Source organism: Panthera pardus, unplaced genomic scaffold, assembly GCF_024362965.1.
Source record: "Panthera pardus isolate Hobbes unplaced genomic scaffold, ASM2436296v1 HiC_scaffold_25, whole genome shotgun sequence".
Lineage (NCBI taxonomy): Eukaryota > Metazoa > Chordata > Mammalia > Carnivora > Felidae > Panthera > Panthera pardus.
In genome coordinates, this window is record NW_026526821.1 from 5,211,143 (window position 1) to 5,281,686 (window position 70,544).

Here is a 70,544-nt window from a genome sequence, read left to right on the forward strand (position 1 = left end):
GCCAGCCCCCGCCGGTGACCAAGGGGGACAGTGCAAGTGGCAGAAGCCGGACAGCTCTGCCTGGGACAGATGCTAAACCGGGCAATCGTGTCACCGGGATCCTCCTTAGCGAGGGGGCCGCTGGTGTCGGAGGAACTCGCCCACCACCTGGTGCCGTGTGTACAGACACCCTTTGCCTCCCCCACGCTCTCCCGGGGGGAGGGCATGAGCACCTGGTCACCCAGAAGGCAGCTCATCCCTGGGGTCATGCAGCCCAGCGGGACGGAGCCAGGATTTGAACTCATGCAATCTGGTTTCAGGCTGGTTGCTCAGTGCACATCACTGGCCACCTCTAGGGAGCTGTCCCTTTCCTGGGAAAGCACAGGGGACGTTCAGAGGAAGAAAAGGAAAGAAAGAAAGAAAACAAATCAATGCCTCTCCACCCTTTCCCTCACTTTCTTCCCTCCCTCCTCTCATAGAATCCCCGGCCTGACCTGCCGTTTGCCACAGATGTTGACAAACTGGAAACTCCTGAGCTGATGGTATCGGACCCAAAGGGCCAGGGACGCTGGGCCAGGATTGGGGGCTGGGGGCTCTGAAGGCCGTTCTGGGCATGGTCCTGGGCCTTCACAGCCTTCCTAGGTGTCTGTGAGCCCCTGGAGGGGAGGTGGGGGCCAGAAGCTTCTCCAAGGACCCAGTAACAGGCCAGAGCATTCGGATTCTCTCTAAAAAGATCAGAGAAGCGTCTGCCCTCTGCAAGCCCGTGTCTCTTTCCCCCGCTTTCAAGCCTGAGAACAGTTTGGTCTGGGTTGGTAGCATCCCGGCACCCCGGGTTCTTTCCTGAGCTCTGGATGTCCACAGGAGCACGCGTAGACCCTCTGCTCCCCGAGCTGGGTACGCCCCGTCCAGAGGGGATCCTGAGCAGGGAAAGGCTCTGTGTGCAGAGGACAGAGCTGTAATGAGCCATTGCAATCCACCTCCCCTGTGTTCGACTTCCTTCAGGGGCGTCTTAGCATCCTAGGGGATGGAGGTTTGGAGCCACAGACTCACCCATCTGGCGGCTTGCAACCTGAAGCCAAGGCCTGGGTCTGCATTTCAAAGATTTGGCAGGAAGTTAGATGTATCTGATGGATTTACGCAATCACGACTTATTTTGGAACTTCTCTAACACGGAAGTGCTCGTGACACAGGGAGGGCATACGTCCTAACTGTCTGGCTTAGTGCAGTTTCACAACTGAACACGCCCGTGTCACCGTCCTCTAGATTAAGCCACACGTTGTGATGACCACCCCTCCCCCCGGCCCCTGCTCCTCTGCCCCTCCCCCCCCCCGCCCCGGAGCCCCCTGCTCCCACAAAGACCCCGCCACCCCGACTTCTCTCTGGCTCCCTCAGTCTTGCCAACTCTTGCACTTGATGTAAATGGAATCACAAGGCACGTTCTCTTTTGTGTCTGGCTTCCTTGGACCAGCATGCTGGGGATTTATTTTTATCTCTGATCCCACCAGAGCAGTTTTCCAAAGGCGGGGAAAGATTCCGCGAAGCAGGTCCACTGGGTGGTTGTGGCTTATAGGAGCGATGCCCAGATGGCCATCACAGATGCTCGAGATCCAGGGTGGCAGGCCGGTGGCTCAGGGGCCTGTCTCGTCCTCCATCAGGTTTAATCTGACCTATGCAGTGCTTAATGGATACTTTAATATATATACCAAAGTGGAGGAAATACAAAAGAACATTTTCACACACATTGTCCAGAGTTGACAACTTAAAACACTTCTGGTCATTTGTTGTTGTTGTTATTGAGGTGAGATTCACATCACATAAAAAGAACCATTTAAAAATGCACAGTTCAGGGGCGTCTGGGTGGCTCAGTCAGTTGAGCATCCGACTTCGGCTCCGTCACGATCTCAGAGTTCGTAGGTTCGAGCCCCGCATCAGGCTCTGTGCTGACTGCTTGCTCAGAGCCTGGCTGGCTGCTTCGGATTCTGTGCCTCCTTCTCTCTCTGCCCCTCCCCTGCTCGCGCTTTGTCTCACTCTGTTTCTCAAAAATAAATAAGTGTAATAAAAAAATTAAAAATGCACAGTTCAGGGGCGCCTGGGTGGCTCAGTTGGTTAAGCATCTGATTCTCAATTTCGGCTCAGGTCATGAGCTCACGGTTCGTGAGTCTGAGCCCCGCATCAGGCTCTGCACTGACGGCTGCAGAGCCTGTTTGGGATTCTCTGTCTCCCTCTCTCTCTGCCCCTCCCCTGCTCACGTGTGCTCTCTCGCTCTCTCAAAAATAAATAAAACGTTAAAAAAATAAAAATAAAATGCAGGGGCGCCTGGGTGGCTCAGTCGCTTGAGCGTCCGACTTCGGCCAGGGTCATGATCTCACGGCTCATGAGTTCGAGCCGGGCTCTGTGCGGACGGCTCGGAGCCTGGAGCCTGCTTCGGATTGTGTGTCTCCCTCTCTCTCTGCCCTTAACCCCCTCGCGTTCTGTCTCTGTGTCTCTCAAAAATAAAAGCAAACATTAAAAAAATAAATAAATAAAATAAAATGCACAATTCAGTCTGGCTTATTACATTCATGATGTGGTGCGGCCATCACCTCTGCTTCTAAACCATCTTCATCCTCCAAAGGGAAATGCGGTCCCCATCGGCAGTCTCTGCCATCCCCACACCCCTCCAGCCTCTGCTAACCACCAACCCGCTTTCTGGCTCCCTGGGTTTATCTCTCTGGGAGAGTTCACGTCCGTGGGACCGGACACAATGCCCTCTAGCACCATGTACGTTGTTGCAAATGGCAAGACCTCATGCTTTTTCACAGCTCAGTAATATTCCATCGTGTACGTATACCACAGCTTTATCCATTCATCTACCGATGGACGTGGAGGTTGCTTCCCTATCTTGGCTGTTGCAAACAATGCTGCTGTAAACATAGGGGTGCATATATCTTCCAGATTAGTGTTTTCGTTTTCTTCGGATAAATACCTAGCAGTAGAATTACTGGATCGTATGATATTTCTATGTTTCCCCCCAGAGACCTACAGACTGTTTTCCGTCCAACAGGTGGCCTTTTGTGTCTGATTTCTCTCACTCGCGTTACGTCTCTGAGGCTCATCCGTGTTGTAGCGAGTAGCACATGTCAGTGCTTTCCTGTACTGCATTTCCTTTTTTATGACTTCTGCTCATTTGTGGTTCATTTTTTTCGAACAATGAAACATTACCGAGAAGGTGGAAGAGTCCCCTTTTGCCACAGAACTTCTGTTCCTGTTCCTCGATTCCAGGCATGCGATCAGTCCCGGGCAGTTTTCTCTTTAAGCTGGGAAATTGACGGGGGCGCCTGGGTGGCTCGGTGCGTTAAGCATCCGACTTCAGCTCAGGTCCTGGTCTCCCGGTTCCTGAGTTCGAGCCCCGCGTGGGGCTCTGAGGTGTCAGCACGGAGCCCGCTTCAGGTCCTCTGTCTCCCTCTGTGTCTGCTCCTCCCCCACGCCCCCCCCCCCCCCCCGCCGTCAAAAATAAATAAACATTAAAAATTTAAACTAGGAATTGACAGGCAACCTGAGCTCTGTAGCTTTGGCCTCTTCGAGCGGATCAGAAGCCCCTGCGCTGAGCACGGTGACCATCAGGACTTCAGCTGCGTGGCGCCCCCACCAGGAGAGCTTGAGCTCTGCAGGTGGCTCTAGGTCCATTGGACCCACTTCACTTCCGGCCGCTCCCCACCCCCGCCAGCCTCGGACTACGTAGCCCCTGAAGGACACCTGTCTGTGCCCCATGCAGGTCTCTGCTGAGCCACTGTCTTTGCAGATCAATGAAGAAAATGAAGACATCACATCTCTTCCATCAAGGTCTGATTTAAGAACTGGCCTCTATTCCAAGAGACCGGTGTGCTTTACTTCGTTGGTGTTAAATTGTTCTTTGATGAGATACTTGCGTTGTAAATGGTGCTTGTCCGGGGGTAGCAGACCTTTTCTGTAAAGGGCCAGAGAGCAGGTATTTTCAGCTTTGCAGTATGTCTGTTGCAAACCACCCCCCACGGCCATGTAGCAGGAAAGCAGTCACATCAGCAGGCAAACAAATGAGCGTGGCTGTGTCCCCATGAGACTTAACTGACAAAAAGAGGTGGCAGGCCAGATTTGGCCAGCCCTCCTCTCAGAAACGGTGCTCGATGGTTATGTCTTTTAAATATTCTTTACTGGGGCGCCCGGGTGGCTCCGTCGGTTGGGCGTCCGACTTCGGCTCAGGTCACGATCTCACGGTCGGTGAGTTCGAGCCCCGCGTCGGGCTCTGTGCTGACAGCTCGGAGCCTGCTTCGGATTCTGTGTCTCCCTCTCTCTCTGCCCCTGCCCTGTTCACGCTCTGTCTCTCTCTGTCTCAAAAATAACATTAAAAAAAATTTGAAAAATATCTTTACTTACCGAAACAAAAACTTACTACTGATACAAGTAGTTAGTCCCTGCAGTGGACACTGTTGATGCTCATGAAGATTTCTTCCCCCCTTACATTGAGGGGCGGTTGGGAGACTTACGTTGGGCAATGAGCCGTAAACAGAAGTGACACGTGTCACCTCCAGGCCAGCGTGCAGTGACATCTGTCGTGGACCGTGCCGTCTATCACCACCATCACCCCCCCAAACGGTGTGATCACGCGCCCCATGACCGTCCTGTCGCGGGGACAGTGGTGGCAGAAGGATAGTTGTCTGGGGCCAGGGGAGGCCAAGACGTGTGGCTGCAGCAGAGGCCACAGAAATGCTGGAATCGAGAATTTCTCTTTTGACACGTCAACTTGGAGATGCCTCTGCGGCGTCCAAAAGCAGGTGTCAGAAAGGCACTTGGAAACACGAATTTATTTTAGAAATTGTAAACTGGGCTGCTGGCGTATTTGGTTTAACTGGCATTGTACTCAACTGTGATTTAAACACAAGAGATTAAAAACAAAAGATGTTGGGGCGCCTAGTGGCTCAGCTCGGTTAAGCGTCCGACTTCGGCTCAGGTCATGATCTCGCGGTCCGTGGGTTCGAGCCCCGCGTCGGGCTCTGTGCTGACAGCTCAGAGCCTGGAGCCGGCTTCGGATTCTGTGCCTCCCTCTCTCTCTGCCCCTCCCCTGCTCCTCTCTCTCTTTCTCTCTCTCTCTCTGTCTCTCAAAAATAAATAAACGTTAAAAAATTTAAAAAATACAAAGAAAGAAAAAGATTTTAAAACCTGTAAAACTTTGGGAGATTTTACATTTATAAAATCCAAAGTGTCCTGCCTCCTTTGAATAATGGGCAGATCTGGCCACGCTGGGCCCCAATTTCCCGCGGCGGCGACCTGCCAGCGCTAAGAAGCAGGGTCGCTATACAATCTGCCGCCTCGACTGCCATTCCCAGAGGCCCCGGGGCCCTGACTCTGCACGTCAGTTGCCATTCATTGCTTCACTCAGGATGCTGCGGTGGAGAGGGCCCTCCGTACCCACGTCTCCACTGAAACTAGCTCAACAAAAGACAGTGCAAGAGAGTCACATTCCAGAGGAATTCGGACGCCATGTGCTTTTTCTCACACTTGGTGCGTGTTCTTGTGTGTCAGAGGGTCACCCTTGCTGTCTCAGCCAGCGGAGGAATTTCAGCGGCCGCCTGGTGCGCAACCTGCACACCCAAGATCGGGACGGCCCCGGGCACCTTTGGCTTTTGTCGGTGCAAGCCTGTGACTGTGCTCCTATATTTCAGTGTCATCCTTTCACGAAGACGAGTGGGAAAACAGGAATTGCCGAGACCAGGGATGAGAGGCAAAGGTCTCCCACGTGAATGTCATTGCAACAGAGATGGGCGTGGTATTTTTTTAGGGTTCTCCAGAACTATCTGTATGTACATATATAAAACAGGTATGCATATACATATTTGTTATACGTATAACTTATGTAGAATATATATATGTATAATATATACTATAGATCCCTTATATATAATATGCATAATATAATAAAATATAATATACATTCATTAGATATAATATAGAAAATATATGTATAGTATATAATATATTCATTATATGATATACAATATAATGATAATGTAATATATGTTCATGTTATATATATTATATATATCCAGTAAGCATATATTTGTTTTCCATAAGGAATTGGCTCACGCAATTATGGAGGCTAAGAAGTCCCGTGATCTGCCATCGGCAAGTTGGAGACCCAGGGAGGTCCGAGCCTGGAGGCCCAGGGAGGGCCAGGAAACCCGGGGTGAGACATTCCAGCTCAAGCAGGCAGACGGGACGAAAATGTGGGGGAATTTCTCCTTCCTCCACCTTCTGCTCTATTCTGGCCCTCAGCGGATTGGGTGAGCCCAGCCCCCATCGGGAGGGCCGTCTCCGGTCATGCTAATCTCACCGGGTAAACCCCCTCACTGACACACACCCCAGAATTAATGCTTGCTCCGGGCACCCCCGCGGCCTGCTCAATTTACGCAGGAAGTCCACCACGGCAGGTGACAGGAGGCAACGTGGTGTGCCGTGGCCCACGTGGGTGCTCACAGGAGGGAAGTTGGATGGTTTTCTGTTTAGTCTCGAAAGCCACGATGACGTCACATTGGTGTGGCACTAAATAGCGCAGCCTCTGGTGCCGTGGCCAGCCCCCCCCCCCCCCCCCCCCCCCCCCCAGCCTACAGAGACACAACGGGCTCCACTCCAACTTTGGTCGGCCGTCGAGGCTGGTGGCCTTGCACACACCCCGGAAGGCAGGGACAAATTTATTACTCACGTGGTGAGGATTCTTGGAAAGAGCAAGGGGGTGAACGGCTGGGGTTACGGTGGTGGCTGGGGGCGGGGCGGGGATGAACTTGCCACGGGTGCCAAAGCATCGGGCGCCCTGCCTTCTTCCCCGTGTGCCCAGATGCGGGCGGAGTGGGAGACCGATGGGTGAGCAGTTTGATATAAAAACATGGGGTCAGACTATCACACTGACGCTTCGTAGAGACCCAGGAATGCTTCCCTCCACCCCCAGTGGCTGTCCCTATAAGGAGCACCAAGAGCAGGCTCAGCCCTGGCAACGCACCCCTTCTGCGGGCACCCGGGGTCCCAGCCTCTGGTTCCGGGGCTGGCTCTGCTCTATTGCTCTGTGCCCACCATACGGCACAGGTGGCTTTCTCTTTGCCCGGTGTCCCCCAGCTCAAAATTCCATGTGTGTCCTCGTGGGAATGTTATAGTCAGACATCGAGAGGCAAGATTTATTTCCTAATTAAATGAGAGCATCCTGCACCGCAGATCGATCAATCATACCCACACACCAGCACACAGACAACAGTGGCTCGACTCCTGTCTGAATGTCTCCGGGGGAACCGACGGCTCCCTCCGGGTGCCGGGATTCCAAGGCTGCGGCTTATCCAGGAGTTATCGTTTGCATCTCGTGGAATCAGAATCGTCACCCGCCCGTGCAGAACGCGGCTTATTAGCCACACAACCATCTCCCCAAACTGAAGCCCAGTCAGGTTGCCTCCCGGAGATGCGATTACACATGGCGAGTGTAAAATCCACAATTATTCCGGCCTCCCTCTTGAAAGTTTGAGTGAATGGCCCAGAAGGATGTGAAGATTTCTCTTTTTCACGGGGATATGGGCGGAGTTGCATTTACTTGTGGGTTTCGGAAGGAGCGCCCAGCTTTCTCTTGAGCCTTAGCAACAGCCAGGTCTTAAATGTAGTATGTGGTGAATACATGTGTATGAACTAAAGTGCCCGGGGACAGCCCTGTTCTACCTCTTGAAGAGAGAGCATCATTCTATCGTTCTAACCAGCAACAAGAACAGCAATAACAGTAGCAACACTCACCCTTGGCTGAATCCCTTGGCCAGGCTACACGTCTTAACAGATACTTTATCGCCAGCTTCTCATTTTATCCTTACGCTGTTTCTAAAGAATCTATTCCTTTGCTTCAAGGGATGCAACCAACGCCTTTTGTGGTGTATGCTCGGCCAAGCCCTTTCTAACCTCATCCCTGTTGATCCCTACACCACCCCCAGGGATAGTTTTGTGTCCTCGTTTCTCAGCTGAGGAAGCAGGGGTGGGAGGTCTGGCCACCTGCCCAGAGCCACGTGGTCTGAAAGCGGAGGGCCTGAGTTTGAGCCCCACTCTCCACGCAGCACACTGCCTGTGTCCTCACCTTTCCACTGACTCAAGAGAAGATATAGCCAGCCCGCATGGACCGCTAAGGACACATTTCATTTCATTTCATTTCATTTCATTTCATTTCATTTCATTTTTTATTTTGTTTTATTTTGTTTTGTTTTATTTTGTTTTATTTTATTTTATTTTATTTCGCTTTATCTTTTCCCTGCTAAGAACAGTTTTTTAAAAGAAATTTTCACCTTTATTTATTTTGAGAGAGAGACAGAGTGCGAGTGGGTTAGGGGCAGAGAGAGAGGGAGACACAGAATCGGAAGCAGGCTCCGGGCTCTGAGCTGTCAGCACAGAGCCCCACGCGGGGCTCGAACCCGTGAATGGTGAGATCATGATCTGAGCTGAAGACTGACACTGAGCCGACTGAGCCACCCGGGCGTGTCAGTGCTGATAACCTTTTAAGTCCAAAATCTCTTTATCAATCCCCAATGCCAAAATACTCCCAAATTAAGAAACGTTACTATTATAGTTTGACAGCAATGCTCATATGGTGGCAAAAACCTGACCCTTAACTGATTCCTGGTGCCTTAGAGTCCTTGACTCCACGTGAATAGTCTTAAGTTTTGCTACAGAAAGATTAATGGGTTTAATTGTGTGGGGCTGCCCCAGACCTTGTCAGAGGGGTAACGTGATACACAGAAATCGACGAAGTCCTAAATTCTCGAACACAACGTGGCCTCAGGCTTTGGCCACTGGACATCAGTGCCCGCTGGGGCCTTTCTACACAGGTGTATTTGAACATGTAGCAGCGAGAGCTGCGTTTTCTAGTGGTTTTGTTTTCTTGCACCTTGCAGTTCTCCTGTAACTCAGACGTAGGAGTTTCTAATTTATCTCGGACTGAGATGTGCTTGTGACAGAATCCATTCTGAGTCCCCAACCCAATTATGTTTTGCATCATTTCAGAGGCCGCTCATTTAGACCAAGGCCCATCTGGAGGTTCATTGCTGTGATGTATTTCGGCATCATGTACACAGTTCACCAGCCTCGTCTCGACCTTGGAAATGTTGTGGTATTTTACAGTGTTGGTGACATTTATGAGCCCATTTGGACACCCACAAAGAGGTTGATTTCCATAGATTAAATGTCAAGTTTGAAACCGTCCAGGGTAATTGAATCCTGGAGCGCTGTCCACTTAGATTCTCAACCAAGACTGTTGACTGTTGAGATTCTCAACCGTGCTGTTATGAGCCCACAAGAGCAGCCCCCAATTACTTAGGTCTGCCCGAGGCCAGGGGACACAGTGGGAGTGGGGGGCTCAGGGCAGTGGAATTTGATACCCGAAGAAATATTGCCTCATTTACACTTTTTAAAATGAAATACACATGTGGTTAGTTGGTAAGTAAATTATCGGAGGCAGAAAGACCCTACCAACTGAGGTTTTCAGGTGTTGGTTAGTTGATGAAACCTAACCATCTGCGTATGAACAAGTACAGAAGGGTGAAAAGGAATTCATCCTTCAATCACTGTCCAAAGGGGGTATGCATCTTCAGACTTTAATTTGAGTCTCTCTCTTTTTGAAAACAAATTTTAGAACTTCTGGTCACCATGCTGTACACGGCATCCCCATAATTTATTTATTTTATAACTGGAAGTTTGTACTTTTTTAAATTTAAATTTAAATTTTTAAATTGACAGCCAAGTTAGTTAGCCTCGAGTGCAACAATGATTTCAGGAGTAGATTCCTTAGTGCCCCTTCCCCATTTAGCCCATCCCCCCTCCCACAGCCCCTCCAGCAACCCTCTGTTTGTTCTCCATATTTAAGAGTCTCTTCTGTTTTGTCCCCCGCCCTGTTTTTATATTCTTTTTGCTTCCCCTCCCTTGAGTTCATCTGTTCTGTGTCTTAAAGTCCTCATATGAGTGAAGTCATATGACATTTGTCTTTCTCCGACTAATTTTGCTTAGCATGATACCCTCCAGTTCCATCCACGTAGTTGCCAATGGCAAGATTTCATTCTTCTTGATTGCCGAGTAATACTCCATTGTATATATATACTACATCTTCTTTATTCGTTCATCCATCGATGGACATTTGGGCTCTTTCCATACTTTGGCTATTGTCGATAGTGCTGCTATAAACATGGGGGTGCCTGTGTCCCTTCGAAACAGCACACCCGTATCCCATGGATAAATGTGTAGTAGTGCAATTGCTGGGTTGTAGGGTAGTTCTATTTTTAGTTTTTTGAGGAACCTCCAGAGTGGCTGCACCAGTTTGCATTCCCACCAGCGATGCAAGAGAGATGCTCTCTCTCCGCATCCTCACCAACATCTGTTGCTGTCTGAGTTGTTAATGTGAGCCATTCTGACGGGTAAGGTGGTATATCTCATTGTGGTTTTGATTTGTATTTTCCTGATGAGGAGCGATGTGGAGCATCTTTTCATGTGTCGGCTGGCCATCTGGATGTCTTCTTTGGAGAAGTGTCTATTTGTGTTTTTTGCCCATTTCTTCACTGGTTATTTGTTTTTTGGCTGTTGAGTTTGATAAGTTCTTTATAGATTTTGGATAGTAACCCTTTATCTGATATGTCATTTGCAAATATCTTCTCTCATTCTGTCGGTTGCCTTTTAGTTTTGCTGATTGTCTCCTTCGCTGTGCAGAAGCTTTTTATCTTGATGAGGTCCCAGTGGTTCATTTTTGCTTTTGTTTCTCTTGCCTCCAGAGACGTGTTGAGTAAGAAGTTGCTGTGGCCAAGATCAAAGAGGTCTTTGCCTGCTTTCATCCTCGAGGATTTTGATGGCTTCCTGTCTTATGTTTAGGTCTTTCATCCATTGTGAGTTTATTTTTGTGTCTGGTGTAAGAAAGCGGTCCAGGTTCATTCTTCTGCATGTCACTGTCCAGTTTTCCCAGCACCACTTGCCGAAGAGACTGTCTTTATTCCATTGGATATTCTTTCCCTGCTTTGTCAGAGATGAGTTGGCCATAGGTTTGTGGGTCCATTTCTGGGTTCTCTATTCTGCTCCATTGATCTGAGTGTCATTTTTGTGCCAGGAAGTTTGTACATTTTGACTCCCTGCACACATTCTCTTCTTGCCTCTGACAACCACCAATCTGTTCTCTGTTTGTATGAGTTTGGTTCCTCTGGATCCCACATATGGGTGAGATCCTATGGTATTTGTCTTTCTCTCTCTGACTTATTTCACTTAGCATGATGCCCTCAAGGCCCATCCACATTGTTGCCAATGGCGTATATAAGTACACCCCACATTTTCTTTATCCAGTCATCAGCTGATGGGACACTTAGGATGTTTCCATATCTTTGACATTGTAACGAATGCTACAATCAACATAGGGGTGCAGACATCTCTTTGGGACAGAGATTTTGTTTCCTTTGGATATGCACCCAGGAGTGGGATTGCTGGATCGTATGGTGGTTCAATTTTTAATTTTTTCAGGAACCCCCATACTCTTTCCCAAAGTGGCCGCACCAGTTTGCATTCCCACCAATAGGGCACTAGGTTGATCTGGGTCTTTGAAATGTTTCTTGCTCGGGAGCAACTACAGTTGGGAAGATCTAACAAGGGTGTGGGCCCCCTTCCTCCACTGGTACACAGTGACCACGAGGGGCAGCACAGCCTCACAAACCTTTACAGCCCTGACTTGTTGTCGTCCTAGAGGCTCAGTGGAGTGCTTTCTCAGCTCCACCGTGGTCGTTTCTGTCAACGGTATCTGCTGACCTGTCTCCCTAAAGTGAGGTTGCCAGGCCACACAGACCAGTCCGTTAAAACCAGAATACAAGTGGGGCACCTGGGAGGCTCAATCGGCTGAGCGTCCGACTTCGGCTCAGGTCACGATCTCACCGTTCATGGGTTCGAGCCCCGCGTCGGGCTCTGTGCTGTCAGTTCAGAGCCTGAAGTCTGCGTCGGATTCTGTGTCTCCCCCTCTCTCTGTCCCTTCCCCGCTCGTGCTCTCTCTCTCTCTCAAAAATAAATAAACATTAAAAAAAACCAAACAAACAGAATCAAAGTCACACCATCAAGTTTCAGAGGAGTTGAACTGGGCTTGTTGAATCCCTGTCCAGGCTTGGTCAGGATGCCGGTAGGAGTCAAGACAGGTCAAGGGACCCCATCTTTTTTTGCGGCCAAAGCATTACAAGTGTGCACACGGTGCGAGATGGCTCTCAGATTCATTTTATGATCAGGAATTAGAACAAAAAGTGGGGCGCCTGGGTAGCTCAGTCGGTTGAGCATCTGACTCTTGATCCCAGCCCAGGTCTTGATCTCAGGGTCGTGAATTCAAGCTCCATGTTGGGCTCCATGCTAGATGTGAAGCCTACTGAAAAAAAAAAGGTTAGAACAAAAAGCAACACCTGCCCTTAGCGGCTCTCCCCGGACCACAGGTGTTCGCTGCCTCACACCTGACGGTCAGACAGAATTACGATCCTGCTGGGTTCGGATGATCGGCCCCGCACGGCCGTCCCTTCTGGCTGCTCCACTCAACCGTGGTGGTGGCCTCCGATCACAAGAAGTGACGTGGGTTTCTTCAAGGGCAGACGCCTTGCCTGCAGTGACGACCAAGATGCCAAAACGTTAGGTTTGGAAAGGGACGGCCTTGGCCAAGCATCGTGTTGTTTAGTCTACATCAGGCGAAACATCTGGATGATTGGAGACATCTTGGGAGTTGAATGGGCCACGTGACCGGTTCTCCTGGAGACGCAGCTGGGTCAAGACCAGTGAGAGACACGTGCTCTCAGGAGGGTGTTTTCTGGGCAGGGGAGGAGAGAGGAGACCCGGTGTGCTCAGTCCTGGCCTGAGGGAAGGACCAACCCCAGGGGCTTAGAGAAACAGAAGTTTGGGGCGCCTGGGTGGCTCATTTGGTTAAGCATCCGAATCTTGGTTTCGGCTCTGGTCACGGTGTCACGGTTTGTGAGTTCAAGTCCCTTGTCGGGCTCCGTGCTGACAGTGAAGATCCTGCTTGAGATTCTCTCTCTCCTTCTCTGTCCCTCCCCTGCTCTCTCTCTCTCTTTTTCTCAAAATAAATAAATAAACTTAAAAAAAAAGGAGAGAGAGGGGCTCCTGGGTGGCTTTGTCTGTTAACGTCGGACTTTGGCTCAGGTCACCATCATGGCTTGTGAGTTCGAGCCCCACGTCGGGCTCTGTGCTGACAGCTCGGAGCCTGGAACCTGCTTTAGATTCTGTGTCTCCCTCTCTCTCTGCCCCTCCCCTACTTGTGCTCTGTGTCTCTATCTCTCTCTCTCAAAAATCAATGAACATTTAAAAAAAATTATTTAAAAAAATGAGAGAGAGAGAGAGAGAGAGAAACAGAAGCTGATTCTCTCATGGGTCTGGAGCCTGGAAGTCCCCAGGCAAGGTGACAGCCGGGCCATGTTCCTTCTGCCCACCTACAGGGTAGAATCCTTCCTTACCTCCTTCTGGCTTCTGTTAGCTTGTCGGCAATGCTCAGCCTTCCTTGGTTTGTAGACACATCACCCCGCTTTCTGCCCCCATCACCACGCGGCCTCCTCCCCTGCGCTTCTGTTCCTCACACGGCGGTCTGTCTCCTCCCTGCGGGTGTCTCTCTCCTTTTCTTATAAGGACACCCATCATACTGAATGAAGGGCCTGCCCTCTTCCAGTATGACCTCCTCTCACTTTAGCTCATCACATCGGCAATATTTCAGGTCATGTTCACAGCCCCTGGAGACTCCAACATACCTTCTAGGAGGAGACACAGTTCAACCCACGTAATACCTGGCTTCTCTTTTCCTCAGAACCTAAGGAGCTGTGACATTTCTCCTTTCTTTGTGTGATCTGTGGGTGGCAGGGGGGACGTGAGCCAAGATGCCTGTGGGCTTTCCTGGCGGCTGCGGCCGGGGTGGCAGGTGATTAGTGGGGGTGCCCCTGCTCAGGGAGGCCGGAAAGGCTTCCCGGAGGCTGCTTCTGTTCTGGCTCTTCCAGGTGAAGCCATGAGCACCTGAGTCGCCCAGTCTGGGCTGGAGGAGGGCTGTGGGGTGGGGGGAGTACCAACGGGTGGCTGCGGGTGAGCTTGGCCATGCGGCTCTGTTCTCAGTACCCGAGCAGCTGGCTTTAAAGGTGTCTGCAGTCAACACCCTGGAGTAGGCAGGCTGGTCAATCAGGTCACGTTCCGCAGACCTTCCAGAGAACTACGTCTCCGGACAACACGAGAAGCTCTTCTTCCGGAGGCTTCTAGGATTTAGAGGCTCCGAGCCCCCCCCTTGCAGGGCATAGCCCAGATTCAGTAGGATTTCTGTCCGCCTGGTATCTGGTGCCCTCAAAGTCAGAGTCCGTTTAGGAGCCTGCTGGAGAGGCCAGTGTTGAGGCTTGGGGGAAGGTTCTAGATGAGGGATTCTTGGATTGGTAAAGCACGCCCAATGCCTGGACGGGAAGGTGAGCAGGAAAGGAGTGGGTGGATGGGCTTTGTAAGTGGATCGAACCATATAGAAGTCCCCGCACCCCGGCCCCAGTCAAGCAAACACAGGGAGGACTGTGACCAGTGACGCATAGGAGCTGAAGGGGGAAGGACCGTGTCTCCCTGGAGGACAGATGACTGAGCATGGCCCCTCCCGTCCTGCCCCCTCCAGGTCTGCTCCTCAGAAACACACACCAGCTTCCACAAGCCTCTTACAAACTCTCCTTGGGGCCCGGATGGAGGGGCCTGTGAGCATGCTGGCTTTTCCTTCTGGCACTCTCTGACCACCTGGATGCCCCCACTTTCTACACCTACCTCTATCCCTCATTCGTAGGCCCTGGAACAAAGCCTCAGGGCCCGTCAGGGACCAGAAGCAAAATGTTAACCAAAGGGTCAATATCACATGTCCACGGCGGAAGGAAAACGGCCTGGTTTGGCCAGCTCGGCTGCTGTAGGTGCTGTGACAGGGTGGCTGGGGCAGGTAAGTGGGGGAGGTTTTATTTTATTATTTTATTTTATTGAAATTTTATTTAAATCCGTGTTAACAGTTAGTGGAATAATGGTTTCAGGAATAGAATTTAGTGATTCATCACTTACATGTAACACCCAGTGCTCATCCCAACAAGTGCCCTCCTTAATGCCCATCCCCCATCCAGCCCATCCCCCACCTACCTCCCCTCCCAAAACCCTCACTTTGTTCTCTGTATTCTGTTTTTATCTTATTTTCCTTTCCCTTCCCCTATGTTCATGTTTTGTTTCTTAAATTCCACATGAGTGAAATCATATATTTGTCTTTTTCTGACTGACTTATTTTGCTTAGCGTAATACCCTCTAGTTCCGTGCACGTTGTTGCAAATGGCAAGATTTCATTCTTTTTGATCACCGAGTAATACTCTGTTGTACGTATGTATATATACAAATACATATCCATACGCGACATTGAACGGACGGTGACAGGTAGGATCAAAAGTGACAATAAAGGGCCCAGACAAAATTTGATTCTTAAAATTCAGTCACGTTGTTTTTTAAAAGCCATACTTAGAAATTCCCAAGGTATCAAAACAGAATTCAGAGACTCTATTTTGCCTTATTCATTACATTAGCCAGGAATGAGTGTGTCAGGAGAACGTTCTGGAGGGGAGGTGTTGATGAATTGAAAATGTCAAGGGGCTGTTTTGTGTTCTTTGCAACATCCCCTGAGCAAACGTGGAGGGGAGCTGTATCTGCAGAGGGGGGGCTGGGGAGCTCCTCCCTGCGCTGGCTTCGACATCAGCGGCCTGGGGCTTGGCCGGCAGGTGCCCAGCGGCTGGCCTCTGGACTCAGTGGATGCCTTGCTCCGGCCAGCCTAGCTCTTTGGCACACGCCCCTTTGCAGCTCCTGATCTCAAAAGCGTGCGCCAGACCCTTGTTCAGGCCTGGCACCCCGGCTCTCCAGCCGATGAAGCCCTGGGTCGTCTTCGGGACTGGCGGGGACGGAAGGATCTGGAATGGAGACGTAGGGGGTTTAGCCACCTTGGGCCACAGTGACACGGGGCGTGTCCACCGAGGCACCAGGATCGGCACGTGAGGCCCGATGGGGAAAGGACAGGAAGGTCTCCCTAAGTGAGATGCGCCCAGGGTACACACGCTCCGGTCAGCTGGACCCCGAGACTCGCTTCTCGCCACAAAACCATGAAGCCAGGGGTGATTCTTTATCTGGTCATGCCCAACACACTGACTCATGACCTCCAGGAAAGTAATTGTTTTTTTAATAAATGCTTTTATTTATTTTTTGAGAGAGCGAGAACAAGCGGGGGACAGGGAGACAGAGGATCTGAGATGGGCTCTGTGCTGACAGGCTGACAGGTTCACAGCAGCGAGCCCGATGCGGGGCTCGGACTTATGAACCGTGAGAGCATGACCTGAGCTGAAGTCGGATGCTCAACCGACTGGGCCACCCAGGCGCCCCTGGGAAGATAATTTTTATTTGATAAAAGAGCAAAAAGGAAAAAAAAAAGTAAGGTTCAGAAATATCAGGGCACCTGGGTGGCTCAGTGGGTTAAGTGCCCGACTCTTGGTCTCAGCTCAGGTCATGATCTCCCGGTTTGTGAGTTCGAGCCCCACACCGGGCTCTGCGCTGACAGCACAGAGCCCCTGCTTGGGATTCTTTGTCTCCCCCTCTCTCTCTTTCTCTGCTCCTCCCCTGCTCTGTCTCTCTCTCAAAAATAAGTGAACATTTAAAAAAAAGACATATTAAGTAAGTTCACATCCCCCTTTATAAAATATATAACAATACTGTCGGATGGTATCCCGGCGGTTACAAATACTCCCGTTTTCCTCAGGAGGCTTTATGAAACGTGTGTGCATGCATCCACACTCCCCCCCCCCCCCAAACTGTAGAGGCCACAGGAATGAAAAGTGATAGAATGTAATTAAAGACCGAAGGAAAATGAGGCTCTGTCTGAAATGAAAAACCACCGTTTTGTTCGTCAATTCCCTGGACAGACTTGAAATATTTGGAAAACGAGGGCAAATGTTTACATTAGTTTCTCCCCTTCCATTTGAAATAAGGCCCTGTTCTGCCTCAGGGCTTTTGTACACGCTGTTCCCTTTGCCTGGAAAGCTTGTCCAGGGCTGGCTCTTTGTCATCCTCCAGTCCTCAGCTCAAGGGGCATCACCCTGTCCTCTGTTATCCTCTAAAACCTCACCTGTCTCTTTCCTCCATGGCATTCAGCACAGCATCTAACAATTGTGTTGATTTTCTTGTTTCATGTGGGCCCCCCCTCCCCACCCCCTTGTCTTTTCTTCCTGTTTACCACTGTTTACCCAAGCAAGCCCCTGGCACCCACCAATAGCTAACCGTCATCGGAACTCTCTAAAACCCACCGGGTAACGTTCCAAATCCTTCGCAGGCGTTCTCCCACGGAACCCCGACACTATTCCCTGAAATAGGTGCTTTCGTTAACCCCCATCGTACAGGGGGGAAAGGAGACATAGGGCAATCGGACGCTCCCAAGACCACGCAGAGGGTGAGCAGCCGAGCAGGATTTGGATCCCGGTGGTCTGGGCCCGGTCCTTCCCCCGCCCCGGTTTCGGGCCCAGCCCCCAGAAGTGTTTGCTGAATGACGGGACCAACCCCATCCTTTTCTCGGCCGCCCTCTGCTTCTGCAGCGCTGGACGCAGCGGTCCTCGCGAGTGTCGTGTGGGGACGGGTAGCCTGATGTGTTCCCCGCACGGGGGCTCCGACAGGGCCTGGAAACTGGCCTCCCACCTGCTGGGCGCCACCGCCTTCTTACCTACCGCGGAGTGGGGCGAACACAGTTCCCTGCAGGGCTCATTTCTTACTTAGGAAAATAAGTATTCAAAACGACTTGGCGAACCTTGATGTATTTTTCCACTGGGGTCACGGGCCGGATGCGGAATCGCTCGGGAAGCTCGATTTTGGGCTTCGGGGTGAGGGGTTCTTCGTCACCCTTGAGCAACTGAAACACAGTCCCCAGAGACAGGAAGCCTCAGACTGAGGTTAGTGGGAGCCGTCTCGTCCCCGGCCCCCCGGAACGCCGCCGTTTGCAGGTGACCGAAGCAGGGCTCAGAAACGTTGGGGAGCTTGAGAGAAAGGGGCAGACTGGGGACCGTCAGCTCGGCCTCAGGACTTGGCGCTTGGCTGCTGTGCCTTGTACCAGCTTTTGCACCTGCCAATTTATACTCCCGCGTCGTAATTTGGGAAAACCTCACAGGTTGCGGACTCAAAAACTTGCCAACAAGCTTCCAGGACCAATCTTGAAAATATTAGAGGAGAGTCCCCATCCCCCCTTTTAATTTGTAAAGCGATTTTGAACTCCGAAATCCCAACTTAATTACATGTGAGGAATATTAATACAGACTCTTTTTATTCATTTTGTATTAATAAGGACTCATTTTATGCATAAAATCTCAAGTTGTAGAATTCTGTAAGTATTAAAAAAACTCATTAAGAGTGGCATAATTTGAAAGCTAGCGGGTGGGGTCAATTACAAATGGGGTTTGGAATTATGCGATTATTGTGCCGTTCTGCGGTCCCTCCCGAGAAATGTGGTCTCCAGGTTGTTGTGTCCTGGGGGTAGTTTGAAAGGCTGTGGTCATGGGGCGCCTGGGTGGCTCAGTCGGTTGAGTGTCCGACTCTCGGTTTTGGCTCAGGTCATGATCTTGCAGTCTGTGAGGTCAAGCCTGGCGTCAGACTCTGGGCCGCCAGTGCAGAGCCTGCTTGGGATTCTCTCCCTCCCTCTCTCTCTTCCCCTCCCCCACTCGCTCTCTCTCTCAAAATAAATAAATAAACATAAAGAAAGAAAGGTTGTAGTCTGGTGGCCACCGTCCCACTGAAGCCCATGCAAGCATTTTACATCTGTAAGGTGATTTACAGACCCGAGCCACTACTCAAGAGTCAGATTTCATTTCTTTACTTAAAATTTTTTTAAAGAAATATTTTTTTATTTTTGAGAGAGCGAGCGAGCCAGAGAGAGAAAGTGAGTGGGGAGGGCAGAGAGAGAGAGGGAGACACAGAATCCGAAGCGGGCTCCAGGCTCTGAGCTGTCAGCACGGAGCCCGACACGGGGCTTGAACCCGTGAAATGGGAGATCGTGACCTGAGCTGAAGTCGGACGGTCAACCGACCGAGCCGCCCAGGCGCCCCTGGCCAGATTTCATTTAAACGGGTGGGTTTCTGGAGTCTCTTGAGCCACGGGGCATCTGCACTTCTCCTGTCTATCAGGTAGCACTCAGCTGAGCTGATGAGCTCTGCATGGGCCCAGGGGTTTCTACAGTCACATCTCCCACTCCCTAGTAATTACGCCTGGCGCTTCTGCCTGTTTCTGTTCCCTGGCTGGTTTAGGAAATACCTAGAATATTTCCCCGGTAATCCCTATATATTCACCTGGCTTCTATTCTCGTCCCATCTGAACTACACACTCACCCAATGAGGCCGCTTGAGGACTGGCAACCCATTTTACAGATGGGTAGTCTGAGGCCAAGTGGCCCTGCAACCAGGCAGACCAGTTTCTCCCCTTGGTGCTTCCCTGTATTAAATGTATGACTTTGCAAGTCTTGGAGCTCAATTTCTTAATTCAGAAAATGGGCATAAAACAGCACTCCCTTCTGTGCAAGAGTTGTTGTGTGGATTAAACGAGCTGGTTCGGATGAAGCACCCAGAACATGGCTGGCTCGTAGTAAGTGCTCAATAAATTCGCGAAAGGAAGGAACCTATAGGTTTCAGAGTTACCGGTTTTCGTATACAGCACTCCGTTTAATTTTATTCTTACAAATTATGCACTTCCTAACCATTTATTCTTTGAAATAATCAATTCTGTAACCTCTGGGCTCATAAAATCTCTATTTACCTCCTCGAGAGGGGTTGCTAAAAATCCCCAGTTCTGGGCCCAGTTTTGCCGCGCTTCGGTTTCAGCTTTCAGGCGGTATTTCCTGGAAAAAAAAAAAAAAGTCCTAAGTGCTGGGCGGCATTGGAAAAAGGTTAAAGTAGCAAGCTCTAAAAGGTCCACTGGGGAAAATTTTACTTTTTTCCATGCATGTTATCGACTGAACTATGCCTCTGTGCCAGAAAGGGAGCTGGGTGCCAGAGGGAGCAGGAGTCCCGGTCTCTGGGGACCACGAGGGGTGACAGGTGTCTAAAGACCCAGAGGTACGGGTTGGATGGCACGCTGGGGACAAGACTTGGGGCTGGCTCTGCCCGAGGGGCCATGTAGGTATTAGAGTCCTTATTTTGGTGAAGTGAGTGAGGTGGGGTGAGGCGTCTGGAGTGCAGAATTTAAGGGGTGCTCACTTCCAGGTTCTGGCAAGTGCACAGCCAGCATGGCCTGACCTTGAGAATGAGCCTCCTTAAATACTGCCCCCCAGATCCCCCACCGGCCCCGCCCTAATCCTGGTCCTGCTTGTGCTCCACAGTAAATATGATTTATATACAGTGACCTACTAGTTGAGGGCTGGCGTGTCACATTTTGCACACATCTAATTAAACATTTACTCATTTTGACTTTCAAGCTTCTTTTCCTCTTTTGGAATCAGTGTCTGCACCCCCACCCCACCCCCACCCCCCCACCCCTCCAGAGCCCAGTGTCTCCACCGTTCTGGAGGTCCCGAACAAGCTTTCTGCCCTGGGCACTGAGCATCTAAAGCAGAGTCTAGTCTAATGGAGATATAACGTGAGCCTCAGGTATGAGCCACGTACATAATAACAATTTTCTAGAAGCCACACTAACGGAAAAGTGAAAATAAACGGCTGAAGTTAATTTTAATATTAGTTTCTTTGGGGGGTATGAAATCTTCGAAATCTGTTGTTTCTATTATATTTACAGTTCGTTCCAATTTGGGCCAGCCACTGGCTCAGTAGCCACTTTGGATGTTGGACAGAACCGTCTAAGGGTTGAACCGGCTCTCTTCACACAGGAGGGGGCATCTGATTTGGGTCCTGAAGGATGAGTATGAGTTTGTCTGGTGGAGAAGGGACGGAGGGGCATTTTAAACGGACGGAACATACCTGTCACGGCAGTCTTACAGGTGTCTGAGACAAAGATAAAAAACAATGAATAGCTGTGTATTTTGTGCCAAAGGATTCTGGCTTCCCATTGACAAGAGAGAGGTAAAGTTTCCTATAAAAATAAATTTGAGCGAAAAAGAAAGCCAGTTTAAAGAAAAATATGAAGTGATTAACGCAGGTTTTACAAGGAAATGATAAAAATCAGAGAGACGGCCAGCAGGATAACTGAAGTTTAAGAGGTAAGCAATTATGCTTCATTGTTACTCAACTTCACTTACTTGCATCTAAATTAGTAACCTCCCATATTGGTGGAAACTTCAGAGATGGTGTATTTAGCGATTCAATAGAATGCCGAATAAAAACACCCATGACAAATGTCTGCTGAACATAAACCTTTTAGAAAATGGATCGGTTTTTTAAATTGAAATGTCTTACTACTTAAAAAGGCAGGAAAATCAAGAATGTAAAGAGCCTATGCATACCTCATTCAAATTAAGTATTAAGATATTTGTTTTATTTTTTTTTGTAATTTGGTAAATCTTAAAAATAACATGTTGGTCGGCTCAACAAGCAAAGATTTGCAGATGATTGCAAAACCAGATGTAGTATCTTTTATCTTTCGTCGTGGGCCTAAGCGGAGAAAGGCTTTCTGGTGGCCCTCATGTCCCTGACGTCGCCCAGACCACCTCCAGCGCACGGTCCTGGCGCCCGGAGGTCGACCGCCTCCAGGAGCTGGAGGGGAAACTGAGGCCGCCAGGTGTGCACGCTCGAGGTGGGGACGGCCCCGCCCACCGGGTACGGGATCCCGGGCGTTACCAGATCTCGTCTTGGGCGACGAGGTTCATGCGCTCGGCCGCAGCAGTGCTGAGAGGTTTCTGCGTCATGTGGGCTCTTGGTCTCTGGGCTCCCGGCGCGCACCAGCCCTGGGCTCGGCGGCGTCTCGCGTCGCCAGGGAGACCGGTTGCCCAGCAACGCGGGACGCGGAGGCGGAGGCTGTGCTGCACCTGGCGCGGGGTGCGGGCGCGAGGCTCCAGCCGAGGCCGTGCGCCCGCTGCCCTCCTCCGCCCGCCTCCGAGCCCTCCGCCCACCTCCCTGCCCACCTGCCTGGCCCTGGCGGCGGCGGCAGCCCTTCTCCTGTGCGGGAAGCCCTAGGGAAGCCTCACCGCCTCACCACCCTCCCCCCTTTAAAATTTAGGCCTGCGAGGCAAGTACGCACACCCACGAGTGTACCCATCCTAAATGTACCAAGCTTGATGAATTCTGTCACAGAGGAACGCACCCCCCCGGAGCCACGGTCTGGATTATCAACTAGGACCTTCCAGCCCACCCGCCTTGTCCACTTCTCTGGGGGGGGTGATTAGTTTCCCTGGCATTTGAACTTTGCAGAAGTGACTCGTCCAGGGCCCAAGGTTGTGTTTGAGAGGTTCATCCACCTTGCTGTGCGTGCCTGGGCGTGTTCTTTGTTCGTTTCCACTCCCGAAGTCTATCCTGCTGCCGCTGGGGTGGGGATTGGGGTTTTGGCCACCCCAGTGCTGCCCCGAGTATTCCTGCACGTGGCTTGGGGAGAGCGTCGCCTATGTATGCATTTCTGCTGGTATTGACCATTTATAACAATCCCCTGCATGAAATGCACAGATAATACGGCCTGCACACCCCACACCCACACCCTCCTTCATGCCCATCAACACCAACCCTTCGTGACTGGGGTTCTCAATCGGTTCGTTGACTGACTTGGCGATCTCCCAAGGTTTCCACCAGCCCACGTTGTCAGAGGTCTGGAATTGGACAACGGGTCTAAGAGACAACAGTTAATGGACAGACTTGGAGGGCAGGGCGCCATGTTTTTTTGCCCAAGCAGCCAAGAGGTACACAGGTGCCCAGAGACTCATGGGACTGAGCGAAGGGGGTCATCATGCTTTTGCTGAACTACAGGCCGTCTCCGGGATAATTACCAAGGTCACCTGAGGGGGCGTGGGTGTTTTACCTTCCAGTTGGGTACCTGTGATTCTCCCTGGAATGTCTGCCTCCCTCCCTTTCCCTGACCTCCTTGCTCCCTTATCAACAGATTAGTGCTTTTATGGGGCTGTTGGGGGAAGTATTTACATATAACAATGTTCTCCGCACCCAAGGCGTGTATATTTTTCTTGGCTCTTGGGAGGTGCTGGGTAGAGGCCCCAAATCGGGGTGGTCCCATTTGCCCACTCAGCCAAAACAGTGAGGGGGCCGGGCGGGGGCTGGAATTAGAGAGGATAGGTTAATTCATGAATGTGGTACACATTATGCCCTTGGCTGAGCAAGCTGGTGGGCCTGGTCGGATTGCCGCAGGCTGGACAAGTGTCCGGGTGGGCTCAGGGTTTTCTTTCGGGCCTTTTTTTGTGAAGCCACCATTCTTACAACAGGAGGTAAGTAATCTGGAAAGCTGTGTGAGCAGTGGACGGCGGGGAGAGGAGGATCCATCATGTAGGAGGGCAAAGTCAGCTTTCCCTTCGGGAAGCTTCCAAGATGATTCTGTTAAAATGATTAAGAGTAAGTTCACTTACTGAATGTCTCTGTATGCCGGGCTCATTCATTCTACAAATGTCTGCCAAGCACCTCTGATGTGCGCGGTGATGCAGGAAGGGACCAGACGGACTAAGTCTTTGCCCCTGCCCCAGGGGGAGGGGTGGACACGTCTGGAGGAAAGACAATGAGGCAATAAACAAATGCACACACCGGCTCATGCCAGGGAGACACGTCTGGCCCGAGGAGGCTAAATCAGGAAGGAGGTTCAAGGTGATGGGGAGTCAGGGGAGAGGTATGGGAAGAACTATTGTGAGTGGGTAGGGAAGCCCAGGTCCTGAGCTGAGCCGGCCCCGAGGGTCTGGAGAACACTAAGGAGGCCAGTGCAGGTGGAGGCATCCCTGGAAGGTGTGGTGGGTACAGATATGGACAAGCAAGGACAGTGCCTTCCAGGAGGTCAGTCGAGTGGGGGCACAGATGTGAACGCCCCCAGATGATAACGCATCGTTTCATCATTCTGGATGGGGTAACAGTAGGATGATGTGATTTAGAGCGTGTCCCTGATGAGGCAGGGAAGTACAGAGGCGGCGAGGAGTGAGTTGGGTTTTGAAGGATGAGTAGGAGTTTGCCAGTTCTGCCCATTCTCCTCAGAAATAGCTGCATGGGCCACCCTGGGGGATGGGTCTAGGATGAGAAGTGGTTGAGGTTCAAAGTCCAAGCTTTGGGACTGGATGTGGCCTCACGCCCTGCCTCTGCTGTGTTCCATCTCAGTGGCCTCAGGAAAGTTGGTTGACCTCTCTGAGCCCATGTCCTCATCTGCCAAATGAACTTGTAGGGGTCTGAGGAGGTGGCGTAGGGGGAGCAAATGTGAATGGCTCTGCATGCTGCCAGAGCGGTTGGTGCTCACGAAGAACGGAGAACGTTGCCCAACGACCAGCCTGCGGGTTGCCTCGACACAGGAGGCGTCTTTGGCCAAAGGCACGAAGGTTTGGGGGACAGTGTGGGGAGATGGAAATGAGGTCTTGACTGGAGCTGGGCTTTGCTTCTTGAAGATGTCAGTTTTGAAGAAGAGGCTGTGGGCGGCTGGTGGACTGGCCCGGAGGGCGGGATTCCTTCTTTCCTGAGAGGGGAGAGAGCTACACTCACCTGGGGCAGCCCCGTGGGCCTTCCTGAGGCGCCATAGTAACCATCATGGCGCCAGCATTCCCTGGGCCCCAGCTGGATCCTTCTTTACATTCTCTAATTTCACGAAGGAGGGATTCCTTCGGTGACATTTTGTAGAATGGAAAACCGGCTCGAACAATTGGTGGGAGAGAAAGGATTTGAAGCAAACTTCAAAGGCCCTCGTCTGACCGTGAACTCTGGGTTTGGGGGTGACTCTTCCTCCCTAGGAGCAGGGCCTGCAGGAAGATGGGGCGTCCACATATCCTATCCTCCTCCTCTCTCTTGATAATCAGGAGGCCCTTCTCTCTCCGGATGATTTTTAAGCAGCTGAGCTTGGCCGTGGGTGTCCAACCCAAGCAGCAAAGGACAGTGGGAAAGAAGCCCAGCTCTGGTTTTTCTGAGGTGTTGCCGGAACTTTCGGTGGGTCTTGCGAGGTTCTGGGCCTCTCCCTGAAACTGCTGTCAGGCAGCCGAAGTTGGTGGAGGACCCAGATGAGGCGGAGGCCCTGCGCTGCCACCTGCAGGCGCTCCCTGAAGACACCTTCCTGACTGACGGGCACGGATTTGCTTCAACCAACTATGAACAGAGCCCCCACTCACCGTCCTGTCAGCATGAACGACCAATCTTCAATCAGCTTGACCACCGAGGGCTCTAGGGTTGCCAGATTCAGTAAATACAGGATGTCCAGTTAAATTTGAGTTTCACGGAGCAGACTTATGCCACACTATGTTTATACCAAGAAATTGTGTATTGTTCACCCAAAACACAAATGATCCAGTGAAGAAATGGGCAGAAGACATGAATAGACACTTCTCCAAAGAAGATACCCAGATGGCCAACAGACACGTGAAAAGATGCTCAACATCACTCATCATCAGGGAAATGCAAATCAAAACCATGATGAGATATCACCTCACACCTGTCAGAATGGCTAAAATTAACAACTCAGGCAACAGCAGATGTTGGCGAGGATGCAGAGAAAGACGAACCCTTTTGCGTTGCTGGTAGAAATTCAAACGAGTGCCGCTATTGTGGAAAACAGTATGGCGGTTCAAACAGAACTGCCCTACAACCTAGCAAATGCACTAGTAGGTGTTTATCCAAAGGATACAGGAGTGCTGATTTGAAGGGGTACATGCACCCCAATGTTTATAGCAGCACTATCAACAATAGCCAAAGTATGGAAAGAGCCCAAATGTCCATCGACTGATGAATGGATAAAGTTATGGTATATGTATACAATAGAGTATTACTCGGCGATCAAAAAGACTGAAATCTCGCCATTGGCAACAAGGTGGATAGAACTAAAGTGTATTATGCTAAGTGAAATTAGAGAAAGACAAATATCATATGATTTCACTCATGTGGATGAAAGAAACCAAACAGATGAACATAAGGGAAGGGAAGGAAAAATTAGATAAAAACAGAAAGAGAGGCCAACCATAAGAGATTCTCAAATAGGGAGAACAAATTGAGGGTTGCTGGAGGGCAGTCGCGGGGGGGGGGGGGGATGGGTTAAATGGGGGATGGTCATAAAAAAGGGTGCTTGTTGGGATGAGCACTGGATGTTATATACAAGTGAGAAATCACCGAATTCTATTCCTGAAACCAATATTACACTACATAGTAACCAACTTGGATTTAAATTAAAAAGAAAAAAGAAATCTCGTGCGGTTTCGCTGGGTCCCTTGTCATCTCTGAACATCCTAGTCTCGGTGAACTTCTGCATTGGTATGTGTGCCTTCTCCTCTCCTCGTTCTAGGAGTGGAAACCTCCTCCCTACGATATTTGAAACAAGACGTTCGCGGACCTCTGACGGACACTGTTCACCATTTCTTCACTTTAATTCCGTTCTTTTGGAAAGAGTGTTATTCAGGAAGAGCTGGGAGGGGAAGGGATGGCCACACTTGCTGATTCCCATCATACGTGGGAAAAGGAGGAAATATTTACAGCTTGGGAAGGTTTGCCGTATTCCTGCATATTAATATTTTTGGCCATCTCTCAGCATTCTGGGACAGTTTTTAGGTTTTATTTTTTCCCCCCATCTTGCTGTTGCTCTAGAAAACCTTTCAACAACTGGAGCCAACTGTTTCTTTTTAGTTTTTAAGCTTAAACAGTTTTCTTTTTTATTTTGTGATTTTTTTTTTTTGAAACCAAAGAATGTTTTGTGCAGCCAACGTCCCCGCCAGCCAGCCAGCCAGCCAGCCAGCGTGCCTTTTTCCGCAGCGCGGGTGATTATCACCTCGACTGCATAACAAAGACATGAAGGCTTGAGATAAAGGTGCCAATTTGCAGGGCAGGTTTTTGATGGCTTCACCGAGCTTAAGGAACTCCAAGGGTCTCTAGTCCTTGCGCCCCCATTATGTTAGCTCGGGTCACAGCAAAGGGACTCTTGTCTTACCTTACAAATTGTCCACACTCCACACACGTAAAGTAACAATTAACATCACTCTCTGGGGCTTATTGAAGAAGAACAAAGCCGAATCCCTCCCACCGCGCCCCGGAAGCCTCCCTCTCAGCTTTGTTCTCCGCTGGGCGCAGTTATCAATGGCTCCACGTCGCGGCCCCTCCGGGTCAGGGTGCATTTTGTTCCTCTCTTTCCCTCTCACCTGCCCCTTCCTTTCCAGCCTCTCTTGTGCCAGCTCTTAGGATGTGAGAAAAGCCCAGCCCCTGTGTGAAAAGTAAGCCTGAATGCTAGGGGAGAAGAGCCAGCTTTGATTTCCAAGCGAGACTAACACTCAGCGATCTTTGCAGGGGAAGGTGGTAAGTGCCCAGGAGAGGTCCTCGGGTGGCTGTCAGAATGGAAGGCAGAGGGTGTCCGTGGGCTGTCACAAGGCGCGTCTGCAATGAAGCCTCTGTGCTCGAGGAGGAGTCCGCTTAGAAGTGCATGTGCTCTGAGAATGCAGGTGTCGCCCAAGAAGGGCTTGGAGTAGCCTGAAGTCGCAGGTACCGTCCTTGAATGGAACTCGAGTGGCGTATTACCTGTGATTCCAGAGAGACCTCATCGAGCTGGCCTGGCCAGGCGCAGGGCTTTGCTGTCCAGGGTGGACCAGCTACCCTGGGTTCTGCCAGCAGAGGGTCCGACAGAAGGTTTGGAAGGAAAACTGGACCCCTGCGCAGGAAGGGGAGACGGGAGGTGGTTTCCATGTTCTGTTCCGTAAGATTAGGGGTTTACGTACCTGGCAGACCTGTCCCCTTCCCCTTCCGCTGAGGCTTAAGGCAGGCTACGGTTTCCAGTGGTCATTCATTCGTTCATTCACTCAACTGACGCATGTACCTAATCTCCTCTACGTGCTGGGCTTTGTGCCAGGCACTGGGGACCCATCAGGGGCAAGGCAGGACTGATTCCAACCTCAGGAAGCTCCCAGTTTAGTAAACCAATAAACCAGGAGACTTTCAGATGGGGACAAGCGTTAAAAAAAACAAAACAGAACATGTAAGGGGTGTCGTGGGGTGAGGGAGTTGTGGCAGTAGGATGCCAGGGGAGGTGGCATTTGAGCAGGGACGCGAGCAGTGCAAGCAAGCCATCTCTGGGGACAGAGGAGGACACCCATGGGGGCTGGGCGGCCCACCAGGCCTCGGCACCAGGTGGGTCTGGGGAATTTGGACTTTTTATTCCAAGTTCAGTGGGAGGTGCTTAGCGCACCTGGGTAGGGCTGTCCAGTCCAACACACAGGCTTTGCGGCCTCGGGCACAGCGTAGGACCCCCTGGGTCCCCACAGCCCCCCGGAGGATGTCCTCTCATGTTTTCATTGCTGCTTTTCGGGGTTCAAGGGCATCAAGGGGTTCAAGGCTGGGACCTCATGAAAGAGAGTAGGAAGATCGCGCTCCTGAAATCTTTTGCAGACTATCCCCTTCCGTGCTTGAAGTGGTTCTGGGATAGCAGCTAACTATACTTCCCTCCAGCCTGGCTGGGGCCTGGTTGATCACCAGGTGACATTTCACCGGGCTGCCGTGATTGGCCAGATAGGAGGACATGTGACCGAAGCAGGGCCAATCAGAGTCTTTCCCTGGGTTTTTATGCACAGACACCAAGCTGGGATGACCCTTTTTGTCCCTAGGCTGGGATATGGAAAGCTTAGAGCTGTCTGTGGCCAAACCCCTCTCTTCCTGCCCGTGTGCATGCTGCTTCCCTGCCGGTAGGGGAGAAGCCTGAATGCTCCAGGAAACAAGGAGGCCAGTGTGCAGAGAGCGGAGAGGGGGAGGGGAGGGTCGAAGTGAGGGCGCAAGAGAAAAATCTAGTGATGGTTTGGATGTGTGCAGGTTCCTGAGGCCAGCTCTGCCCCTGGGTTTCCCAGTTACTCGAACCAGTTAAAGCCCACTCCAGTTTTGGTCGTGATGGGGGTCTACCCGTCGCAACAAAACGGATTTCAGACCATTTCGCTCTGGAAAGTCGCCTAACCCTCCCGCCTCGGGAAAGTCACGTGGCTAGTCAAACGTCCTTGGTCTTAATTTGCTTAATCCACCCCTCCCCCACCCAGTGGCCCCACTGCTTCCGGGCTGGGTCCGGTGTGGCAAGGGTTTGCCGTTTGCCTAGTGCACCGGCCCTGCCTGTGTCCGGTCCTAGGGACGCCCTGCGGGTCACGCACATTCCCCAGCCCTCCCCCTCCCCCCCACCTCGCTGCTGGGAAAGGAAGCCCCTTCTAGGGAGAGGAGGAAGCCACATAGGGGGCTGCGCGGGGAGGGGGGGTGGCTCAGGGGCCAGAATGTTCATCTTGGAGCTCTGGGGACACCCTCACGTCTCCCCACCGCTCCACTTAGCACCCGGAGCCGCTTTGCGGCCGCTCCTTTTTAGAGGTTCGCCTTCTCGGCTGCGCGGGGAGTAGGGCGTCCTGACGTGGGTACCGCCTGGCTGTCACCCCACGGTGATGACGACCACGGATAAGCTGGAACTTACTTAGCACTTGCCGGGCTGAGTACCTGCGAGGCCCCTCTGCCTTGCGACCTCACGGTAGCCCCATGACGCGGGAGTGATGAACGTTCCTCTTTTGCAGAGGCAGACACAGCATCAGAGAAGCTCAGGCGCTGGTCCACGGTCGCACAGCTTTATCGCCGGAAAGCCGAGATCCAGGTGTGCGTAGGCAGCAGTGTGGCAAACTGCAAGGCGAGAGCTCACCCGGGGTGTCCTGGGGCCTCCTGGATGGACAGTGGTCCGCAGTACCTTTCCCGCGACAATCTGGGCCGTCCCACGTGACCGTAAATGACTGCAAAGGAAGGAGAGAACAGCGTTTCTCCTCTCCGTCCCCACCGCACCCCTCCCCCAGGCTCCGTGGGCGTCTGTTGGGCATTTCTTAAGGACCTGCTCCGGGCCGGGCTCCTGGTGTGGGCGGTGGGGGGTCTAAGCGTCCTCCCACGCTCTAGGCCCAGCCGCCGGTCAGTGCCTGGCACGCAGCGGGCCCTCTGGGGACACTTGTCTGGTGGAAGGAAGGCTGTCCTAGCCCTTCCGGAGCGGGAGGCCTCATCCGGGACATGAAAGGGCATCTCGCGTGGCTGAGAAACGTGGTCCCCCTCCGCCTGTCATGGACGTGGGGACAGGACCCACGGGGACTCCGCATGTTTGATCTGAGAGGCGAATGGCTTCTGTGCAGTCACCTCTCTCGGGGGCCTCACCTCGGAGTCGGGGGAGACGCGTCTATGAGGCCTATTGTTTGCTTTCAGACAACTTCGTCTCGAGTGGATTTTATTATTTTTTTTATTTTTATTTTTTTACAATATTTTATTTTATTTTTTATTTTTTTTCAATAAATGAAATTTATTGTCCGATCGGTTTCCGTACAACACCCAGTGCTCATCGCAAAAGGTGCCCTCCTCAATGCCCCTCACCCACCCCCCATCAACCCTCAGTCCAGTGGATTTTAAAGGAAAGCTCGGGGGCTCTACGAGATGCAAAAGGCTAAGGTGGGAATGCGGGTTGTTTCAGAGACCTGGCTGCGGTTACTGGGGGACCGCGTGTGGGCCAGGTCTTTTAAAGCTAGTGAACGAGGAGAGCGGTGGCTCCCAGCCCGCGACTGTCTGCCCCGTCGTCGGACATCGTTGAAAGGGAGCATTCAGGGGCAAGTGGGGACCCTCCTGGGGGCGTGTCCGTGGCCCCCTGACCTCGTCCCCCTCCCATCTCACCCGATGAGCCCCCATCCGGCCCCCTCATCACTCCCGTGGGCAGCCAGGGGGGCTCGCGGTCGCAAACTGGAGCGTGGACCCTCCCTGTGTTAGGCCCCCCCAGCGGCCCTCCCGTGTTCTCAGGAATGACGTCGTGCGGCGCGCGCTGGGCTGTGGAACTGGCCTCCCCGGGTTCGAATCCTTCCCTATTTACCAGCTGTGCTCACTTGAGAAGATTCCTTCCTCATCTGTAAAATGGAGATCACAATAATAACCCTCTCGACAGCTGTCATGAGGAAGAAATGAATTAGCACCATGTATGAAAGGCATTTGCACACGGCCTAGCACAAGTTATAGACAACGAAAGTGTTTGCTCTTGGGGTCAGGTGGAGACTGCTGGTGGTGGACATAGGCCCTGCCTAGGCTGATGCATTCACCTTGACCTCACCTCCAACCTGTCACAGGCTGTGCTCCTGCCTCACCCCCCTGGTTTCCATCTAGGAAACACTTCAGGCCAATTCCTGCCTCCCGGCCTTTGCACTGGCCTTCTCTGTGCCTGGAATGCATGTCGCTTTTCTTCCTCCTCCCTTACAAAGTAACTCTGCTTTCACTTTCTCCAGGAAGGCTTCCCAGACCAGGCCAGATGCCCTCCCCACACTTTGGTAGCAGTTGTAGGGAGGGTTTTAAAGTTTTTTAAAAAATTTTTTATGCTTATTTATTTTTGAGAGAGAGAGCGAAAGTTGTTTTTTTTTTTGAAGTTTATTTATTTTGAGAGAAAGAGTGCAGGCAAGTGGGGGAGGGGCAGAGAGACAGGGAGAGAGAGAATCCCAAGCAGGCTCTGTACTGTCAGCCTGGGGCCTGATGCGGGGCCGGATCCCCACAACCTGTGAGATCATGACCTGAGCCGAAATCAAGAGTCAGGCGCTTAACCCGCTGAGCCACCCAGCCCCCCTCCCTGCCTCACAGCACGTTTTCATAATGAATTTTCACCAGTGAGTTTTGCTCAACAGGGACCTCTCGGAGTCCAGAACAACGATGGCTCTTGGTTGGCACTCAGGATTCGCTTGGTGAAGGTGTGGATGAGGCAGCCTGCTGTTCTTACCACACATTCACGCCAATGGGCTGCAGAGACCAACGGACCGACTGGTGTGCTGGACGTCCGTGCAGGTGTTTGCAGAACTCCGGACGAGGCAAGGGCAGGACGAGACTGTCTTTCCACCCCTGTCTTCCTCCCTCCTTTGGGGTTTCCCGCTCCCAGCGGTGGCTGCTGCAGACCTAGGGACCATGTACGCACCCCCGCTGGGCCCTCCCAGACCCGCTGAGCGTTGCTGGCTGGGCCGTGCACATCAAGGCAGAAAGAAAAAGATGCAACTTTGAGTTCTTTGGCTCCTCTGGGTTTAAATCAAACTCTTAGTGTAATTTCAAACTACTTTCTTTTTTTATTTTTTTTTCTTTTGGTGGGTCTATTTTATACAGAGCATGTTTCAAATCAAAGCGAGGGAACATTTTCCCCCTTCTTCCCATGAAAGGCAGGGGGTCTAAGACATTTTAATAGCTTTCATATTCCTTGCTCCAAATATATTATTTTAGCACAATAGTTCCTTTGCGGGAGAATTGCTTAAATGATTCAAAATGGATTTAAAAATATATTTCAAGTTTTAATTTTATGCACAGCACATTAATGAGCAGAGTGCCTTAGAGACTGCCTGTCAGTTTAACATATTCACAATATTCTCAACACAGATGTTATTCCATCTAAACCCTTTTAGAGGGAAGAAACCAGTCATTTTTTTCTTGGGGGATGTCAGAAAATATATTATTTTTGAAATTGTATTTTGATCCCAGAATTCTGTGCAAAAATATGATCATTAGGGTCTGGGTTTGCAGAGTCAGTCCCGTGGACACCAAACTTTTAAAAAGTCCCGAAAAGAGGAGCTGTCAGAACCCTTCACTCAGTTCCCGTTCTCTCGCGGGGACTCTGAGCTTCGACAAGTGGAAGTGGAAACAATGGAAACTTCACCGCGCTGTGCGTCAGATGGGTCAGGGTCAGGGTCAGGGTCAGTGGTACAGTTAGGGTCAGGGCCAGGTCATGGTTACAGGTTAGGGTTAGGGTCAGGGTGAGGGTTAGGGGTTAGGGTCAGGGTTAGGAGTTAGGGTCAGGGCCAGGGTTATGGTTTAGGCTAAGGTTATGGGTTAGGGTGAGGTTTAAGGTAAGGGTTAGGGTCAGGGTTAGGAGTTAGGGTTAGGGTTTAGGTTAGGTTCAGGGTAAGGGTCAGGGTTAGGGGTTTGCATTAGGGTCAAGGTCAGGGCTAGGGGTTAGGTTTAGGGTTAGTGTCAAGGTCAGGACTAGGGTTAGGGTTACGGTTAGGGTTTGGGTTGAGCCTCTTTTAAAGACCAGATGGAATGATAGTGGGTTTGATGTGGAAATCTTTAGAAGGTATGACTCTCATTTTCTTGTTTTTCCCATTAAGGTGCCTGATATTGGCATCATGGGTCTCTGTCTCCTTGGCTTATCAGATATGATCCAGGCTTAGCCAGTATTGAGTATATACAGGCTGGCATTAATCACGTCTGTTCCTAAATGTCCCAATCGTTAAGCAGCTGCATAGGTACAGGTGAATTCTTTCTTCCAGGTCAGTGCCAGCTGTGATGGCCTTGATCCTGCCCAGAGTATTTCTGGGTTGGAGTTGCCCTCTGCCCAAGCGCACCTGATTCCTGTGGATGTCGAGGAGAGGTGAGCTTTCTGGAGCCTTCTCTGTGAAACTGGGGAGTGGTGGTCGGGTCAAGTATGTGGCCTAGAAGTGTGTGGCCCACAATGAGAGCCCCTATTTTATCTGTGTAGTGCATGTTTTCCTTGCTGTCCCGGAAGGCTGTTGGCCGTGGGCCTTCCTGAGCTCTCCAGGACCGATCCAGGGCTTTCTGTAGTCAGAGCAGATTTTTATTTAAGCCAGTGCTATGTTCACAGCCTTCTAGCAAAGGCACCAGTTCCCAGCCAGGGCAGTTTTTGTGATGTGCTGGTTTCACACCCCCCACTCCCCTCAACGTGCTGGCTTATCTGAAGGGGCCTTTGCAGGAGGGGACTGGGCACCAGATGTGGGGCTTCTAGAGTCTGGGGCTCTATTCTCCTGTCCCCTGCCTTCCCGGTGCAGCAAGTTCAGGGAGATAAACCCGCAGCTGCTTTCTTAAACAGAAAATGCTAGTATATCTTTTTTTAAAAATTATTTTTATTTTGAGAGGGTGAGGAGGGACACAAAGACAGAGAGAGAGAGAGAGAGAGAGAGAGAGAGAGAGAGAGAGAATCTTAAGTAAGCTTTGTGCTGAGTGCTGAAGTGCCAATGCGGGGCTCTACCTCACATCCCTGGGATCATGGCCTAAGCCGAAATCAAGAGTCGGATGCTCAACCGACTGAGCCACCCAAGTGCCCCTAAAATGCTGGTATATCTTCATTCTTGGTGTATAAGAAAGATTCATGAAAAGACCCCTTTCCCTGTTTTAATAATGAAAGAAATTTTATTTTGAAAATATTAAAGTGATGCATAAAAATATGACCTTGGAGTTCCCACGGAATAAATGGACCCCAGAATAGGTGGGAAAATGTGAGAAATGAGGACAGTGGGGGGGATTTACCGTTCCAGATATTAGCATATGCTCCAAAGACCCAGTCAACGCGTCTGTATTGGTGTTCGAGCAGGCACCTTGATGCGTGAAGCAGTAAGGGCCGGTATCACTCAGGAGGTGTCTATACGGACAGCCGTGTTGCATGTACAATCTAGGGGCTGAGAACTTCCTAATCGAGATTGCAAACCCAAAAGCCGTAAAGAAAAAAGTGATTGTTTTTGACTCTGTGAAATTAAAAAGTTTTCCATGCCAAAGGTATCACAAAGGCAGTACGCACACGACTAATCTTGAAAAAGTATTTCTAACTTTTCTTTTTTATACGTCAGTCAGAGGGTTAATTTCTATTGCAACAGAAAAATTCAAATAATCCAGATGGGTTTAAAGTAAAACGTGGATGTTTTCTCCCTGCCCTCAAGCCCCTTCTCTGGGGGAATCGCTTTTAACGGTTTAGTGAATTTCCTTTGGGGGCCTGGGGGCGGGGGCTCTTTCTTCTTCCTCATCCAGCAAAAGGAATTAATTTTAGTTTTCTTTTGAGCTGCAGCAGTGGGAAAGCGGGAGAACCCACTTGGGTTTTATTTTTGTTGGTTGTTCGCTTTCCCAAACCTGTCATTCCCCCTCCCCCACATCTCTGCTATTATTTACTTAATCTTTTCTTTTACACTTAACACACTTTTAAAAGCATACACTGATTTTAAAAAGGAAACTTTAAATCATTACCATAAATGGAAAACCAGCGCCATTTGCCATATGCAGAAGGTGGTTGTAAAAGTCGCGGGCGCAGAGGTGGTGAAATTCCAGTTCGATGTCGTAGCGGCTTGCTGTCTTTATTAAACACGGGGCTGGCAGCCTCAGGGGTTTGTGAAACGCGGGCTAGCCTCCAGTGGAGACACTCTTTGGCTGAGGCAGGGGCATGGATTGTAGAGGAATGACTTTGTCGCCATGTTTCCATGCTTTGTGATGCCACCGGCACCTCCAGAGGCAGCGGGGACCTCCCTGTTGGGACGGGTCCCCCTCCAAGAGCCTCTGGTGTGATGGCCCTGGATGGACAGAGAGGACGGCGTTCCTCAAACCCAGCACAGCTTACGATTAGGACTTCAGGTTTCCAAATCCCACAGTTGATCTGCATTCATTTCTTTTTTTAAAGTTTTGTTTTATTTATTTACTTATTTTTGAGAGACAGATCGTGAAGAAGGGAGGGGCAGAGAGAGAAGGAGACACAGAATCCCAAGCAGGCTCCAGGCTCCGAGCCGTCAGCACAGAGCCCGACGCGGGGCTCGAACCCGTGAACTGGGGGATCGTGACCTGAGCTGAAGTCAGATGCTTAACCGACTGAGCCCCCCAGGCGCCCCCTTTAACCCGACATTTTTCAAAACTCCTGAGGCCCTCCTTTTTTTAAAAAATTACTTGAACTTGCCAACGTAGTTTTTTGAGAAGCACTGGGATATTTAGAGAACTTTGGTTGTAACTAATGACAACTAAATACTCTTGCTTTTTTTTTTTTTTAAATAAAGGAAAAAGTGATAATTTGGTGAAGTTTTCAGAGCACTTGCCAGTCACCGCCGGGAGAGATACTGTTTCTCGCAAGTTGCGAAACAATGAGGACTCTGATCTTGTGATTACTTTTTTTCTTCTTTTTCTCCTCTCGGTACTTTTTTTGTTCCCCTGACACTGAAAGGTTTGTCTTTTTTGACAAGTTGAGGTCGAGCACAGCACATCCGCGACTCGAGCAGAAACACGAAAATGGGTCTAATCACACGGAGCTCAGGTACTGTCGTTCCAGTGTGAATTTTAGCAGCGATCCCGCTGACATAAGCCGCCTCCGAGAGTGTCCCCTGACCAGCTCAGGGCTGGACGTCGGGAAACACAGGGTCTGGCTGCGAACGAAAGGACACATCGAGCCCGCCATCAACTGTGGGGTGGGAAACGGGTCTGATTGCCAACGGACTATTTCAGAACGCGTCGCTTTTGGTTTCGAAGGTGTGTGTCCCAGTTCCCCGTGTTCTAAAGAACTCCAGAGAGCAGGCAATATTGCACAGCGTTGTTTCTTGGCGGCTTCTGCCACCCGGTGATTACGTGTTACTATTTGTTAACGTCTGTGTTCCCAGCTGCTCCATAATAAACGGGCTCATCTCGTGCCCCTGGTAACTAGCTCGCTGCCTGATACACATGGAAATGTGGTTTGTGTCCCAAGGTATAAACAGATACCAGTGAGTGAGCGTGTTCTGAGTGATTAGCTCCGTAATCGCAGGCAGAGAGCGTCAGACTTTGCGCTGGTCTCCTGAGGAGTGTTCAGGATCTAAAAATCTCCCAGCATTGTCGAAAGCGAGTGCCCTCATTGAGTTAATTCAACTAAGGCAAAGAAGGGGGGAAAAAATAAGACGCTTGCAGTTGGCGGCTAAGGAACCGGAGAGGATGAAAATAAGAATTCAGCAGAGAAACAATGCCGCAAATCCATCTGAGCGAGGCTCTCATTTTCCCACACTAGCTGCCCACCCCCTCCCAGAGGCCAAGTTCAAAGTCATCAGCCAAATGATTGCTCAGCATCCGCTAGACAGGCTGGTGGGGCCCTGGGGGTGAGGGGGGGGGGGAAGAAAGAAAGGGAGGGAACCGGCAGACTCTAGGGTCCCCTCCTCACTCTCTATTTGACAAGCCCAACGAAGCCGCAGAGGGAGAACGTTTGGAAAGCCTTCCAAAACGCTCAGCGGCTTCCCTAAGCCTCAATTTTTAAAATTATTTTTTATTCTCATAAACTGTGGTACTTTGCGGTCTCTACCTGTGCCCCACATCCTTCCTGCTTCCGGTGGGCTTCCCACAGACCCCAGCTCCAACTCCGTTTCGCCTGTAACTTAGCAGCGGCACGATCCCGGGTGCGCTGCCCCATTATTCTGGGCCTCAGTGTGCTCGGCTGTAAAATGGGCGTGAGGAGAGCCTCAGCTCTGAGGCTGGGCCGTGCTTTTCCGCAGCCGGGACTGTCGCAGCCTGGAACGTCTGGTGACTGATGACCAAACTGACCTCAAGGAAGTTGTTGAGGAGTGGGGGGGGGGGGGGGGGAGGGGGGGACCCAGCAGAGACACAAACCAGAACAGAAATGTGAAAATGCTTGTTTTGGGTAATTAATAGGGCTAATAGGCCATCTGTGCACTCTGCCTCGGATTCCAAAGTGCTGCACCCCGGTCTCTTGGGCATGAGTGCGAGCACGTGTGTGCACTCGTTTCCAGTTGATATGCCAGGACACCCAGGCTCGGAGAGGTTAAGTTACTTGCCTGAGGCCCCACAGCTAGTGAACCAAAGTGCACCCAGGGCCAGCTGTCCTGGCTCGTACTCCTGCAGACCCCAGGCCATGCATCAGGAGGGTGGTGGCCCCATTTCCTGAAGATGGGAACGCCGAGGGAGTTTGCTTTAAAGGAAAACAGAAGGAACCTGACCGTTTGTGTTTATAGACTTACACCCGGTGTACAAGTCTTAGGCAACTGGCTCACAAATCCAGGGAGCACTTGTGGATGACCCACGGAGAGACGGGAGCATAAGATCTCAGTCCCCGCCTTCCGGAGCTCTGTGTGGACTCGGGGTCGGGAAGGGTGAGGTCACGGAGGCCACAGGGGAGCCAGGTGAGGGACCCACACATGAGCCATTCTGAGGGTGCGGCCAGGTGGTAAATGCTGGCGTAAACCCACAAGAGGCACCACCCCCAGCCCCCAGCAGGTGGCAGCAGTGGGGGGAGGGGAGAGAGGGGCAGGGCTGGGGGAGGGCGAGGGGAGGGGTGGGGCGTCTCTGCGTGGGTTGCCGTCTCTCCGCTGAGCTTGATTGGCTGAGAAGTTCCATGGCAACCATCTCAGTGGGCGCACCAAGCCCTGCGAGCGTGGCAGACAAGCTTAAGGAACCGTTGGCTCCATGAGATCTTTATCAACAGCTCAAAGTCAAACCTGGAGTTTGAGAGGGGCTGTAGGGAAGAGCTGCATTTTTAAAAATTTTTATTTTTAAATTTTTTATTTATTTTTGAGAGAGAGACAGAGAGAACAGGGGAGGGGCAGAGAGAGGGAGGCACAGAATCCGAAGCAGGCTCCAGGCTCCGAGCCATCAGCACAGAGCCCGATGCGGGGCTTGAACTTGTGAACCCCGAGATCATGACCTGAGCTGAAGTCGGACACTCAACCCACCCAGCCACCCAGGCGCCCCAAGGTGTCCCAGTTTTTAAAAACAAGAATGGATGCCACTTCAGCTGGTCTGGCCTGGCTTTTCTAGAGGTTACTGTTCCCCTTCCGGGTGGCCTGGAATGGAGTCTGGTTTGGGCATTTCTAACCCCTGACCACACCTGGAGGGACATGTGTTGGCCCAGGAGGTGGGCAGGTGTGGAGGGGGGGCTCGCTGAAAGAGAGGACGCACACGTGAGAGGGTGAAGGTGCTGCAGTGCGGTGTGCGGAGGCAGAAGGCGTCCGTGCGCAGCCAAGAGGGGTGCCGAGGCGGCCATGGGGTGACCAGGATGAGCTAGATGTCCAGAGTGGGTCCACTTCCTGCAAACACCCTGAAGCAGGGGGACACTGTGAAGGACCCAGGTCTGGCTGCACCTCGGGTAAATCCACTGATGCCAGTTTCCACTCCAGTGGCCCTGTGGTCACCCCCCCAAAGGATGCTTCTGGATGACCATTTCTGTGGGGGCAGGGCATGGGCGCCGCTCCTCTTCCGGGCTTGAGGTAGCTGAGAGGGCTCTGGCCAAATGCTCTGCCTGAAATACCCCAGCTGTGTGTAACCCCTCTGTGCCTCACTCCCTCGCTTCCTACATGCCTTCTTCCCCCTGCCCCCCTGCACACGTGTAACAGAGTGTAGAGCGACCTAAGCAAAGTCTTATTGGAGTGAACCCCTTTGAGGTGGCAGCTGTGTCTTATTTGTCAGCCTGCACCCCTCTGTGTAGGGCCTGCTCCACTCGTCTACTTACCTACTCATTCATCCATCCCTGGGCACACCTACCCATCCACCCACCCATCCACCCACCATCCATCCTCATCTGCCCATCTGTCCATCTGTCCCTTCACCCATTTATCCAGCAGACATGAATGGAACACCTGCCACATGCCAGACCCTGGGCTTGGCACTGGGAGTAAAACAACAGAAATGGTTCCTGATGGAACCCCAGGGCTTGGTTTATAGTAGTTGCTCATGTAACGTTTGTCGAATACACACACGATAAAACAAATGATGTCATGCTCGGAAAGCATCTGCACCCCCACGTGCTATGGCTTACGCAGAATTGGTCAAGGCGGGCTTTAGAATCCTGGGGATAGTTAGGTGGCCAGCTCCCTGGACAGGAGAGGCCTCCCCCTGTTGGCTGCAACAGGAAGTGGGAGGACACACCTTTGAGGCTGCGATCAAATTCTGTGAAACAACAGAGCCATTGGTGAAGCATTTCCTTACCTGCCCACCCAGCTGTCAGTGCGAGGCTGAGACTCTAGGGCTTAGAATAACGAGCTCCATTCTGACTGCTGGTGACAGCACAGACGTAGAAATTTCAGGAAAGCACATGTGAGGGCTGAGGGCGGAAGTGGGCAGATTGCCAGGCGTGGGTGAGACAAAGGAGAGGTCTGGGCGAGCAGGTGTCTTTTGGGGGAAATGAATAACATCCTTGGAAGTGACCAGCTAACCACAATGAGTGGGGAGGAAGAGGAGCGGGCAGGTCTTCTGCCTGGGTGCAGAGTAGCCCTCCTTTTCTACCTGTGGTGAGCCCAATTATATTGTCTTCAGGGCCAGGAAACAGCTGGAACGGTTCCCTAATGAGTATATTTCTGCTGCATGCACCTATGGCTTGAGTGTGTGCATGCACATGTCCTTGATTCTGTGTCTGTGTGTATGTGTGTGTGCACATGCATGTGTGGGTCAGTGTGGCAGCACACGTAGAGTTACATGTCTGTGTGTAGGAACACTATGTCTTTGGATATGTGTGCGGAGGTCTGAGTATGGGATACGTAGCTGTGCCTCAGTGACTGTGTGCAGTGCATCTCGAGAAGTAATGTGGGGTAGTGGCTGAAAGCTTGAATGCCAGACAGACCTGGGTTCAAGCTCGACTCTAACACTTACCAGCTCTGGGATCTTGGCATATGACCAAACTCCTGTTTGCCTTTGTTTCCACCTCTTTAAAGAATGGCTAGTACCAGCTCCCCTGAGTTGCTGTCAGGTTATGTCAGGTGCTTAGAACAGTGCCTGGCACATAGAATGGCAGGTGTCTTTGCCCCCTGATTTATAACCTCTTGTTTCCCCTGTAATTTCAGCTGTGTCTGCTGTGGGTTCCATGAGAGCTTTGGACCACTGGGGCAGCCAGCCTCCAGGTGTGCCCCTGTAATTCATGTAATTCAGCTGGAATTCATGCCCCTGCCCTGAAGATTCCTTGATGATGCACCCAGTTCTGGGTACCTACCCATCCATCACATTCATTCAGCCTGAAAGTGCAGAGAAGTTAACACCCCAGGGGAAACCGTCAAGCAATGGGGAAGGGGAGCTTCTGATTAAATAATTCTTTAGGTAAATCCCTGTGTAGACAATCCTGAGAAAGGATTTCAGCACTTTCAAGATGTCATTCCATCGTCTTCCAGCTGCCATTGTTTTAAGATGAAATGTCATCATAATTCTTATCCTCATGCCCCTACGTATAAAGCATTTTTTTTTCCCTTTAGTTGCTTTCAGAATTTTTTTTCTTTGTCCTTGGTTTTCAGCAGTTTAACTATGACGTGCCAAAGTGGATTTTTCTTTGAATTCATCTTGTTTGGGCTTTTCAGAGCTTCTTGGATATCTCAGTCTATGTTTTCCATCAAATTTGGGGAATTTTTAGCTATTATTTATTCAAATACATTTTCTGCTCCATTCTCATTTCCTTCTTCTTTAGGGACACTCAATTTGCATACATTAGACATGTGACATTGTGCCACAGATTCCCAAGCTGCCAATCATATTCTTCAATCCCATTTGTCTCTGTTCTTCAGGTTAAATAATTTCTATTCATCTGTCTTCAAGTTCACCAATTCTTTTGCCATGTTGTAGTGTTAAGTACCCTAGAAAAATTTAAATTTCAGTTGTTGCAATTTTCAGTTTTAGAATTTTTATTTGGTTCCTTTTTTATGTTTCCAGTTTATATTTAAATTTTAGTTAGTTAACCTGTAGTGTAATATCATTTTCAGGAGTAGAATTTAGTGATTTACCTACAATACCCAGTGCTCATCACAATGCGTGCCCTCCTTAATGCCCATCCCCCATTTAGCCCATCCCCCCTCGCACCTCCCCTCCAGCAACCCTCAGCTTATTGTCTATAGTTAAGAGTCTCTTATGGTTTGTTAATTTCTCTCTCTCTCTCTTCCCCTTCACCTATATTCATCTGTTTTGTTTCTTAAATTCTGCATATGAGTGAAATCTATGGGACTTGTCTTCCTCTGACAGACTTATTTCGCTCACCATAGTGCTTAGCATAATGCCCTCTAGCTCCTCCATGATGTTGCAAATGGCAAGATTTCATTCTTTTTTTATGGCTGAGTAATATTCCATTATATATATGTATATATATGTATATACATATATGTATCACATCTTCTTTATCCATTCATCAGTCGATAGACATTTGGGCACTTTCCATAAGTTAGCTATTATAGATAATGCTGCTATAAACATCACGGTGCTCATGCCCCTTCAAATCAGTATTTTTGTATCCTTTGGATAAACACCTATTAGTGAAGTTGCTGGGTTGCAGGGTAGTTCTAGTTTTAACTTTTTGAGGAACCTCCATACTGTTTTCCAGAGTGGCTGCACCAGTTTGCATTCCCACCAACAATGCAAAAGAGATCCTCTTTCTCCACATCCTCACAAACATCTGTTGTTGCCTGAGTTGTTAACGTTAGCCATTCTGACAGGTGTAAGGTGATATCTCATCATGGTTTTGATTTGCATTTCCCTGATGATGAGTGATGTCGAGCATCTTTTCATGTGTCTGTTAGCCATCTGTAGGTCCTCTTTAGAAAAATGTCTATTCAGGTCTTCTCCCCATATCTCAACTGGATTATTTGCTTTTTGGGTGTTGAGTTTGGTAAGTTCTTTATAGATTTTTGAATACTAACCCTTTATCAGATATGTCATTTGCAAATATCTTTTCTCATTCTGTTGGTTGCCTTTTAGTTTTGTTGATTGTTTCCTTTGCTGCGCAGAAGATTTTTATCTTAATGAAGTCCCAATAGTTCATTTTTGCTTTTGTTTCTCTTGCCTTCAGAGACGTGTCTAGTAACAAGTTGCTACAACTGATGTCAAAAAGGTAGCTGCCTGTGTTCTCCTCTAGGATTTTGATGGTTTCCTGTCTCACATTTAGGTCTTTCATCCATTTTGAATTTATTTTTGTGGATGGTGTCAGAGAGTGACCCAGTTTCATTCTTCTGCATGTTGCTGTCCAGTTTTCCCAACACCATTTATTGAAGAGACTTTTTTCCATTGGAAATTCTTTCCTACTTTGTTGAGGATTAGTTGACCGCATAGTTATGGCTCCATATCTGGGATTTCTATTCTGTTCCATTGATCTATGTATCTGTTTTTGTGCCAGTACCATACTGTCTTGATGACTACAGTTTTGTAATATAGGTTGAAGTCTGGAATTGTGATGCCTCCAACTTTGCTTTTCTTTTTCAAGATTGCTTTGGTTATTTGGGGGTCTTTTGTGGTTCCATACACATTTTAGGATTGCTTGTTCTAGCTCTGTGAAAAATTCTGGTGGTATTTTGATAAGGACTGCATTGAATGTGTAGATTGCTTTGGCTAGTATAGACATTTTAACAATATTTGTTCTTCTAATTCATGAGCATGAAATGTTTTTTATCTCCTTGTGTTCTCTTCAATTTCTTCCTTCCTTCCTTCCTTCCTTCCTTCCTTCCTTCCTTTCTTTAAAATAGTATGTTCTTTTTAAAAAAAATATTTATTTATTTTTGAGAGTGGGGGGCAGAGAGGGAGACACAGAATCCAAAGCAGACTCCAGGCTCTGAGGTATCAGCACAGAGCCTGATGTGGGGTTTGAACTCATAAACTGTGAGATCATGACTTGAGCCGAAATTGGATGCTTAACTGACTGAGCCACCCAGGTGCCCCTCTTCAATTTCTTTCGTAAGTGTTATTTAGTTTTCAGAGTACAGATCTTTTACCTCTTTGGTTAGGTTTATTCCTAGGTATCTTATGAGTTTTGGTGTAATTATAAATGGGATCGATTCCTTAATTTCCCTTTCTGCTGCTTCATTATTGGTGTATAGAAATGCAGCAGATTTCTATACATTGATTTTGTATCCTGTGACTTTACTGAATTCATGTATCAGTGCTAGCAATTTTTTTGGTGTCGTCTTTTGGGTTTTCTACATAGAGTATCATGTCTTCTGTGAATAGTGAAAGTTTGACTTCTTCCTTGGTTTGGATGCCTTTTATTTCTTTTTGTTGTCTGATTGCAGAGACTAGGATTTCCAGTACTATGTTAAATAACAGGAGTGAGAGTGGACATCCCTGTTTTGTTTCTGACTATAGAGGAAAAGCTCTCATTTGTTCCCCATTAGGATTATATTAGCTGTGGGTCTTTTGTATATGGCCTTAATTCTTTTTTATAATTTTCATTTTGCTGTTGAAATTCCTTACTTGAGCAATCATTAAGACCATACTTTTCTTGAATTATTTTAACATATTTACAAAATCCGCTTTGCTAAGCGCAGTGTTTTGCTTTTGTTTTTGTTTTGAATTACATTTTCCTCTTTCTTTGTAGGTCTATGCTCTTTTTAAAAATTTCTTTAAATATTTATTTATTTTTGAGAGACAGAGAGAGACAGCATTAGCAGGGGAGGCGCAGAGAGAGAGGGAGACCCAGAATTCCAAGCAGGTTCCAGGCTCTGAGCTGTCAGCACAGAGCCCGACGTTGGGCTCGAACTCACAAGCCATGAGATCATGAACTGAGCTGGTCAGATGCTCAACCAACTGAGCCACCCGGGTGCCCCTATGTTCTTTTTTTTTAAATTGAATCTCAGAAATATGGAAACTATGTTGTAGAGCCTTTGGATTCTGTTATCTTCCTCTGAAGACTGTTCCTCTTTGTTTTATCAGGCTATTCAATTGCTGGCTGTTTTTCTTGAAATTTTTTTGTAATTTTGATTTTATGCTTTCCTCTTGTGAGTCTGTGCAAAGCATAGGGCACTTCCCAAGCTCTCTAACCTAGTGAGACTTAACCCCTAAGCACTGCGGTCCTCTGTAGATCATATGAGAACTTGATTAGACTTTGTTAGAGAAGTTCTCAAGTAGGCTCTACTTTCTGATGTAGTTCTTACTCCTAAAAATAATGTGGTGTCTCAGCTGGATGTCAGGCATGTTAGCAGGCTGTTAACAAGCTCTCTCCACTCTGGTGAGGGCCAGAACCACAACATCTCTAGTACTGTTCAACCTCTAATATGCCTATACTTTCAATCAATAACACCCACTACCTGGTAGCGCTCAGATGGTCTTGAGTCTCTCCTTAATTGAGGAGGGGGGTCCCCACATGGAACCCTGGGGCCCTTTGCACAAGCTTCTATATTTCGGATGCCCCAACCCATAGATTGCAGTTGTTTTAGTTGCCTTGAACTCTGCTTTGTGCCTCCTCGATTCAGTAGGCCTATCAAATCCTACACGGGTTCCTCTAGCACCATGGCTAAGAATTGTCACAAGTTATACACTGACATTGGTTGGGCTCACTTCATGGGTTTCTTTTATTAGGAGCTGTAATCTTGTACTGCCTATTGTCCATTGCCTGGAAAATGTTGCTTCATATATCTTGTCCAAGTATATATTGTTTATGGTGGGAAGGCCAGCACAATACTGGTTCATCTGTCATGGTCAGAAACAGAAGCCTAAGAGGCATTTTATATGTTCCTTGGAAGGCTTGGTGCAGGACTGAACCCAATTACCCTCTGGGAGACCTTGACAATGTGTCCCCACGGTGGCATTTCCTCCTTCTCTTGTTTCCTGTTCCTGCACTCCTGCTCGCTGGGATTGCCCCCCAAATGAATTATTTGTACACAGATCCTTCTCTTAGGCTCTGTTTTTTGGGGGAAAGAAACTAAGATATAGAGTGTGTAAATCTTGGCTATCATTACAAGAGCAGCATATTTGTATAGGCGTGCAGAATGGGTGTCTGCAATCTCTCTGCGTTTGTGTGCTTTGTGTCTGAATGTGTGCCCGATCAGCACGTGTGCATTGAGTCCACTCTGCATGTCTTTGTGCAGGTCTATGTCTCTCTGTGTGAACACACAATGCGCACTTGCACATCCAGCATGGGAAGGCTGCAGGAGACAAACATCCTGAGAGGCCATGTTGTTTTTTTGTGATGTCTAACTTGCCTATTTTTCTTTTATTATTTTTGTCTTGAGCGTCATATCCAAGAAATCATTGCCAAATCCAACGTCATGATGCTTTTGTTGTTTTCTTCTAAGAGACGAAATTGTATTGGGTCTTACATTTAGGTCTTTGATCCATTTTGAGTTAATTTTTGTATAGGGGGCTAGTTAAGGGTTCAAATTCATCCTCCTGCATATGGATATCCAGTTTCCCAGCACCATTTGTTGGGTGCAGATGAATACCTGCTGTTATGATAAGAGCTGAAATTGACTGAAATTAACCAAAATTTACTGTCCAAGTCTTCCTTTGGAAGTTGCAAGCTTTCAAGACATCCCAGAGTTTCAAAATAGTTATATTAGACACATTCAGCCAGAGCAATTGTTGTCTAGGTGGGGAGAAGATTCCTGGTGCTTCCTGTTCCACCAGCTTCCCAGGATGCCCTCTACTACCCCTTCACTTTTAATTCACTGGAGTCTTTTTTTAAATGTTTATTTATTTATTTTGAGAGAGAACGAGAGAGTGAGAGCAGGGGAGGGGCAGAGACGGGGGGTGGAGAGAGAGAGAGAGAGAGAGAGAGAGAGAGAGAGAGAATCTTAAGCAGGCTCCACACTCAGTGCAGAGAGCCTGATGCCAGGCTCCATCCCATGACCCTAGGACCATGACCTGAGCTGAAATCAAGAGTCAGATGCTCAACTGACTGAGCCATGCAGGCGCCCCTCACAGGATACACTTTTAACTAATACAAGTCTATCTTCAAATACTCCTGCAAAGCTTCCTGTGTAGCACAGATATTTCATAACACAGTAGTCTCAATTCCTCTCTCTTAGTCCGTATGGCACCACTGTCATTTATTTCACTTACCCATATGCTCTAATCACCCAATACAGTGTTACTATTTTCTCTGTATAGAATTATGGCTCCCTCTCCCCTGCAATCCACATGTTGAAGGCCTAACAGCCTATAGGATTGTATTTGAAGACAGGGCTCAGAAGGAGGTGTTTGAGTTACATGAGGTCATAAGGGTGGGGCCCTGATCCCACAGGATTAGTGTTGTGGTTGGAAGAGACTTCGAAGAGCTTGCTCATACTCTGTCTCCTGGGGAATGCACCAAGGAAAGGCCAGGCCACGTGAAAACAAAATGACCGTCTGAGCGCAAGGAAGAGGACCCTTACCTGAGAACAAATCAGTTGAAGCCTTGATCTTGAACTCTCCAGCTTCCGGAACTGTGAGAAAGCAAATGTTTATTAGTGAAGCTCCCCCACCACCCATAGTCTGTGGTATTTTGTTATGGCAGCTGGAGCTAAGAAACCATTACTACTTTCCACGGTTCTCTTTTAGATGAAACACAAATAAGAAAAATAAAGGATTTTATTTTCATTTTTGCCTTCTCTGATGCCTTTTCTTTTTCTTTTCTTTCTTTTTTTTTTTTTAAATATAGATCCAGATTTCTGATCTCTATCATTTTCTTTTTGCCTGAAGAAAATCCTTTAACCTTTCTCGGTGAGCATGTCCACCGGTAACACAGTCCTTTAGTGCGTGTTTGTTTCAGATATATTATTTCTCTTTCAGTTTTGAAGGATAATTTATCAGAATATAAAATTCTAAGTTGGGGCTCCTGGGTGGCTCCATCAGTTAAGCGTCTGACTTCGGCTCAGGTCATGATCTCACAGCTCGTGAGTTCGAGCCCCACGTCGGGCTCTGTGCTGACAGCTCAGAGCCTGGAGCCTGCTTCTGATTCTGTGTCTCCCTCTCTCTCTGCCCCTCTGTCTCTCTCTCCTTCAAAGATAAATAAGCATTAAAAAAAAGAATATAAAATTCTAAGTTGATTTTTTTTAATTCAACATTTTAAATATTCTGCTCTACTCTGTGCTTGCACAGTTTCTGATGTAATTCTTATCTTTGTTCCTTCAGAGGTGAGGTTTTTCTGCCCTTTCCTGGCTTCATTCAAAATTGTCTTTTTATCTTTGGTTTTCTGCAGTTTGAATATGATATACTCAGGTCTGTAGCTTTTTGGTATTCTCTGAGCTTCTTGGACCTGGACTTTGGGATCTGTCCTTCACTTCTTCACATAGCGTTCTTTCTTCTTTTTCTGGCATTCTGATTATATATATATCTTTTGAAAATTTCCCACACTTTTCAGGTGTATTCTGTTCCATGTTTATCCTTCTTTCTCTTTGTGTTTCAGTTTTGGGAGTTTCTATTGGCGTAGCTTCAAAATCACTAACTCCTTCCTCAGCTATGTCCAGCCTGCTGAACCCATCAAGAGGTTTTCTTCATTTCAATTAGTGTGTATGTGTGTGTTTAATGTTTATTTATTTTGAGAGAGAGAATGTGTGTGTGTGCATGCGTGCATGAGCAGGGAAGAGGCAGAGAGAGGGGACAGAGAGAGAATCCCAAGCAGGCTGCACACTGTCAGCACAGAACCCAAGAGGTTCAAACCCGTGAACCGTGATATCATGACCTGAGCCCAAAACGAGAGGCGAATGCTTAACCGACTGAGCCGCTCAGGTGCCCCTGGGTTAGAGTGGTTTTGATCTTGAGCCCTTCCTTTTGATTATTTCCTAGAATTTTTGTTTCTCCAGCTATATTATCCATTTGTATTGCATATTGTCTGTTTTTTCTGTTAGGGTTCTTAGTATACTAATCATAGTTTTTAGAATGCCCTGTCTGATGATTTCAACATCTGTATCACATCTGAGTCTCGTTCTGATGCTTGATTTACCTCTTCAAGCGGTTGCTCTTTTCTCTTTTGGTGTGTCTTGTAATTTTGTGTTGCAAGCCAGACATGTTGTACCGAGTAATGGATATTGAGGCAACTAGGCCTGTAGTGTGAGGACTTATTTTCATGTGGCTACGAGTTCGCTGTGTTTCATGTTTGCTGTGGATGCGGGTGCCAGAGATGTCACATTCCTCTGGTGTCCTTGTCTTCTCCTTCCCTCTTGACTCTGAGCTTCCCTAACTGCTCCTCCCCCAGAGAGAGCCTGTGTCTTAGAGCTTCGGTTGTGATCACTGCTGTTCTATTTACTGGAGCCCTGTTGGTGAGGCGCTAAGGGGTGTGGGGTGGGGTGTTCTATAATTCTCAGGTAAATCTGGCTTTTCATGGGCCAGTGTGTTTGACCTGTGACCTTCCCAAGTGTTTCTCACTCATATGCCCATCCTTGGGCGAGACAGGAAGACTGGAAGGGGTCGAAGGGTGAGGGATGCCCTTCCCCCACTGGGATAAGGCTCTGGCAAAGCCCTTTCCCTGTAGAGTAGGCTTTCCTCGTGGAGAAAGCTCTGGAGTGTATTTAATGGGAATTGGTCATTCCTTCCCCTGTCAGAGCCAGGAAGGGACCTTTCTGGGATCTTCACAGTAAGAACCTGGTGGAGTTTCTGGTGCTAAAGCGCATAAAATCGTGGGCTCCTCCCCAAGCCTGCAACCCCCAGGAGTTCCTCACTCTCCCTAGTTTATATTCAGCCTTTCACAGTCCCTATGAGAATTAGCATTCGACTGTTCTACTAGTTAGGCTCCAGGGTCTCTGCTTCAGGTAAGCACACTTCACCTGTGACTTTGGATTCATCCATCTTTCCAGAGTTCAGGGTCAGTTCTCTGATGGGTCTGGGAAAAGTCATTGATTTTCCAGTTCAGTCAACTTCTTTTTATCTATTTGTTGTTGTTGTTTTAAGTCAGGGGAGGGAATGACTTCCAGACTCTTTACATGTTGGAGCTGGAACGGGAAGCCTGTGGCATTTTCCATGTCCTAGAACACATCCTTCCCTTTTGGTATGGTTTCTTTTTTGACAGACCCCGAAGACAAACTTTGGAAGGTGGGCGCCAACAAATTTCACCCGCCAGCAGAGCATCCGGTCTTTGCAGAGGGGATGCACCTTACTTCCCTTGTCCTGACAATCCTGTGCCAAAGGGACTGATGCCCCAATTTCCAGCAGAGAACGTAGTGAGGTTGGGTCGCCAGTTCAAAGTCACATGGCCTGCTGGTGACAAAGCTGGGTTTCAAACCCAGCTTTGATGCCAGGGTCCTTCCCAGGAGTCCAAACCACCAGCCCCTTTCATGTTGTCATTGGTTGAGACGCAAATGAACTGCTGAGCATGTCTCTCTAGTTCCTTCCTGCATCCACGCTAGTCAGTCAGGTCTTGGGGTTTTCCAACATCAGCTGTGAAACTGAGCAAGACTCCCCAAGATAATGGTTTTATTCCCTCGGACGAATGTCAGCAGGCTTCCTCTAAGGGATAGGTAGTAAATATTTTCTGACCTACAGGTCACATGTCTCTGTTGCCCTTTGCTCAGTTCTGCCATTATTCCACAAAGTGTGGGCTCTACATAAATAAATGGGCATAGTGTTTCCGTAAAACTATTTGTGGAGACACTGAAATTTGAATTTCATTTAATTGCCACACATCACAAAATAACATTCTTCTTTTGATCTTTGTCCATTAACAAATGTTATTTAGCCCAACGGGTGCACTAAAACAGGTGGGGAGCAGGGTTTGGCCCACAAGCTGTGGTTTGCTCTAGTCCCATGGACAAGGGTCCCACATTTAGAACGAAGGCCGAGGCCGCTTTTGAACGGGTAACGCAAGCTTCGAAGGTATCGAACGTAATCGTCACAGAGGTCATGGTGATGATAACAGCCAACTATGAGAGAGGCGTTGTGCTAAGTCCTTTGTGTATATTCTCTTGCTCACTTCTCTCCACAGCCCTGAGGATGAGCTGTAGTTGATACGCCCATTTAATAGACGAGAACCTTGAAACTGAGTCACACGCTAAGTGACAGAGTGGAAATTGGGTCTGAATGGCTCCAGTGGGCTCGCTTTGCAGGAGCGGTGGGGATGGGCTGGGAGGAGACTGAAATCTGCAATCGGGGACAGATTCTCTATCACACATTCCAAGGATGGGAACAAGGGCTTTTCTCTGGATTCAGAGGCGCGGACACCCCCATTTTTCAGTTTTCAGGGACTCATTCTTTTTCCCTGGTGAGTCCAGCACTGTGTGTGACTCACCGTCCCCAAGACCGCTTTCTCTGAGCGGCTGTCCCAGAGCCCACCCTGCTGGATGTCCCCCTAGGCCTGTGTCAGCACGGGAGGCAAAGTGCTGAGCCTCCGAACGTTGTCATGAGCTTTGCCATAATGTGTCTCATTGCCTTGAAATGATGGCTGAGCCACCAACACTAGCGGATGGATAATTTAACATATAATATAACTTAGTGAAAGCCTGCATCTTGGCCCCATAGCCCGTAGCCCATTCCTGCCTTTGTACAAGGCACTCTGCACATTAAAGTGATTGCAAAAACTTACGAGGACGACAGGAAAGTTGACTCTTCCTCTTTATGGAGAAAACAAATGTGTTTTTCTGCAGATGCTGCCAAGACTCCGTTTTAATGATTTAGCAGATGGAGCTGGCACATGTGAGCCTGCCGGGCACAGCTGTCTGCTTTTTCCAGTCTGAAGGCTTTGTGGCTGCGCCCGTAGCACACACGTGGGCGAAACAGCGTCCCTGGCTGCAGCCCACTCTGTGAGCCCACGATGTCACTTAAGGTGGGGCTGGGGCACCTGTTGGGGGACGGGGGTGAGAGCCAGGCCAGAGCTTCTGTAACTGGGGAAGCCGCCTAGTCTTTCATACTCTTACCCACATTTGGATCGAAGCCCCTTTGAAGCGTCCTGCTCCCGAGGGAGCGTGTCCTGGATGGCCCGTGACCGAGGTGGGGCATCAAGGCAGAACCGCTGCTCTTCTCCTACTGTTTTGTTCCTAAAATAAACCATTTGAGGGCACGGGCCAGTGGGAGAAAGGAGGGGGTATTTGCTTTTGAAGATTCACAGGGCTGTGAGATCCATTAAGTGCTTTTTATTTTATTTTTTCAAAAAATTTAAAAATGTTTTCTTTGTTTTTGAGAGAGACAGAGAGAGAGAGAGCGCACAAGCAGGGGAGGGGTGGAGAGAGAGGGAGACACGGAATCCGAAGCAGGCTCCAGGCTCTGAGCTGTCAGCATGGAGCCCGATGCGGGGCTTGAACTCACAGACCACGAGATCATGACCCGAGCCAAAGTCGGACGCTTAACGGACTAAGCCACCCAGGCGCCCCCAACATAGCATCTTCTAACCTTTCTATCTCTGCCTCTCCCGCTTCTCTCTTTCCTTCATGAGACCTTTGTGATCACCCTGGGTTTACCTACATAACCAAAATAATTCCGAATAATCTGCCCGTCTCAAAACACTTAACTTACATCTCAAAGTCCCTTTTGCCATAGAAGATAGCATATCCGCAGGTTTTGTGGACTAGGATGTAGACTTCTTTATTCTGTCTACACAAAAGTGCTCGGCATCCAATTTCCTTTTTTTTGTTGGGCTAAGGACTCTCTTAGGAATAAGGTCCCCTGGTAACAGAATCACGGGACCAACTTACATGGCTAAGGTTTTTCTGGTTGCAAGTAACAGAAACCCAGTTGGGTAGCTTCAGAAAAAGAGGGGGTTTGTTATTTGTGAAGTCTGGAGATGAGGGAGTAGAGTCAGACCCCGTGAAGTCTCAGAACCAGGAGCTGGAAAACTTGTTCCCTCTCTGGAACACATGTCTCCCAACTTTGCCTCACCTTCAAGTCCCTCTTCCCCGCTGGCCAGTTTTAAGAGTCAGCTCAGGCTATCATAACGAAGGACCACAGGCTGGGGGAACGAACAAGAGAGATTAATTGTCTCCGAGCTCTGGAGGCCAGAAGTTCAAGGTCAAGGTGTCGGCAAGGTTGACTTCTTCCGAGGCTTCTCTCCTTGGCTTGCACGCGGCCATCCTCTCCGTGTCTTCACATGGTCTTCCCTCTGTGTGTCCTAATCTCCTCCTCTTATAAGGACAGCAGCCATATTGGATTAGGGCCCACCCTGGTGACCTCATTTCACTTAATCACCTCTGTGAACACCCTGTCTTCCAATACAGTTATATTCTTAGGTACCAGGGGTTAGAATGTCGACATATGAGTTTGTGACATATGAACTCAGCCCCTGACACCAGCTTCCTCCTGTCCTCTGAACGTCTGGCTACCCCAAGGCTCTTGCTTGTACTTATCTGCCAGTAGAAACCGCTTGGGCTCCTGAGTACTGAAGCCAAAGTCCTTGGGGAGGAAGTTCAGTGGGTCTAACTTGGGCAGGGCAGTCACTCACATACCACCTGCTACTGGCCAGAAAAAGTAAGGGTCTCCTACCTAGACTGTCAGTCCAAGAAGGCCAGATGCTCAGCAAACAGCTCCTACGTCTCAGTGGTGGCTTCACATAATCAAAATTTGACCTCATTCATGGCACGGTCCCCATCGCTGACCTCAGTGATTCCCCCAAAGGGTTTTTTCCTCTTCAACTTAATGAGCTCCCAACGGGGCACCCAACTGGCTCACCAAGCGTCTCTTTGTTAGGGTGATGAACTGTTTTCCTGGGCCCCGGCCTGGGATTGGGGGGGACCCCTTGGATGTAGGACTTTGAGTTTTAAAATGGACAGTCCCAGAAAAAGCAGGATGAGTGGGTCCCTCTAATGTTTGTTCAAATACATTTTTCTAAATTTTTTAAATGTTTATTTGTTTTTGAGAGAGAGAGAGAGAGAGCACAAGCAGGGGAGGGGCAGAGAGAGAGGGAGACACAGAATCCGAAGCAGGCTCCAGGCTCTGAGCTGTCAGCACAGAGCCCAACACGGGGCTTGAACTCACAAACCGCGAGATCGTGACCTGAGCCGAAGTCGGAGGCTCAACTGACTGAGCCACCTGGGTGGCCCTCAAATACATTTTTCAATAACTGAGAGAGCTCTGCTTTGCCACCCTGGAATTACTGAGAGACAGAGAGAAGCCAAGGTGCCACCATAGGAGCCACCCCGCAGGCAAAGGCCTTCTGCCCAAGTCTCATTGATTAAACTCTCTGTTTAACATCTGGCCTGAGGGCAGAATCTAGTTTGAGGCTCACTATGCCCAGCACCTGCAGAGTTTTAAAAAAATGTGACTAGGTCTCATCATTGGGAGATCTGAATTTCAATACAGATATCGAACTCCTACTGAAAATCCAAGAGCTCTGCCGGAGCTGGCTGGGCTGTGTGCCTGTGGAGGAAGCCCTGGGATGGGGGCTGGGGGGCTTGGTGTCCTGTGGTTTACCACTGCCTGTCTCTCTCTCTCTCTCTCCTGTCCCGCTCACTGACCTTGACATCCTGGCCTCCTGCTGAGGCAGTTCCACTGGCCATAGGAGGTGTTTGCTTCCGACTTGGACCCAGTGAATCTCGGAAGAAGAAATCTGTCTGGATTTCTTCTCGTGAAACACGAATCTTTTCGGGGCAGTTGTAAACCTCACCCGTCCCCCTCATCTCAGTTTTTAGGATCTCTTTTACCTTCACGGGGAGACAGAGGTCAGGGGAAAAGGCAGCTCGGTGGGTAGAAACCAGTTTCCCTAGGGATTTGGACTCACTCAAGCCCGCAGCCTGCCCTGCCAGTGTTGTGATACCCGGACAGGGATCCTGCCCGGGGCGGCGGGAGGGGGGGGAGCTCTGGATTCCGGGGGCTCAAAACAGAACCTGTCACCTTTCTTAGCAACGGGGCCTCCGCTGCCTTCTGGGCTTGTCTTGCAGAGTCAGGAACCAAAAAGGAGGCTGGAGGGTCTGATGCTTTGAAATCAGTACCTGAATCCAGTTTGAATGGTGTTCTCAGCCTCCTGGTGAGTCCGTGTTTTCTCTGAATCAAAAGCAAAAGGAAAAAGAGACAGACTGGGGGGGGGGGGGAGGGAAATATTGGAGAGACTTGAAGAAAACGCTGTCCTAGTTAATCTTTAGAGGATATTAACTCAGCCCTTCTGATAGTGCAGAAATTTGCTGTAACTGTTTCTGATTCCCACTCACCCTTAAAAATTAGGGGACAATGACAGTAAAGGGGGCTTTGGGACATGTTAATTTACAGAGCGTGGGTGGTGGGGTATGTAATGATGGGGGTCTCTTTCAGGGGGTCAAGGTGGCTTTCTGGAAATATTTATTTACCCATGAAACGTTTGAGGGTGCCTGTCATGTTTCGGGTGCCAAAGCGGGAGACCTAGGGTCACAGCGGTGTCCCGGGGCAGGTGTCTCCCAAGAAGACTGTATTACGGTTCTCCTGAGAACAATAAGGAATTGTTATATAATAAGGAATATAATAAGGAATTGGCTCATGCTATTACGGAGGCCGAAAAGTCCTGTGATCTGCCCAGGGGAGCCGGATTCCAGCCTGAGTCTGAAGGCCAGGGAGCCAGGGACCCTGAGGGCGGGGGAAGATCTAAGTCCCCACTCAAACAGCCAGGCAGAGAGCCAACTCAACCTCCCTCTGCCTTTTTATTCTATCTGAGCTCTGAATAGATTGGATGAGACCCACCCACACTGGGGAGGGCAATCCAGGTACTTTGTCTACGATTCCAACGTTAGTCTCATCCAGAAACGTCCTCACAGACACGCCCAGAATAACGTTTGACCAAATGCCTGTGCACTCCATGGCCCAGTCAAGTTGGCACATAAAATTACCCATCACAGACGGGGCAGGTGAGTCCCCATCTCAGCCCAACAAGAGCAGGAATCTTTCACCAGGCGGGGGGGGGGGGGGGGGGGGGGGGGAATGGGTGTGGGGCAAGCAAAAAAAAAAAAAAACAAAAAAAAAAACCCAGATGTCCCTCACATCACTAAAAGGTTTCCAGGATGGGAGGGGCCATTTAATTTGCATTTCTCGCAGGCTAGATCTGTGGTCATGGCCTTTTTCAGATCACCGGGGGGTGAGGGGAGGGTTCGGTTGGCTGAGCGCCTTGAGGGCAGGTGCACCAGCTCGTTCCATTCTTTTTGGTGGCTCCGAATGAGTGGGTTGGTCCTGGCTCCCCTCTCTGTGTCTCTGAGTAGTCCACTCACCCTCGTCCCAGCTCCCGCCTCGCAGCATCGGGTAATGGCGCCATTCTTCTGGTGTCGCGACCACCACGGGGTACACACCGCGGGGATTTATCCGACGCTGTGGGCTCCCCGGACAGATTCACAGCTAGATCTCCGCTGCCCACGGAACATCATTTATTTCCACGTTGGTTACTTCTTTTCTTGCGGCCCGTGGGAAGGGTTTATCTAAAGCAGTTATAATGCGGTGGGGGGCGGGGAGATCCTTGGACCGGAGTTGGGAGGGCGTCGCACGTGGTCCTGGGTGACGGCGTTAAGTGGGATCAGCTGGTCCAGGGATTCAACTACCGGAGGCATTTTGCTAGGTGATGACCGTGGGCGGAGATCCTGGAGCCAAAGAGCGTCTAGACTTGGCTTCCTCCCACCCTCGGTCACCCCACGCTGCACCCTCCCGCTTCGGTCTGAAACCTGCTGGGGGCCTTGGGGCTGGGCGCGTAGCACGGCCTTTGGACGTGTCCCGGAGGAGGATACCCTTCTTGCCGGGTTTAAAAAAACAAGCAGGATTTGGGCAGGTGGAACAGGGAGGAAGGCCAGGTGACGGGGGTGACGAGGCGATGGGGGTGGGGAGCAACAGTCTCTGGCCTGGGGCCTAGTTTGGAGACAGAGGTAGGACCAGATCACAGAAGGTTCCAGAGGCCATGGTGTGGAAACTGAGCTCTTTGAAGGGTTGTCAGCGGGGTCAGCACGGTCATATGTTTCAGCAGGGGACACCCTGGCTCGGGGTGGCCCGTGGAGCGAGGCTGTCCCATAGGTGCTGCCCTGGTCCAGGCGGGAGGTGACAGAGGCTGGAACTGGGGCAGATGCGGGGTGAGGACAATGCTGAGAAAAACCTTCTTCCTCCCTGGGTTCTAGACCCTGGGAGATGCGCCTTCCCTCTGCTTCAGCAGGGGTGCGTCCTTTCTTTGCTTACGGTAGCCCTCCCCAAATCTCACGGGCGCTTCCTTGCTGCAGCCGACTTGAGATGAGGTTTTCTTGATGGAACATTTGTGTGAAATAATTCCCATCCCTGCCTTGAACTCCTGCCTTCCTAGGGCGACTTCAGGTTCAAAACTGTCCTTGCTGGGAAGTTTGTATGAGGCAGGGTCTCAGGTTGATTTCCCACCAGATGCAGGATCTCCGCACACGGTTTGTTAGGGAGGTGAGCCTGGGAAGGTCCATAGGGGTGTAAGCAGACAGGCGAGGGGAGGAAGGCAGGTGTTACCAAGCCACCTGTCGCCGTGGGTACCTGGGGAATTCTGGGAGCCAATGTGCGCGCGTGGCTGAGTCATCCCAGCTGATGGTGCTTTCACTTCCTACCAGCCCACGGGTGCCCATGTGCTCAGCTCTCCCCAACTCTGTGCCCCGTGACATCGCATTGGTCGCTTGAGCTCAGCCAATGCTACAAATCAGGGCTCTCCTTCCCCCAGATGTCCTGTCTTTCACCATCTACCAGCACACCGCTGCCCACACAGAGCGGGCCTGGCTGCCAGGGAAAAAGCTTGCGCACACGAGCGGCGGGTGTGGACTGAAGAAGGATCTCGGGGGTGGGGAGGACACAGGCTTGAGAACCAGCACTCAGTCCTTCCCATTCCTCCTGCGCCTTGGGGGATGTGACGAGAAGCGAATGCACCGGGCAGATGGCCATGCTAATTACGATTTTTCAATCGAGTTGCAAAGGATCGCTGAGTCAAAGACCCCCCGGAGGGGAGGGCCGCCTAGCACATTTGGGAGGGCTGGGGATTAAGAAGAAACAGTAGGGGTTGGTTGGAAAGCCTCTGAACGCATCACCAGGAAACACCACGCAACCAACAATCTCAGTGGAAAATAAGCAAGTTAGAGAACAGTGTTTGCAACAGGACCCAATTTGGGGGCGAAAAGTCATCCGGGTGCGTATTGCACCGGATGCAGTGTTGGTTTGGGAGGCTAGTTTTAGCTTTATTATTGTCATTATTTTTACAATGAAGTTGTGGAATTAAGCGGTGTGTGGGTTCTTCAGGGACCGGGGCTCAGCCCCCACCTCAGGGCTTTCCACACAGTTACGCAGACCTTACAGAAATCAGCTGCGAGCGTTGGTCTCCTCGTCCCCGAGGTAAAGATAGAGTTGGTCCCTGCCTCATAGGCCTAAGCAAGGGAAATGACGTAAAGGTGCTCTTAAACTATAAGACGCAGTAAAAATGCTTCATGTTATTAACTTAGCCGAGGGATGGGGATCCAGCTTCTGCCTTGTTGAAGGAAAACATGGAGACCCAAAGGGAAAGATCTATTGGAAGGACCCCCGGGCGCCCGTAGGACTGGAACCCGCCATGTGGCCCAAACCCATCCTCTTCCCCACCAGTTCGGGAGCAGCGGCCTCCGGACTTTGTAAAGGAAAGAATGATGGGCGAGTTCCTGAAACGAATGCTCCCCCTTCCTTCCCCCCCTCCCTTCTCCCCTCCCTCCTTCCTCCCTTCTCCCTTCCCTCCCTCCTCCCTTCCTTCTGTCCTCCCTCCTCCTCCCTCTCTGCCCCCTCTCCTTCCTTCCCTCCCTCCTTCCATCCCTACCCTCTCCACCCCTGAGTCTCTCCTCCCTCCCTTCACTTCCTCTGTCCCTTCAGGCCACAAACATTTGTCCAGCACCTCCTGGCCCCCACGCTCTGTGTTGGGCACCAGGGCAATTGCAAGGGGCACAAGACGTGATCCATTTCCTTGCCGGGGTCATGGGCTGTCCGGGAGACAGACCCGACCCCAGTAAGGACGCGCTCTGAGAGAGGTCGTGTGCACCGCCTGGCGCGTAGATGGGCACCTGCCTCCTGTTATTTGCTGACTGAGTGGCAGGTTCAGTGCCAAATGACACTGTGCATACTCGTCTCCCTTGAACATTCGATCCGTGCCAATAAAATCCTATTCGTCTGAATGCCGGTTGATGAAAATTCATAAACGAAGCAGATTCAGATGGAGCACCTCGCAGTTTTGGCCGCAGGTTGAGGCGTCCTCTGTCACCTTCTGGGGTGAGAGCTCGTTCTGTCCTCGCGATGTACCCCACCGCTAGCCAGCTGGGTGCGGGGCTTCAGAGGAACGTGGTTCGGTCTCATGCTCAGAAACAGCCCCCGGATGGTCTGAAAAAAAAAAAGCCTCCATTGTCTGGGCAGCAGCAGGGGCTGCTCTCGGCTGCTCTGACCACCACCGGTGTGTCTGAGAACTTTCTTGCGTAGCTGGCGGGAAGGGCAGCTGCTGTTTCCTGGCCACGGCGGACGAAGGCGGCAACTGGGCGCGTGCACCTCTTGCCACTGTGCATGTGGACTTTCCAGGGGTGAGGGCTGCGGGGGCAAGGGACTGCCTTCACGGCTGGGGTGGTCGGTGGTCATTAGAACAGCGGCAATACCAAACAGCTCTGAATTTTTTCTTCTCAATGGATCCCAGTGAAAGATGATCTATCCCAAGGCTGGAGGTCGCACCTGTCCTGTTTGCCTGCCCCCAAACACGCCTGGATTCTCCTGGGAGTCCTCATGGTCTGCTGGGAGGTGGAACCACCCACCCTCAGGGTTGGTTTGAGACCCTGGTCTCAACCCACCAGCCGCCCCTGCCCACTGTGATTGGCTCAGGGGCGAGCACGGAACCAAGCTCTGGCCCGTGAGAGCTTAGAACGTGGGTTTCTGCTGGGACGACTTTTCTCCAGGGACCGGCCTCTGGAACATGCTCTTCTCTCCAAGCACCTTGGAATTCATATTTCAGACCCTCTGATGTGTCTATCAAGTATGCGTTCAAAAACCTCACTGGCATATCACGTTTTCAGTAATTTCTGGTCTTTCGATGGGTTTCCATCCTTGACTCATTCTTCCAACCTTTTCTCCTTGGCAGAAACCATGTCGCTCAACTCTTTTGGCCTCCATTTGCCAAACGCGTAGCGATCTGGGCCTCTCAGTGTCCTCGCTTCTTGCCCTGGCACTGTTGGCTTCAGTCCAGCAGGGACAGCACGCTGGACTGGCAGGTGGTCTCCCACCTTCCTGGCTGGGGGGGGTCTGTCGGGGTCACGGGCACACTGCCCGCGGACAGGATGGCCCCGGTAGTGATCGCTGTGCCCCGTAAGTCCGTTGATTTTGCAAGGCTCATTCTCTCTTTCCTTGCTTTGCGTCTCCCCCAACTTTCATGGTTTTCTTTCTTCTCTTTGGCCCCATAGCTACAGTGACAGCACCACACCTTGACTTAGAACTTAGACCTGCACTGAATTTTAAATCTTTGGCATAATTTCAAGAGGGGTGGGGTCAGGAAAAGGATGCCGGCCTCATCTGGTGAGAGGATGGGTGGTCAAAGCATTTTTGTGGGGTGACCACAAAATGGTGCTGGTCTGGCCAGGCTGTCTGGGAGGATATGGGGGGGGGACAGAGTGCAGGGTGCCCAGGACAAGGCCCCCTCGTCCTCCATCATCACTCTGTGCCACAGCCACGGAGGTCTCCCCACCACCCCCCCCCCCGCCCCGCATTTATTTCATCCAGCTTCCTTCATTTTGTTTTTCAAAGCTGTCTTTGTTTTGCTCGTGCCTTTGTCTTCCTAGAAAAATGAAATACCCACTCTTCAAAACCCGTCTCTCTGAGTCCTAAACCCCCTTGTGATTGGAATTACATTAAATTCACTTATTAATTCAGGAAACACTGGTACGTTTACAAATACTGAGTCTGTCTCCTCATCCAGATGCGTGGTTTGTTTCTCTGTGTATGGAGGTCTTCTAGAATGTTCTTTACTAAGATGTTGTGGGGTTTTTCCTATCGATTTCACAGTTATTTCTTAGTTTACTCCCAGATATTTTGTAATTAGAAAAAAGCCGCTGTGAAGAGACTGCCTGTATATGTTTTTATGTTGAACTTTCAATATGCATGTTTACTTCATGTGCCTTTCAAAGAGCTTTCTTGGATATGCTCTGTGTTTTGCTCTGTTTTCTAATTTCTTAATTTTTATTTTATCTTTATTAATTCCCCCTTGCTCTCCTTGGGTTCACTTTGTTCTTTTTTTAGCTCTTTGCTTTGACTGCTCTCTTCATTTAGTTTAGTTATTTCTTGTTCAAATATGAAAACATTTCAATCTCTCATATTTTCTTCCTCAGCATGGAAACTTGGCTACAACCCATACATTTTTATGTGGACTGTTGTTTCTATCTTATTATAAAAAAAAACAACACCACCTTCTATTTTCAGTTTTGATTTCTTCTTTGGCTGAAGCAATTTCACCAAGTGATTTTTAGTTTCTGGCAGGTTGGAATTTTGTATTTGTTTTTTAAATTTTGCTTTGACTTTTGCTAGAAGGTCAGAGAATGTCATCTGTATACTTTCTACATTTTGATATTTGTCAAAGTTTTTCCTTTGGCCTCATGTGTATGATGGAACTTTCTAAGCATCCACAAACGTTTGAAAATATGGTGTGTTCTCTGTCTCAGGGATACAGAATTGAGTATGTATCTATTTGTCATGCGTTTCACAAATATTTATTGAATGCTCGCGAGCTGGTGAGCATTATGCTGGGCACTGAAGACATGAAAACTCAGCAAGGCAGATATTGTCTGAGCTCCCTCACCCCACCCCCACCCCGCCCCAGCCACTGCCCTGACTTAAATACTAGTGGGAGTGAAGGAGGGGCAGTTAAACAGGTAACTGTAAATACTGACCATAAATTTTGTAATAAGGCAGGGAGAGTGTCCCGTAGAAGCACGAGGCATCCTGGAAGGCTTTTTTGCAGGAAGAAATATCTAAGCTTGATGACATCTGGAATCCATTTTCTTCCCAGATTTTAGCACCATGTTATTCAACGCATGGAGGTTCCTATCATCTCATCATTGTGGATGTTGGCTTATATATATATATGTGTGTGTGTGTGTGTGTGTGTGTGTGTGTATATATATATATATATATATATATATATATATATATATACACATACAAAATAAACCCTATGTCATACTTCCTGCCTTGAGTTCCATTGCTTGATGTTTCCAATAACCGTTTTTGTGGTTGTTTCTTTGGGTCCGCTGCACACACACACACACACACACACTATACATTTCTGTGTGTGCCTCTCCATATACCTCTTCTGCATACCTCTTTCTATCTTGTCTGGGGGACGGTGTAATTTGATTTTAGGTGTGTCTGTTGTGAGTAGTGTATTAGCAGATGTTCTTTTGAACTCCACTGAAAGAACTTTAAATTAAAAAAAAATTTTTTTATATATTTTATTTATTTTTGATAGACAGAGACAGAGCACAAGTGGGGGAGGGGCAGAGACAGAGGGAGACACAGAATCCGAAGCAGGCTCCGGGCTCCGAGCTGTCAGCACAGAGCCCCACGACGCAGGGCTCGAACTCACAAACCGCGAGATCATGACCTGAGCCAAAGTTGGACGCTTGACCGGCTGAGCCACCCAGGCGCCCCTCCACTGAAATGACTTGAAATGCTCTTTATTTTCACTACTGGCAAAGTGAGGGCCTGGGCCCCTTAGGTGAATCGTTAAGTCAATAATCAATTGTATGACAGCCAATGAGTCACTTGCTACCTGCCAGCCACCATTTGAAGCTCTTTGCAAAAATTAAATCCGTCGATCCCAGAAGCAGCACTCTGAGGTGGGAATTATGCTCATTTGCAGGTGAAGAAACCAAGACCCAGAAGCCAGGCGGCTTGTCCTGGGTCTCAGCTTGGCTGTGGTGCATCTTGGATTTCATCCAGGCAGTCCGGCTCCGGAGAGCATGCGCGTAACTCGACCCCACCCTCCCTTTCAATTCCCACTTCCTGGCGGGAAACTGAGGCCAAGGCACTCAGGAAGTGGATGCAACCAGGTGCGGGGGGGTGGGTGGCGACGGTCTCTGTTTTCCCGGGATAAAGAAGGTTCTGGGTGTCAGGGGAAGGACTTTCAGTGCTAAGAGTTTGTCACCCCAGAGTACAGACCCTGCCTCCTGCCCGATGCTCTTGCCCCACTGGCCTCCGGCCTCTGCCTCCTCCCGCTGTCGTCCCACAGAGTCCTATGAAGACCTAGCTACATGGAGGACAAGGTAATCTGGGGGAACTGTCTGGAATTTAGGGGACGTGCTTTGATCTATAGCAAATGGAGGGACTAGTCCGTTCATAGCTCCTTTTATGATTCCCGCCTGCCTTCTGGCCACACAAAGAAGTCCTGTGAGCAGCAGAGGACAATAGGGCCCTTCAGGGCGGGAGAAAGGGCCCTTTCACGCCTGCCCCGGACCTCTGTCCTCTGAGGGACCCTCCTTGTCCGGGGGGTTGGAGGCTGTGGGAGGATCAGAGCTGCAACGATGATGGCAGGGTTGGGCGGCTGTCAGGACAGCCTGTGGCCAAAACTAGAGTGTGGGGTCTCTGCAGAGAACGAGGGTAGGGGACCCATCACAGGCCTGGGGGCTGTTTGGAGGCTGCCTGAGGAGGCCCAGTGCCCAGTGTGAGCTGGCCAGGCAGCGCCCACCTGCAGGCAGGTTATGGGGGGCGGGAAGGGACATGACCTTGTCCCAAGTGACCTTGCCTATTTGCTCAGATGGTACCTTCTCTGTGGGTCTCATCGACTTCCTTCCAGACAGAACCTCCCTGCCTTCTGTAGCCCCCACATAGCCTGGGGGGCCTGTCACCCCACCCGAAGGAGAGATACCAGAGCTGGTGTTTGTCTTCAGGCCCGGTGAGGAAAACGGCCCGTCCTCGCCCTCCCTCCCGGGACTAGATGGGTTTCTTCAGTGCCTACTAGTTACCCAAGGACTAGCCAGCTGTGATCGGGATATAGCCCACGACAGCTTGGCGGGGAGGTCTCTCTGTTACCCTTTGAGGAGGGGGAGGAGGGCGTGGGAAGGGGTGTGGGGGCTGCCCCCCGAGGCCCCCGCAGTCCTAGCCCAGGAGGAGGGTGTCTGATGTCCTGGCGCAGAGGGGTAAGGGGCATCCTCTCTGTATCCGGCAGAACCAGCGCAGGTACCTGATGAGTTAGGGTCTCTGTCTGCCTCCTCACCCCCTTCCTTGGACAACCCCTTTCCCTGGGACCCCCCACCCTCCTCACAAACTGCAAGTCTTAGTGTCTTACGTCTGGGACGTTTCACAGCCTCGGCTGTCAAAACAACTTTTAATCTGGAATTCTGGCTGCTGGTGACCGAGGTGGTGTCTCATGAGAGGAGGTGAAGGTGAGGGGCAAGGTGGGGGGCCTCATCGTGAACACTGGGTTCAGCCTCAGTCTGGTGTTGACCCCGTTTGCCTCCGTCCTGACAAGGGCACCTCCCATAATGCTCCTCCTGCTTCTGAATTCCTGGGCTTCCTTTTCCTCCATTTGGGGGGTGGGCTGGGGAAGGAGGGGGAGTGACCTCAGGGACACAAGGTGGGGTGCTGAGCGGCTGTGTACGGGGATCCAAAGACTGCAGCCCAGCCTGGGGGCGGGGAGGCCTCCTCAAGGAGTGGCAGCAGCTAAACTCGAAGCTGTGACAGGGACAGGGGGACAGAGGTGTCCCAAGTTGGGAGGGCGTGTTGCAAACTGGGGGAAAAACAGGAGTGGAGCACGCCCCCTCGAGACTGTCCACTCCACAGCAAAGCGTGTCCCATGGCTGGGACTTCTCCCCACCTCCATGGGGCCATGGAGCAGGGGCCCCTGCTGCCCTTCCAATCCCTCCTGGCCTGTCCTACACTGACACCCGAGCGTTGGTGAAAAGAAAAATCAGATCGCATTATGTCACCGCCCAAAGCCTTCCGAGCCTCCCCACTGCGGGTGTTCACGCTCTCGGCCTCTCCTGCAAGGCCGGTGACCCCCTCACCCTGCTTCTGCTGGGTGAGGCACAAAGCTGGCTCCCACCTCAGGGCCTTTGCACATGCTGTTCTCGCTGCTTTGCCCAGATGCCCCCATGTTCCCACTCTCTCACCTCATTCAGGAGGGGGAGAGGACTCCCCAAACCAATGTCCATATACCCACCCCCCCCATGTCCCACCCCTCCCTGCTTTATTCTTCCCTTGCTTTCTTCCTGGTTTCCAGCTTTGTCTTGCATTATATTATACATTTGCCCGTGACTTATTTAGCGTATCCATTCTGTACAGGACCATAAGCTCCTGCTCACCCCTCAGGACTTAGCATGTAGTAGGTGCTTAGTAAGCATCTGTCAAATGAATGAATGATGGAAGGCAAGTCATGGGATGCAGACGTTCGAGGCAGGGGCAGGTCGTACAGGGCAGTGACAGGGCAGTGGTCTTCAGCCCTGGCTGCACGTTGGCCACCTGGAATGCTCTCCAAAGACACGGCTGCCGGGAGGCCGGGTGCGCTAAGTAGATGGGCCGGGCTGGCCCCGCCCTTCGGGTGGTGCAGAGCCGCAGTCAGGGTCGAGAACGTCCGTGCGGGTCTCGGCCATGATGTTTAAATGTCTTTCCTTTTCGGCTGAGGGCAACGGGGCGGGTGACACAGTGGGATTTGGGGTTTTCAGAGGTCACCTTGGTTACAGCTCCAAGAGCACTTTGAGAGGAGGACGGAGGGGAAGCCGGGAGCCCGCTCGGGCTGAGGCTGTGGGGGCGGGGAGGTGTGTGGGGACGTCACGCTCAGCTGGACCTTCCCAGGGCTGAGCGTGATTCCCGTGCAGAGCAGGTGGCCAGCGAAGGTTTGCCGAGCGAATGATGCCTCGCTGAGGAAACAGAGTCTCGAGTTCTTCCTGTCCATTGGCTCGTGTAGAAATCCCTATACCCACTTCTCAAAGTGGGGTCCCCAGGCCAGCAGCACCAACATCACCCCGGGGTGGGGGATGTTAGAGGTATGAATGCTCAGGCCTTATCCCTGAGCTGCTCAATGAGAAGCTTGAGGGGGCTGAGTCTGGTAAGACAAACCATGTTTTAACAAGCCCTCTGGGCGGTGCCTGGTCAAGTTCAAGAGCCCCTGCTGTCGAAGGATCATGTGGGCGCACATCACAGCGGGATACACATTTCGGGACCTCGTACAAATAACAGTTTCCAGCAAAGCCTGTTGTGGGCGAAGCCACCCAAAGACTACATTGCCTTTCCTTTATCCGATCCTGAGATCCTAGAGTGTTATGGAAAATGGCCATAAACTGGACACAGCTCACCTTTGGGTCTTTATTAAGCTTTTACTGCCTCCTTACTGCCAGGCGATTCGGGGGAGGGTTTATAAAAAGGACGCCGTTGGCACCCTCATTTGTCTCCTCATCTGGTGGAGGACCGCATGCCTCTCCGTGGACCTGCTCGAACAAAGTCCCACAAGCCGGTGGCTTCAGCGACAGAAATACATTCTCTTATATTTCTGGAGGCCAGAAGTCTCTGAGATCGGATGCTGGCAAAGTTGTTTCCTTCTGGAAGCTCCGAGGGAGGACCTGTTCCGTGCCTCTCTCCTGGCTGCTGGTGGCTGCCTGCCACCTCTGTCTCTGTCCTCACCCGGACTTCCTCTCTTTGTCCTTGTATCTTGGGTCTCCCTTGTCTCACGAGGTGCAGGTCGCCGGATTTAGGGCCACCTGAAGTCCGGGATGATTTCATCTCAAGATCCTTAACCTGATTGCGTCTCTAAAGCCCCTATTTCCAAATAAGTTTCCAGGGGTTATGGCTTGGACGTAGCCTTTGGAAATGACCCTTCTACTCACCGCTGGGGGGTAGGACCAGACCCTTGGAACAATGTTGGGACGGGCCAAGTGGTCCGGGGCTGGGGCTGCCTTCCCTCTGTCCAGAGAAGAGAGGACAATGGGGGTTTTTCCCAACAGCCAGGGCTCCCCACCGCTGACAGTGAGTTTCCCACCCTTCACAGCGGGGGTGGCCACTTTCTTCACAGGTGCTGAGACATTCAACACCAGTGCGCCTCCAGCTTGGCCAGTGCTCGGAATCACGGAGCAGCTGGGCCCAAACCCACAGGTTGATCAGTCCGTCTCGGTGCAGCCCAGGGGTCGATATTTCTAGGAAGTTTCCCAGCCAGGATTGGAAACTAATGCGCGAGCATAAAAGGATGATTCTATTAGATGAGGGTTGCCAGAAAAAATAGAGGCTGCCCAGCTGATGTTTGCATCTCAGATAAACAACAGGTGGGTTTTTTTTGAAGCATAAATATGTCCCAATATTATATAGGACATACTTATACTAAACAAAGTATTCATCGTTTATATGGAATTCAGATTTAATTGGCATATTGTACTTAAAAAATTTTTTTTTGACGTGTATTTATTATTGAGAGACAGAGTACGAGCGGGGGAGGTGCAGAGAGAGGAGACACAGAATCCAAAGCAGGCTCCAGGCTCCGAGCTGTCAGCACAGAGCCCGACGTGGGGCTCGAACACACAAACCCAGCGAGATCGTGACCTGAGCCGAAGTCAGACACTCAACCGACTGAGCCACCCAGGTGCCCCTGTACTTTTTTTTTTTTTAACCAAAGCTTGCCATCCTGTACCAGACACTTTTTTGGATTTCTTCCAGTTTGAAGAGTCACAGGAGTATCGAGGATTTATTGACCAGTTTCTGTGTTCTGGGCAATGCTCTAGGCACCAGGAAAGCAGGAGTGAAGAGCCCCTTGCCCTCAAAGACCCTACAGTCTAGTCAGGGGTAGGGAATGGGTGCGAAGCTACAAAATGGGATAAATACGCCAGACACCTGCAGGTGGCACAGGTCACCACGAAGAAGTAAGACGGTGACTCACGGCGGGGTGGGGGTGGCGAGTCAGAGTGGGCAGGGGAGGCGACTCTGGAGGCAGCTCTGGGCTGAGACCTGGAGGAGGTGGGACAGCCAGTCCTGAAAAGGAGGTCCAGGCAGAAGGAACAGCACATGCGGAGGCCAGGAGGCAGGAGTGAGCCTGGAGTGTCCTGAGAGGAGAAAGTTGGCCAGCAGAGCCTTGCTCTTGGCAAAGACGATGGGACGAAGGAGCCAGGTTACCCGGGGTCCTGGGTCTTGGGAAAGAGCAAACCCAGACAGGCAGCTGCATTTTCTGTGCAGTGGAAACCACTGGAGGGCTTTGGCCGGGGAGTGACAAGCTGGGATCTGGCTTGTACGAAGGTCAGTGTGGTGTCACCCGGGAGCCAGTAGGAGGTGAGCAGAGCAGGAGGCTTCTTCCGGGTGAGCATGGCTGGCGAGCTGAGCCAGGGCGGGAGTGGTAGAGGGAATGGAGAAGTGGGAAGTTTGGATGGATGCTTTTAGGATAGAGCGGGCAGGACGGGCCTGGCATTGGATGCTGGGGACAAGGGAAATCCGGGTGGTGGGGGCTGGTGCCGGTTGCTGGGATGGAGGACTGGGAAGGAGCAGCTTTGGGATTGGGCGTGGGCTCAGGGAGTCTGTACCTCCTGCCAAGGACAGCCGAGTGGGGGAAGGGGGACCAGGCTGGGAGTTCACTCCGCATGCGTGCAGACCAGGGGGATGGGAGGGATCTGGCTGCTCTTTGGGGCATGCCAACCCTTTCAACCCTGAAGCATGACAGCAGTATAAGTGCTTCAACCTGTCACTCCCCCCTGGCTCTAGGAATTTTGTAGTTCATGTGGTTGGCCAACCATCATGAAGTTTTAATAAGAATAATAAACACAAAGCCTGAGCAGAAGATGGTGAGCCCATCTGAAGGGGTGGACAGGAATTTAGGAACCCACAGTTTCCCAGAATCCTTTTCTGGGGTCAGTGAGTCTGCTGTGTGTTTTCAATCGTGAGTCTTGGTGAGGACAGACTTGAATTGCTCTGATGTCTTCCTTCAGGCTGGTCCAATGCAGGGCATGGGAAGGTAGAGAAATACCTAGGCTGGTGGGTTCCCTCTTGATAAGAAAGAAAAAAATCTCTTCTTAGTGGTCAATCTACTTCCTGAGCAAACAGAGGGGTCCAACCTTCCAATCTGGCTTGGGACCAGCCCCAGGAGGGACAAGCCATTCTCAGAAAAGTGTCTCAGATGAGACCTGTATGCCTTGAGGTTCATACAAAACAAATCCATGAAGAATGCATTCAGCTGTAGGTTATAGAAGACCCATCCACCCTGGGTTCCTTATAAACAAGACCATGGGTAGGCAAGTTGTTGGTTCTGGGCTGAACTCTCAACTGTGTCCTTTCCTATCTCTCTGTTTCACCATTCGTGGTGTATTGCCTTATCTTTCTCATGCTTTTGCCTCACGGTCACAAGACGGTGGCCATAGCTCCAGGCGCTGTATCTGAGTTCAAGGCAAGAAGAAAACGGGAAGAGTTGTGTTAGCCACATGACTCATTTAACAAAACAAGAAAAGTTTTCCCAGAAAGCCCACCATCAGAAGTTTACTTGGAACCAAATCACAAGACCACTCTTACCTGCAAGGGACGCTGAAAAAGTGGGAAGCTGGATTTCTGGGGGTTTCCTGCCCCACTGCTGGCCACTGAGGCCTGAATCCAGCCTGTGATCTGTTTACAAAGAAGAAAAGCGACGGATACTGGACGAGTATCTGGGAGTAGCTCCGACACAGTGCTGTCCTCAATGTCAAACCTGCTACTGTCAGGGCAAACAGAGGTGGCCGGCGTGAACCTTCCCTTGTAGAACGGAGCCTACCTGCACATAATTGCGGATAGTCAGTAGGAAGGATTCCGGCCCAGTTCCCACACCAATCCCTGTGGACACACATGAGTAAAATAGGAGTTATGCTTATTAATTGCTTACTGTATGCCTACAACTGGCCGGTAAAGTACGATTTTATTTTCTATCTCAAGAACCCCATGAGGTGGGTACTATTATTTTCTTTACTATGCAGATGGGGAAACAGGCATTTCAGAATAACTTGCCCGACGTCCAATGAGTTGCGAGAGGCAGAGGGAGGATGCAGAGGGTTGGTTTCTCGAATCCAGCCTCTGAACAAGTCAACGGTGGCCTCTCCTCCCGGAGAAATCTGGTCACACTCAGAGTTCTTGCAACTGAGGGGAGAGAGCTCAGAGTGCAGGTCACGGACACCAGGACTTGGGGCCAGTAATGCGATCGCTGGCCTTCTGTGCCAGACAGTGGTCACGGATTCTGTGTCTGTCTCCCCCACTAACGAGTGCTCGTGGGCACAGGGAATACGCCTGCCCCGCTCGTTGTTTGTGTCTGCTGAAAACAAACAGAGCTGTCAAATATGGGCCCCAAAAGTGAGGTCACAGGAGCTGTTGCTGCAAAATATAGATGTTGGCTTTCAATCGAGTTGCATCATACACAGGCAACTCTAAGTAGTGAGCTCTGGGGTGAAAAAGAGTCGGGATTTTTAAAAAGTTTAACAAAGTGTAATGATTTTCCTGAGCAACATTGGGCCGGCCAGCTAGGATTAAAATCAGAGAGGAAGTAAATAATCGTGCTTTAGATCTGGTGGCCTGGTTGGAGTTCTGGGATCAGGCCACGAGGGGGCAGCACCTGAGAGATGATGCTCCCAGGTACGTGTTGCCTTCTCCCCTAGGGCCTTTGCAGTCAGTCAGCCTCTTTCATTTGGCTGGTTTCTCTCCTGTCCCAGAACAAGAAAGCACCAGAATTCTTAGAATGAACTCTCACAGCCCTTAAAGGCCAGAGAGAGCGAGAGAAGCGTTGGGGTGCAGCTCGAAGTAGTCCAGGAAGGCTGTCTGGTGGAGGCAGATCTCGGTCTGGATGGGCCAAGGTCTCTTGCGCCAACTTCAATGATTCAGTTCATCATTGTGGCGGGAGACTGTCCTAGATGCAGTGGGCCAGGCAGGGACATCAGATGGGGCCTCTTGGTGAGGGTGGGGGGAGCAGAGTTTGGTTGGGGACCCAAGGGATGTTCACACAGCTATAATGGGGGACAGAGGTTGACAAAGGCGACACAGAAAAGGTAAAACGTTCAGATTTATCTTGAATGATGGGACCTGGAGAAGTGTCCCAGGAAAGGAGGCACTGGGGCTGGACCCTGGCCGGTGGGGTCTCACCCTGAACTTTTTCCATCCGAGCTGAGAAGTGACCCAAAGAAAGCATTTACCACGTGGGGGGTGCGCACGCACGCGTGTGCGTGCGTGCGTGAGAGTGTGCGTGTGCACATGCGTGTGTGTGCACGCACGCGTGCCAGCAGTGTGGTTAAGAAG

The 70,544-nt window shown here is 50.3% G+C and overlaps 1 protein-coding gene and 1 long non-coding RNA gene across 2 annotated transcripts; one reads left to right on the forward strand and one right to left on the reverse strand.

The window, feature by feature from the left end:
* Nucleotides 1-15,362: 15,362 nt before the first annotated feature.
* On the reverse strand, nucleotides 15,363-21,919 carry CUNH20orf85 (chromosome unknown C20orf85 homolog). Its single transcript, XM_019426205.2, has 4 exons — nucleotides 21,789-21,919; nucleotides 19,819-19,900; nucleotides 17,828-17,929; nucleotides 15,363-15,950 (listed from the first exon to the last, which is right to left on the reverse strand). Exons 1-4 carry the CDS (start codon nucleotides 21,854-21,856, stop codon nucleotides 15,789-15,791), a joined length of 414 nt encoding a protein of 137 aa, XP_019281750.1. The 5' UTR covers nucleotides 21,857-21,919; the 3' UTR covers nucleotides 15,363-15,788.
* A 5,004-nt stretch (nucleotides 21,920-26,923) lies between these two features.
* Nucleotides 26,924-32,108, forward strand: LOC109253372 (uncharacterized). The gene is made up of 3 exons (XR_002074360.2): nucleotides 26,924-27,398; nucleotides 29,630-29,706; nucleotides 31,742-32,108. It is a non-coding gene; the product is annotated as an uncharacterized LOC109253372 (long non-coding RNA).
* The last annotated feature ends 38,436 nt before the right edge of the window (nucleotides 32,109-70,544 follow it).

Excerpts from the sequence above, each read along its gene's own strand:
- CUNH20orf85 (XM_019426205.2), bottom strand. The coding sequence starts at position 21,856 with ATGACGCAGAAACCTCTCAGCACTGCTGCGGCCGAGCGCATGAACCTC. Across the intron at positions 19,901-21,788 it reads GTCGCCCAAGACGAGATCTG|GAAATACCGCCTGAAAGCTG; the intron begins GTAACGCCCGGG and ends TTTTTTTTCCAG. Across the intron at positions 15,951-17,827 it reads CAGTGGAAAAATACATCAAG|ATCCTTCCGTCCCCGCCAGT; the intron begins GTTCGCCAAGTC and ends TCTCCATTCCAG.